The following is a 72089-nucleotide window of genomic DNA, read 5'->3' as shown; positions in this document are numbered from 1 at the left end:
AACACCTACTCCCCGCACAATGAACTGGACTCAAAACACCCTATTCATTGCAGAGGAATATATCTGACTCTGAGAATTTTAAATCATATGTATTCTCATGTCTCCATAAAGGAATCATATGTGTGTATAATTGCATGAACACAGCACTGAAATTCAGCTAAATCCCCTTAAAAAAATAAGTTTCAAAAGCAAAATGCAAAAACAGCGAAACAGAAAGAAATCTTAAAAATTACGTTCAGGGCCTGTGATCCAACCTGGATTGACCACCTTTACACCCACATCTGGATGAGACATAAGACTGGACACTTGGGGCTGACAAGATTGCTGAGGTTGTGTGAGCAAATGAACACCACTTAGAGCAATACTGTGTGCTACGCATTCTAGTGGTCCCAACTCTCCAGGTTTAAGGGAATCTTCCTACAGTTAAAACATGCATGGGAAACCCAGTGGATGGTACACTGTGTAATTGTGAAAGTTTTCTAAATGTACCTCATTTTTCCTTTCGTCGTGCTCGGCTTCACCATTCCATCTGCATTACTAAAAATCTCCCCACTTGGAGTGTCAGCGCCATTACCCTCCTGATATGCACAGTTTGCAAATTGTGCAGAGGATGAACAGGAAGAGAGAAAACAAATGAGAGATTAGCTGTAGGTGTTTGGATAGGCACATATCACTCTACTTTCCCATCAGGAAGAAGCATTATACAAAGGTTCAGCCTGAAGCCCCGGAACCGGACTAGGGCCTAAATCCATCCTGCGGTATTGCAGCCAGCTCACAAATAGGCGATTTGAAAAATGGAAATCAGGGGCACAGCAATTCACAAACTTGCACTGTTATAAAGGACAACTATCATCCAGAAATATATTGAGGTAAGGCCATGAAGAAGATTTGAATGCAAGGCAGATTTGAAGGAAACAGATTTCAAGAGGTACATTGGAGTCATCTTTAAAGCACATGAAAAGCGACAGAACTTCGACAATGTTGCCCTTAGCTGAAAAGGGTGTATGTGTATTTTCTTGAATATATTTGGGAAGAAATGCATACGCCCTTTTTGGCCAAGCAAGCCATCAGGCATTGAAAATCCACACTACATAGAAGTGTCCCTTACCTCCAGTCAAAAGGGCCATCCACAAATAGTGTGAAAACCACAAATGCAGGATAGGCCATGGAGAAAATGGAGCCTGGTTACACCGATGGACAGGATGTAAATTGCCAACAGCCTCTCTGCAGAACTGTATGTTGTTTTCTAAAACAGCTACAGAGCATAGCACACTTCAACTCATCGGCGTGTATTTTGGGAAAACTAAAAATCCGCAACACACAGCCAGCACAAAGTTTAGGGCTGCTCTGTTTACAAGAACCTTGACTTCGGTACACTTTAAATATCCCAGGAAAGGAAAAAAATAGATATAGATGTTGTGGTACTTATATACAATGGAATGTCACTCAGACATAAAATCAATGTCATAAGGCCAATAGCAGCATAATGAGTGGCTTTAGGTACGATGATGCTAAGTGAAATGAGCCACAAAGAAACAGAAACTTATTGTAATATATCACTTATAGAGGGAATGTAAACATGGCTACACATGAACTGAATTTCAAAAGAGAACAGAGTTACACATTTAGAAAACACACTTATGCCTCCTTAAGGGGAAAGGTGACGTGGGGTGATGTGTAAAAGCAGAGTTTGAAATTAGCACAGATACCATTCCATATACCAAATATGTAATAGACAAGACCTACTCCTTTCTCAATGAACTGGACACAAAACACCCTATTCACTGAAGAGGAATTTATCTGACTGGTAACAATCTTGAAACCTATGTATTTATATGGCTCCATAATGGAACCAAGTGTATGTAGATTGGCATAAACACAGATCAATGGAACAGGACAGAAAGCCCAGAGATAAACCTACATACCTATGGCTATCTCATCTATGACAAAGGAGCTAAGGATATACAATGGAGAAAAGACCGTCTCTTCAGTAATTGGTGCTGAGAAAACTGGAACCCTACACATAAAAGAATGAAATTAGAACACTCCATAACACCATACACAAAAATAAACTCTAAATGGATTAGAGATCTAAATATAAGACCAGACACTATAAAACACTTAGAGGAAACCATAGGCAGAACACTCTATGACATAAATCACAGCAAGATCCTTTTTGACTCACCTCCTAGAGAAATGGAAATAAAAACAGAAATCAACAAATGGGACCTAAAGAAACTTAAAAGCTTTTACACAGTACAGGAAAACATAAACAAGATGCAAAAACAACCCTCAGACTGGGAGAAAATATTTTCAAATGAAGCAATTGACAAAGGATTAATCTCCAAACTTTACAAGCACCTCATGTAGCTCAATATCACAAAAACAAACAACCCAATCCAAAAACGGCCAGAAGACGTAAATAGACATTTCTCCAAAGAAGATATACAGATTACCAAGAAACACATGAAAGGATGCTGAACATCACTAATCATTAGAGAAATGCAAATCAAACTACCTTGAGATATCACCACACAGCAGTCAGAGTGGCAATCATCAAAAAAATCTACAAAACAATAAATGCTGGAGAGGCCTTTATTGGAGAAAAGGGAACACACGTGCACTGTGGGTGGGAATGTAAATTGATATGGGAACTAGGGAGAACAGTACGGATATTCCTCTAAATAACTAGCAATAGAGGTACCATACGACACAACAATCCAACTACTGGACATTTGCCTTGCGAAAACCATAATTCAAAAAGAGTTATGTACAAAAAAGTTCATTGCAGCTCTATTTACAATAGCCAGGACATGGAAGCAACCTAAGTGTCCATCGACAGATGAATGGATAAAGAAGATCTGACACATATATACAATGGAATATTACTCAGCCATAAAAAGAAGCAAAACTGAGTTATTTGTACTGAGTTGGATGGACTTAGAATCTGTCCTACACAGTGAAGTAAGTCAGAAAGGGAAAAACAAATACTGTATGTTAACAGAGATATACGGAATCTAATGAAGGAAAAAAAAAGATTTTGAAGAACCTAGTGGCAGGACAAGATTAAGGACACAGACGTAGAGAAAGGACTTGAGGACACCGGAAGGGGGATGGGTAAGCTGAGACGAAGAGACAGAGTGGCATGGACATAAATACATTACCAAACGTAACATTTATAGCTACTGGGAAGCAGCCACATAGAACAGGGAGATTAGCTCGGTGCTTTGTGACCACATAAAGGGGTGGGATATGGAATGTGGGAGGGAGATGCAAGAGGGAGGGGATCTGGTGATATTTGTATACGTATAGATGATTCACTTTGTTATACAGCAGAAACTAACACTCCATTGTAAAACAATTATACTCCAATAAACGTGTAAAAGGAAAAAAAAAAAGAAAAAGAAAGCCCAGGGATAATCCTACACACCTATGGTCAACTAATCTATGACAAAGGAGGCAAGACTATTCAATGGAGATAAGACAGTCTCTTCAATCATTGGTGCTGGGAAATATGGACAGCTACATGTAAAAGAATGAAATTAGAACACTCCCCAACACCATACATAAAAATATATTCAAAATGGATTAGAGACCTTAATGTAAGACCGGACAGTATAAAACTCTGAGAGGAAAACTTACGAAGGATACTCTGACGTAAATCACAGCAAGATCTTTTTTGATCCACCTCCTATAGTAATGAAATAAAAAAGTAAACTAAACAGATGGGACCTAATGATATGTAAAAGCTTTTGCAAAGCAAAGGAAACTACAAACAAGATGAAAAGACAACCCTCAGAATGGCAGAACATATTTGCCAATGAATCAATGGACAAATGATTAATCTCCAATATATATAAACAGCTCATGCAGCTCAATATTAATAAAACAAACAACCCAATACAAAAATGGAAGAAGATCTAAATAGACATTTCTTCCAAGAAGACATAGAGATGGCCAGTACGCACATGAAAATCTGCTCAACATCACTAATTATTAGAGAAATGGAAATCGAAACTACAATGAGGTATCACGTCACACCTGTTAGAATGGGCATCATCAGAAAATCTACAAACAACAAATGCTGGAGAGGGTGTGGAGAAAAGGAACCTTCTTCCACTATTGCTGGGAATGTAAATCGATATAGTCTCTATGGAGAACAGTATGGAGGTTCCTTAAAAAACTAAAAATAGAATTACCATATAATCCAGCAATCCCACTACTGGGCATATACCCAGAGAAAACCATAAATCAAAAAGACACATTCACCACAATGTTCATTGCAGTACTATTTACAATAGCCAGGTAATGAAAGCAACCTAAGTGCCCACAGACAGATGAATGGATAAAGATGTGGTACATATATACAATGGAATATTACTCAGCCATACATAGGAATGAAATTGGGTCATTTGTAGAGACCTTGATGGATCTAGAGACTGTCATACAGAGTGAAGTAAGTCAGAAAGAGAAAAACAAATATTGTATGTTAATGCATATATGTGGAACCTAGAAAAATGGTACAGATGAACCGGTTTGCAGGGCAGAGATAGAGACACAGATGTAGAGAACAAACATATGGACACCAAGGGGGGAATGCCATGTGAGGGTGGTGGTGGGATGAATTGGGAGACTGGGATTCACATGTGCACACATATGTATAAAATAGATATCCAGTAAGAACCTGCTGTATAAAAGAAATAAATAAATTTAAAAAAATAAATAAATAAATAAATAACATTTAATAAAATAAACGAAAAAAACGTTTTTCCCTTCACATAGACGTCTTTATATTAATGTATTATTTCCATGTTTATATCTCCAAATTAAAAAAAAGAGGAATAAATAAAATCAACCTTGAACCAAAAAGAATAAAAGGAAAAAAAAAAAAAAAAAACAGAACCCACCAGTTATACAGAGGAAAATCGTATCAGGGCACTTGCTCCAGTTGTAAAAAATTCTTAAGTTGGTCAGAGATGGGAAATCGTCTCCCATGCAGTGAGCAGCGCTCCCCCCCACAAGGAACATCCTCATTGCAAAGCTGTGGGACTGTGTCGAGGCGTCTGTGAGTAAATGTGAGCTGAGCCCCAGTCCTGCTGCAGCTGAACTCTTCCCACCCTTTCCATGTAAAACAGCTGAATATGTACAAGAACTTGCAAGCCTAGAGGAAGGGCTGTGGTGCCACACCAGCGACAGCACGCAGGCCGACTTGATGCCTGCTGGCCAGACAGGATGGTCCTGGCCCCAGATGCTCTTCTGGAAGCTTTCCATTTCCCTACCTGAGATACCCCTCCTGCCACGGCCCCCACTGCTTTTTACTTCCTCACCTCTGCCTGGGGAGAAATTCCAGCAGCAGGTATGGGTGACACATCCTCTTCTTTAGCAGGTGGCAGCCTGGCAACTCCTGCAGAAAGTCCAGCAGAGCCCCACTCACACTGGGCCACCCACAAAGCCACGGCCCCTCACTCCCTCCCACCACCCCAGCCCCGACACTGCTGACGGGGCAGAGAATATGGCGTCAGGCACAGCTACAGGGGCTCTTGCTGACTGGAGAGGTGTTTATATTGACCTCAACCAAGGCACACCTGGGGAGGGCTGGCAGGCAGTGTCAGGCTGCCCAAATCAGCCAATCCTCACCCCTCAGGGGATCACAGTTGCAGAAAATGAACCTTGCTAAATGGGCCGCGGCCAAGGAACAGGTGTGGGCTCTTGAGAGTCAGGATAGACAAGGGGCTGCAGCTGCGGCTTTTTTCTCATCATTTTATCTGGTCCATGAGTGGAAAACAACTTCAAGAACACCCTATACTAATGAGAGGAACCCAGGAGTCAGGGAGAGGAGTGATGGTGGTTGGAGACAGAGGCCTGGTGCCCTGGCTGCAGTGCAAGTGTCTGGAACACCAGGCCGAGAGAGGCTGCACAGAGTGATAGCCAGGGTCACAGACCTGACAGGGCTGCTCTTTGTTAGTTCAAGTCCTGCTCTGAGGCGTTTTGTGTCAGCTGTGAGCGACAGGTGAGCTGGGGGTTCTCTGCAATGTGGGCTATGTGCACAGTTCCTGTGTGTCCAGCCGTGCTCAGGTACCTGCCCAGGGGAGCTCCGTATCCTGGGAAGGGCCTGACTATGAGAGCCCCATGGGTTGCTGGGTAACTGCATATGTGAGCTCCATACCCTGGGAGGGACTTGACCACAAGAGCCCCGTGGGCGGTTCGGTGGGGCGTGCTGCCCAGGTGAGCTCCATATCCTGGGATTGGCCTGACCACGAGAGTCCCATTGGCTGCTGGGGTCCTGGTAAAGGATATAAGGACAGTCAGTGAAGCCACCGAGGATATACATCCAGTAGCTCCTATTTCCTACACCCTGCAGGTCATTCTACAATTCACCAGGCCATGGCATTCTGTATTAGACTTCAATGATGCCTTCTTCTGTGTTCCATTCATCTCAGAGTCACAATAATTTTTGGCTTGTGAGTGGCAGGACACAACATGCAACCAAAGCAATAATGCTGGGCCATCCTTTCCCAATGGTTCAAAAATCCCCACACCATCATTGGGGAAATGTCCTTTAAAGGCCTAAAAGTTCTACCTCTGTAAAAGGGAACCCTCCTTCAATATGCAGAGGACATTCTGATCGCCAGGCCTACTAAAGACGCCTCTGAACTACCTAGACAAGAAAGGATAGAAGGTGTCCAAGAAAAAGGCTCAAATATCCCAGGCTAAGGTGACATGCCTGGGCTTCATTCTCAGAGATATTCGGAGAAACGCATCCCAGGATAGGGAAGAAGCCATTTGCAGCCTTACCTCTTCTAAAACTAGAAGACAGCTTATGGGTTCCTGGGGAGGCCAAGGTTTTCTGCATCTGGATCCCTAACTACAGTCTAATAGCTGGGCCTCTACATGAAACACTGACACGAAAAGATGATGATCCTTTTGAGTAGAATCCAGAAGCAGCCTTTCAAGAATGGAAAGAGCAGTCAACTCAGACCCTTGCCCAGGAACTCCCTAATTTAGCTAAACCCTTTGACCTTTACATACCCGGTCATAGGTTAATCGCCCTTGGAGCCTTAGTGCAAAAACTGGGACCACTTGAAATGGAGCAACACAAGAATGCCCTTCAGGTATGATAAACTATGGTCACAAAGGGCTTTGCCCACCGACTCATCAGGCCAGGATACTGGGGTATCTAAAAAGCTGGAAATCAGCAGCCCCCAAGGCCAGGTCCCTCCTAAGGGAAAAGGACCCCACGTGGTGATCCTAACCACCCATCATGCCCTGAAGTTGCAGGGGTCGCTCTGTGGACACACTGACCTTGAGTGAGGATGCCCTCCAACTCCAACCTCCAGAGAGACAAACGGGGGCAACAGGCCACCAAAATGACTCGTGTGACCATCACTTGACCTGGAGTTTCTCTCAGAAAACAACAAGACTGTGCCCCGAAAGAGCAGACTACTGCTTGCAGGACTTACTGCACCCAGAGGGGAGCTAATAAGCTTGGCGGGGGAAACGAATATCATGCTTTCACCATAGAAAGCCCTACAGACACCGTGGTGATGTTGGTCAATATGACCGGCTGGACTGCTGGTTACTTCTAAAGGCCGTTGACTCAGTGGACGTGATGGTCCTGGATCACCACTGACCCTTGACTGTCTGGGAGTTGTGTGCGCAGGGCTCTGACACATGGTGCTGTTTGTACATTAATTCAGGGACCTAATTAAAGAAAGCGCAGACTACTGGTCAGAGCATCTAGGCTGGCAAAAGCCGTCAGCCTAAGGTCGCCGAACAAATGTTGTGTGGGGTGAAACTTGCCACCGCAGCATCTCTGCACATCTGTTTCCTGGACCCTTAAAGGTCATTAGAATCTATAACACTTCCAATGCTGGTGCTCAGGCAGACGAGAAGTGAGGCAGGAGGCCTTGGGACAATCGACCTCCCCTGGAGGCTGTTGGGGAGAAGTTTTCCCCTCCCCCCATGTATCAGGGCTCCCACCACAGCATGAAGCAGTTACAAAAGAGGGGTCTGCACCCTCAACACCCCAAGAATGAGGAACAGAACAAAAAGCAGAGGAGGTGTTCATCTCCGGCAACGTTCATTAAAAACTCCTGGGAGATAAAAAGAGAATCTGGGCAATAAAATAAAGTCTAACCTGTTTTTCCTTTGTGCTTTGTCTAATTTCACGTGCTCCTAGGGTTCAGCATGCAGAGGTCCCACACCCGGCACTTCAGACCCAATTTCCTAGTGCAGTATGGCTGGGTCGACACCTCAGCTAGCGGCGTCCCATGCAGACTCTGCGGCATAGAGCCTGAGCTGCAGCCAACCCAGCCCTCGAGATCTCCATCCCCTCCCTCCCACTGATGCTGCCGGGATCCCTACACAGCAGCCCAGCCCACAGCCCGTGGGGGAGTGCACGCTCTCACCTCTCCTTTCTGTTTTCAAAATAATGTTTCCTTTGCTTCTGAACTAAACTCAGTCTTGATCTGTTGGCTCCAATGACACTGGGCATGGGGACTCCTGTTGGGGTCCACTCTGGAGGATCAGTAACAGAAATTGAGAACATTGTAACTTCAATGAACAGATGTGTGAGCCAAACTGTAGTTAACATAGAGCAGTGTATAACGCTCGGGTAAAATAAGATGTTTCTAAGACTTACATTTGATATTTCCATCACTTTCCTATAAGAAGTTCAGTGAAGACGTTTGTCTTATTTGTCAGGTCAACATTAGAGAAATGAAGTGATTTATTTCCATGGATGTACATCGAATACTCTTGGCTGAAGCTTCAATCGTGTTTTCAATGCTTTTCCATTGAAAATGATACCTCTCTTCAGCTCCCCCATTTCTGAGAAGTATAAAATCTTATAATTTATTATTACCAAAGGGGAAAGGTAGGAGAAGGGATAAATTAACAGTTTGGGTTTAACGCATAAACACTGCTGTATATAAAATAGATCATCAACAAGGAACTACTGTATAGCACAGGGAACTACACTGAATATTTTGCAATAACCTATAAGGGGAAATAATCTGAAAAAGAATAGATATTTTTATTGACATCATCTATCAATGACAGATAAAATGTAACCTAAGCAAAGCCGATGGTGAGCACTTCTGACCCTGAAGATTTCAATCATCTAAAGTTTGGGCTCTACCTATTTCCCAAGGCCCTTAATGGACATGCGTGTAGCCGTAGCTTAAAAATTCCCCAGTTTGGGGTTTGGGGAGGCACTGATGTGGAAAAATCCCTGGTGTCCTCCTTACATGCACGGGACCCTTCCTACAGCTAAAACATGCCTGTCACACCTAGAGGATGGTACACCATTTGATCGGAAAGAGTTTGGAAAAGGCACCTCATCTCCTCATCGCCTGGTGCTTGGGTTCACCCCTCCAACATCTTTCCTAACAACCTCCTCACTTGGGGATATCAACACCGTCAACATCCTGTTGCACACAGTTTGGAATTTGTCCAGAGGATGAAGCGGAAGGATGAGAAAAATTTAGAGACATGTCTTAGGTGTTCGGACAGGCACATGCCACTCTAATTTCCAATCCGGAAGACAAATTCATCAAAGGCTAGAATTGCCCACGCAAACAGAATAGGGCTAGAGGAAATCCCGCTGTTTTGTGTCCAGTTTCCAAAAACACAAGTTGAATAATGGAACTCAGGGGCACTAAAATTCATGAAACTGCAGAGTTGAAAATATCTATCGTCGAAAAATGTCTTGACGTAAGTCACTGAAAAGGACTTGTAAGCAAGGGAGAGTGGCAGGAAACATATTTGAACAGGTAGAAAGGACTCCCCGTTAAAGCACAAGAAAATGGTCTGAACATCGTCAATGACACAGTTGGCCAAACAGGGCGTATGCATTTTTTCTGAATATATTCAAGTAAAGGCCATACACACTTTTTATCCAACCAAACAGGTGGACACTGGAAATCAATACTACAAAATGTATCACTTCACATCAGTCAGAAGGGCCATCCACATAAAGTGTAAACACCAGAAATGCAAGACAGGGCGAGGAGAAAAGGGAGCCCTGTGAGGCTGATTGTGGAAATGTAATTTGCCAACGGCCACTCTGGAGAAGTGTATTGTGTTTGCTAAAACATCTAAAAAATGAGCTACAGAGCATAGGGCACTTGCACTCATGGGCGTATACCTTGGGAAAAACAAAAATCGACAGAAAACAGGCACCCCAACGTTTACCACCTCTCTGTTAAAAAGGGCCTCAACTTGGATATAACCTAAATGTCCCTGGAAGGATAAAATGGATAAAAGAGATGGGGTACTTATGTAGAGTGGAATATGACTCATCCAGAAATCAATGAAATAAGGCCAGTTGGAACAACTCTGGAGGAGTTACATACGATCATTCTAAGTGACATATGTCAGAAAGAAAAAGACACATATCATAAGATGTCACTTAAAGCTGGAATCAAAAATGGCTACACATGAAATAAATTACAATACAGAAACATAGTCAAATATGTAGAAAATAGACATAATGCTGCTAAATGGGAAAGGTGGGGAATGGTGAGGTATTATCCAGGAGGTTGAAATTAGCAAAGATACCATTCCAAGTACCAAATTGAATAACTGACAAGGCCTACACGGTACCTCAAAGAACTGCACTCAGCCCACTCAAGTCACTGGAAAATAATACATATGACTGGTAAGCATCTGAAAAAGAATTTATTGTTGTCTCACAGTACGTGAATCAAGTGGATGTACAGCAGCAAAAAACAGAGCTTTGAAAATCAGCTGTAACCAATATAAAAATAAATTTAAAAATATTTATAAAAACAGTGAGACAGACAAAAATTCTTACAACTTTTGCTGAAGGGCTACGATGTAACATGGATTGAACACATGTAGACCCACAGCAGGATTATATATAAGGCTGGAATCTATGCACGCTAAGAGATGTTAGAGAGGCTTGGTGAGAAAATGCAGACCTTTTAAAGTAATACTGCCTGGTACCCATTCCATGGGTCCCAAATCTGCAGGTTCAAGGGAATCTTCTGACAGCGAAAACATGCCTGGGAAACCGAGATGAATGTACACCGTGTGCTCAGGAAAGGTGTCTAAAATGCACCTCATTTTTGATCTCCTGGTGCTGGGTTTCGCCATTCCAGCCACATTACTAACAATCTCCCCACTTGGAGAATCAGCACCTTTAACCTCCTGTTTTACACAGTTTTCAATTTGTGCAGAGGATAAATGGGAAGAGGGGGAACCAATGAGAGATTAGCTGTAGGAGTTTTGACAGGAACATGTCACTCTAATTTCCTATTAGAAGAAGAATTAACCAAAGGCTCAGCCTGCCTCCCCAGAAACAGAATTGGGCCGGAAGCAATCCAATGGTTTGGCATACAGCACACAAAAAAAAGCGAGTTGCAAAATGCAGCTCAGGGGCTTCCCTGGTGGCGCAGTGGTTGAGAGTCTGCCTGCCGATGCAGGGGACACGGGTTCGTGCCCCTATCCCAGAAGATCCCACATGCCGCGGAGCGGCTGGGCCCGCGAGCCATGGCCGCGGAGCCTGTGTGTCCGGAGCCTGTGCTCCGCAACGGGAGAGGCCACAGCAGTGAGAGGCCCGCGTACAGCAAAAAAAAAAAAAAAAAAAAAAAAAAAAAAAAAAAAAATGCAGCTCAGGAGCAGACAATTCAAAGACCTGCAAAGATATAAACGATAACCAATGTCCAAAAATATATTCAGGTAAGGCAACGAAGAGGATCTGAATGAGAGGCAGAATTGCAGGAAACAGATTTCAAAAGGTAGATTCTACTCACATTTAAAGCATATGAAAAGCAGCAGAATTTATAAAGTGATGCAGTTGGGCAAAAGGGTGTATGCGTTTTTTTCGTGAATATCTTCAGAAAAAAAAAAAAACACAGACAGACTTTTTGGCCAACCAAGCAAGAGGGAAATGCATATCTGCACAACAAAGAAGTCTCAATTTCCACTGCTCAGTAAGGCCATCCAGAAGATGTGTACAAACCAGAAATGCAGGAGAGGCCATGGAAAACAGGGAGCCAAGTCACGCTGATGGGTGGGGTATAAATATCCAAGAGCCACTCTGAAGAAGTGTATGCTGTTAACTAAAACATCTAAAATACAAAGCCCCCGAGCAAAGGGGACTTCAACTCATGGGCATATAACTTCGGAAGACTAAATATCAATAAGACACAGGCACCCCAAGTTTAGGGCTGCTCTGCATACAAGAACCTCAACTTTGGTACACCTAAAATATCCCAGGAAAAACAGAAATGCATAAAGAACTTGTGGTAATTTTGTAAAACGGAATATCACTCAGACATGAAATCAATGTATATAAGGCCAGTAGCAGCATAATGAGTGGATTTAAGTATGATGATTCTAAGGGAAATTAGTCACACAGAAAAAGAATCTTATCATAAGATATCACTTATAGAGGGAATGTCTATATCACAACACATGAACTGAATTAGAAAAGAGAACAGAGTCTCACATTTAGAAAAAAAAAATCTTAGGCCTGCTTCAGGAGAAAGGAGAGGTTGGGTGATGCATAAATCCAGAGTTTGATATTAACACAGGTACCATTCCATAAACCAAATACAGAATAGACAAGACCTACACCTTCCTCAGTGAACGGGACTCAACACCCTGATTTCCCACATAGGTATATATCTGACTAGTAAGAATCTTAAAACCTATGTATTGATATGTCTCCGTAAGGGAATCAATTGTGTCTAGACCAGCATAAACAAGTCAGTGATAATCAGCTCAACCAATTATAAACATGAATTTCAAAAACAAAACCAAAAAACAGCGCAATTCTTACACAATTCCTTCAAAGGTTCTGATGAAACCTGGAATGACCCTATCAGCAAAGACAGCTGGATGAGACATAAAGCTCGACACTTGGGGCTGAGAGGACTGGTGAGATTGGGATAGAAAATGCAGACCCTTAAGGTAGTAATGCATGCAACCATTCCATGGGTCCCAAATCTCCAGGTAGAAGGGAATATCACTACAGTTATAACATGTATGGGAAACCTAGAGAATGGACAACATGTGATGGCAAAAGGTTTCTAAAACTCTCCTAATTTTTCTTCTCCTTCTGCTCCAGTTTGGTATTCCAACTGCTTTACTATCAATCTACCAACTTAGGAGAGTCAGCCCCTATAACCTCCTGGTACACACAGTTTGCTAATTGTGCAGAGGATGAAAGGGAAGAGGGAGAACCTATCAGAGATTAGATGTAGACATTTGGACGGGCACATGTCACTCTAATTTCCCGGCAGGAAGAAGAATTAACCAAAGCCTCAGCCACCCACAGGGAACCAATATAGCCACCCCTGGAACCAGTATAGGTCCTGAAGCAAAACTGTGGATTTGTGGCCAGCTCACAAAAATGGGATTTGATAATTGGGGCTCAGCGGCACAGCAATTCAAAAACCTGCAGAGTTACAAAGGACTACTCTCTTCCAAAAATCTGTTGAGGGAAGGCAAAGAAGGGGACTGGAAAATGAGGCAGAATTGCACAAAACATATTTCAAGAGGTAAATTGGAATCACCTTTAAAGCACAGGAGAAGCATCACAACTTGGACAGTGATGCCCTTGGCCAAAAAGGGCGTATGCCTTTTCTCCTGAATATATTCAGGAGAGAACGCATACGCCCTTTCTGGCCAATCAAGCAAGCGCACAATGCAAATCCACACTACAAAGAATTGTCACTTCCCACCGGTCAAAAGGGACATCCGAATATCTGTAAAAACCAGAGAGGCAAGAGAGAGATGACAAGGGCATGAAGCAATATGATGCCAAAGACATGGAGGAATGTGATGACAAGCGCATGGAGCATTGTGATGACAAGATTATGTAGCATTTTGCTGACAAAGGCAAGGAGCATTGTGATGACAAGGTTCATGGAACACTGTGATGACAAGCGTCACGGAGCACTGTGATTACAGGGATCATGGAGCATTGGGATGACAAGGGCATGGATCACTGTGATGACAAGGGTCATGGAGCATTTTGATGACAAGTGTCCCAGATCATTGTGTTGTCAGGGTTCATGGAGCGTTGTGATGACAGTGGTCATGGAGCATTGTGATGACAGGGTTCATGGAGCACTGTGATGACAAGGTACTGGAGCACTGTGATAAGAAGACCATGGAGCCTTGTGATTACAAGTCTCATGGAACATTCTGATGAAAAGGGGCAGTGAGCATTGTGATTACAGCGGTCTTGGAGCATTGTGATGACAAGGGCATGAAGCATTGGGATGAGAAGGCCATGGAGCGTTCTGATGACATGCATCATGGAGCTTTGTGAGGACAAGGGCATGGAGCATTGTGATTACAGGGGTCTTGGAACACTGTGATGAAAAGGGCATGGATCATTGTCATGAAAAAGGCATGGAGCCTTGTCATGACAGTGTTCAAGGAGCATAATGAAAACAAGTGTCAGGGAGCATTGTGATGACAAGGGTATTGAGAATTGTGATGACAAAGGTCATGGAGCATTGTGATGAGAAGACCATGGATAATTGTTATGACAAGTGTCATGGGGCGTTGTGAGGATAAGTGTTATGGAACATTGTGATCACAATGATTTGGAGCATTGTGATAACAGGGTTCATGGAGCATTGAGATGAAAAGGGGCACGGTGCATTGTGATAACAGTGTTCATGGTGCATTGAGATGAAAAGGGGCATGGAGCATTGTGATTACAGGAGTCTTGGAGCATTGTGATGACATGGGCATAGAGCATCATGAATGAGAAGGCCATGGAACATTCTGATGACATGCGTCTTGGAGCTTTGTGATGACAAGGGCATGGAGCATTGTGATTACAGGGTTCTTGGAGCATTGTGATGACAAGGGTCATTGAGAATTTTGATGACAAGGCTGTGGAACATTGTGATGGCAGGTGTCATGGAGCATTGTTATGACAGGGGTAATGGAGCATTGTGATGAGAAGGGCATGGAGCATTGGTCTGAAAAGTTTCGTGGATTATTGTGATGAGAGTGGGCATGGAGCATTGTGATGACAAGGGCACTGAACACTGTGATACATGGGCCATGATGGATTGTAATGACAAGGGCATGGAGCATTGTGGTGAGAAGAGCATCGGGTACTGTGATGACAAGCATCATGGGGCTTTGTGATGACAAGGGCATGGAACAATGTGATGAGAGGGTTCATGGAGCATTGTGATGAAAATGACATGGAGCATTTTGATGACAGGTGCATGGAGCATTGGTCTGATAAGTTTAATGGATAAATGTGTTGAGAGTGGGCATGGCACATTTGGATGACAAGGGCATGGAATATTGTGAAGAAAGGTGTCTGGGAGCATTGTGATGACATATTTCATGGCCCATTGTGATGACCATGGCATGGAGCATTGTGATGCACAAGTGTTATGGCGGATTGTGATGACAAAGGTAATGGAGCATTGTGATGACAAGGGCTTGGAGCATTGTGATGACAAGGGCATGGAGCATTGTGATGACAACGGGCATTGAGAATTTTGATGAAAAGTTCGTGAAGCATTGTGATGACAAAGGCATGGAACTTGCTATGACAGGGGTCATGGGGCATTGTGATGACAAGTGCATGGAGAATTGTGATGACAATAGCATGTATCATTGTGATGAGAACTGTCATGGAGCATTGTGATGACAAGGACATGGAGAATTGTGATAACAAGGTACATGGAGTATTGTGATGATCAGGGCATGGAGCATTGTGATGGCAAGACCGTGGAGCACTGTGATGAGAAGACCATGGATAATTGTGATGACGAGCATCATGGAGAACTGTAATGACAAGGGACATGGAGCATTGTGTTGACAGGTGTCATGGAGCATTGTGATGACAAGGGTCACGGAGCATTCTGATGACAAGCTTGTGGAGTATTGTGATGACAATGGCATGGAGCATTGTGATGACAATGGCATGGATCATTGTGATGAAAAAGGCATGGAGACTTGTCATGACAGGGTACAAGGAGCATACTGACGACAAGTGTCAGGGAGCATTGTGATGACAAGTGTACTGAGAATTGTGATGACAAAGGTCATGGAGCATTGTGATGAGAAGTCCATGGATAATTGTGATGACCAGCGTCATGGGGCGTTGTGATGGCAAGTGCTATGGAACATTGTGATCACAAGTGTTTGGAGCATTGTGATGACAGAGGTCATGGAGAATTTTGATTTCATTGTGATGACAATAGCATGAAGAATTATCATAATGGGAATGGTGCATTGTGATGACAGGGTTCATGGAGCAATGAGATGAACAGGGGCATGGAGCATGGTGATTACAAGGGTATTGGAGGATTGTGATGACAAGAGTCATGGAGCCTTGTGATGACAAGGCCGTGGAACATGGTGATGGATGGGGTCATGGAGCATTGTTATGACAGGGGTAATGGAGCATTGTGATGACAAGGCCATGGAGCATTGGGCCGAAAATATTCATGGAGTATTGTGATGACAGGGGTCATGGAGCATTGTGATGACAACGAAATTGAGCACTGTGATGACAAGTTCCTGGAGCATTGTGATGAGAAGACCATGGAGCCTTGTAATGAAAAGTCTCATGGAGCATTCTGATGAAAAGGGGCATGGAACATTGTGATTACAGTGGTCTTGGAGCATTGTGATGACAAGGGCATGGAGCATTGTGATGAGAAGGAAATGGAGCATTCTGAAATACGTCATGGAGCTTTGTGATGACAAGGGCATGGAACATTGTGATTACAGGGGTCTTGAAGCATTGTGATGAAAAGGGCATGGATCATTGTTATGAAAAAGACATGGAGCCTTTTCATGACAGGGTTCAAGGAGCATACTGATGACAAGTGTCAGGGAGCATTGTGATAACAAGTGTATTGAGCATTGTGATGACAAAGGTCATGGAGCACTGTGATGAGAAGACCATGGATAATTGTGATGATGAGCGTCATGGGGTGTTGTGATGATAAGTGTTATTGAACATTGTGATCACAAGGATTTGGAGCATTGTGATGACGAAGTCATGGAGAATTTTGATTTCATTGTGATGGCAATAGCATGAAGCATTATGATTATCGGCATGGTGCATTGTGATGACAGGGTTCATGGAGCATTGAGATGAAGAGGGGCATGGAGCTTTGTGATTACAGGTGTCTTGGAACACTGTGATGACAAGGGTCATGGAGCCTTGTGATGACAAGGCCGTGGAACATGGTGATGGCACGGGTCATGGATCATTTTTATGACAGGAGTAATGGAGCATTGTGATGACAAGGGCATGGAACATTGGTCTGAAAAGTTTCATGGGTTATTGTGATGAGAGTGGGCATCGAGCATTGTGATGACAAGGGCACGGAACACAGTGATACATGTGTCATGGAGGATTGCAATGACAAGGGCATGGAGCATTGTGATTACAAGCGTCATGGAGCTTTGTGAATGACAATGTCATGGATCAATGTGATGAGAAGTTTCACTGAGCTTTGTGATGACAATGGCATGCAGCATTGTGATGCCAAGGGTCATGGAGCTTTGCGAGGACATAGGCCATGGAGCATTTTGATGACAAGGGCGTGGTGCATTGTGATGAGAAGGGCAGGGATCATTGTGATGACAGGGTCATGGAGCAATTGGATGAAAAGGGTCATGGAACATTTTGATGACAGGGGTTAGGGAACATTGTGTTATCAGGGGTCATGCAGCATTGTGATGAAAAGGGTCATATAGCATTGTGATGACAGGGGTTATAGAACATTGTGATGTCAGGGGCATGGAGCATTGTGATGATAAGTGCATGTAGCATTGTAGTGACAAGGGTTATGGAACACTGTGATGACAGGCGTGAGGGTGTATTGAGATGATTAGTGATGGAACATTGTGATATCATTGGTGAGAGAGCATTTTGATGAGACGTGCATGGAGCATTGTGATAACAAGGTTGTGGAGCACTGTGATGACAAACGCATGGCACATTGTGATGATATGGGTCATGGAGCATTGTGTTGACAAACGCATGGAGCATTGTGATGACAAGGTTTATGGAGCATTGTGATGACAACGAAGTGGAGCATTGTGATGACAAGCGCATGGCGCATTGTGATGTCATGGGTCATGGAGTATAGTGCTGACAAAGGCATGGAGCATTGTGATGACTAGGGTCACGGAGCATTGTGATGAAATGTTCATGGAGCATTGTGGTGACAATGGTCATGAAGCATTGTGATGACTGGAGTCACAGAGCATTGTGATGACAGGGGTCATAGGGCATTGTGATGAAAGTGCATGCAGCATTGTGATGACAGGGGCATGTTGCATTGGTCTGACAAATTTCCTGGACTACTGTGATGAGAGTGGGCATGGCACATTGTGATGACAAGGGCATGGAGCATTGTGATGAGAAGGTCATGGAGCATTGTGAAGACAGGTGTCAGGGAGCATTGTGATGTGATATGTCATGGTCATTGCGATGACAATGGAATGGAGCATTGTGATGCCAAGTGTCATGGAGGATTGTGATGACAAAGGAAATGGAGCATTTTGATGACAAGGGCATGGAGCATTGTGATGACAAGGGCCATTGAGAATTTTGATGACCAGTTCATGAAGCATTGTGATGACAAGCACATGGAGCTTGCTATGACAGGGATCATGGAGCATTGTGATGACAAGTGCAAAAAGAATTGTGATGACAAAGCATGTAACACTGTGATGAGAAGTGTCAGGGAGCATAGTGATGCCAAGAACGTGGAGAATTGGGATGACACGGGGCATGGAGCATTGTGATGACCAGGGCATGGAGCATTGTGATGGCAAGACCGTGGAGCATTGTGATGAGAAGGCCACGGGTAACTGTGATGACGAGCGTTATGGAGCACTGTAATGACAAGGGGTATGGAACATTGTGATAACAGGGGTCAAGAAGCATTGTGATGACAAGGGTCAGGGAGCACTCTGATGACAAGCTTGTGGAGTATTTTGATGACAATGGCATGGAGCATTGTGAAGAAAACGGCATGGGGCATTGTGATGAAAAAGGCATGGAGCCTTTTCATGACAGGTTTCAAGGAGCATTCTGACAACAAGTGTCAGGGAGCCTTGTGATGACAAAGGTAATGGAGCATTGTGACGACAAGCACATGGAGTATTGTGATGACAAGCATATGGAGCTAGCTATGACAGGGGTCATGGAGCATTGTGATGACAAGGGCATAGAGAATTGTGATGACAACGTATGTAACACTTTGATGAGAAGTGTCATGGAGCATAGTGATGCCAAGAACGTGGAGAATTGTGATAAGAGTGACATGGAGCAGTGTGATGACCAGGGCATGGAGCATTGTGATGGCAAGACCGTGGAGCATTGTGATGAGAAGACCATGGATAATTGTGATGACAAGCGTCATGGAGCACTGTAATGACAAGGGGTGTGGAGCATTGTGATGACAGGGGTCATGGAGCATTGTGATGACAGTGTTCATGGAGCATTGTGATGACAAGTGTCATGGAGCATGTTGATGACAAGGGCGTGGAGCATTGTGATGAGAAGAACATGGATAATTGTGATTACGAGCGTCATGGAGCACTGTAATGAAAAGGGGTATGGAGTATTGTGATGACAGGGTTCATGGAGCATTGTGATGACTGGGGACATGGAGCATTGTGATAACCATGTCATGGAGCATTGTGATGGCAAGACAGTGGAGCACTGTGATGAGAAGACCATGGATAATTGTGATGATGAGCATCATGGAGCACTGTAATGACAAGGGGCATGGAGCATTGTGATGATAGGTGTCATGGAATATTTTGATGACAGGGTTCATGGATCAATGTGATGACAAGTGTCACGGAGCATTCTGATGACAAGCTTGTGGAGTATTGTGATGACAATGGCATGGAGCATTGTGATGAAAAGGGCATGGATCATTGTGATGAAAAGGGCATGGAGACTTGTCAGGAGAGTTTTCAATGAGCATACTGATGACAAGTTCCAGGGAGCATTGTGATGACAAGTGTATTGAGAATTGTGATGACAAAGTTCATGGAGCATTGTGATGAGAAGTCCATGGATTATTGTGGTAACCAGCATCATGGGGCGTTGTGATGACAAGTTTTATGGAACATTGTGATCACAGGGTTTTGGAGCATTGTGATGACAGTGGTCATGGAGAATTTTGATTTCATTGTGATGACAATAGCATGAAGCATTATGATGATGGTCATGGTGCATTGAGATGACAGGGTTCATGGAGCATTGAGATGAAAAGTGGCATTGTGTATTGTTATTACAGAGGTCTGGGAGTATTGTGATGAAAAGGGCATGGAGCATTGTGATGAGAAGGCCATGGAGCATTCTGATGACATGTGTCAGGGAGCTTTGTGATGACATGGGCATGGATCATTGTGATTACAGGGGTCTTGGAGCATTGTGATGACAAGGGTCATGGAGTCTTGCAATGACAAAGCCGTAGAAAATTGTGATGGCAGGGGTCATGGAGCATTGTTATGACAGGGGTAATGGAGCATTGTGATGAGAAGGGTATGGAGCATTGGTCTGAAAAGTTTCATGGATTATTGTGATGAGAGTGGGCATGGAGCATTGTGATGACAAGGGCACGGAACACAGTGATACATGTTTCTTGGAGGATTGCAATGACAAAGGCATGGTGCATTCTGATGAGAAGTGTATGGAGCATTGTGATGAGAAGGCCATGGAGCATTCTGATGACATGCGTCAGGGAGCTTTGTGATGACATGGGCATGGAGCATTGTGATTACAGGGGTCTTGGAGCATTGTGATGACAAGGGTCATGGAGTCTTGCGATAACAAAGCCGTGGAACATTGTGATGGCAGTGGTCATGGAGCATTGTTATGACAGTGGTATTGGAGCATTTTGATGACAAGGGCATGGAGCATTGGTCTGAAAACTTTCATGGATTATTGTGATGAGAGTGGGCATGGAGCATTGTGATGACAAGTGCACGGAAGACAGTGATACATGTGTCTTGGAGGATTGCAATGACAAAGGCATGGTACATTGTGATGAGAAGGGCATTGAGCATTGTGATGACAAGCGTCATGAAGCTTTGTGATGAAAATATCATGGAGCAATGTGATGAGAGGTTTCATGGAGCTTTGTGATGACAATGGCATGGAGCATTGTGATGCCAAGAGTCATGGAGCTTTGTGATGACATAGGCCATGGAGCATTTTGATGACAAGGGTGTGGTGCATTGAGATCAGAAGTGCAGGGAGCATTGTGATGACAGGGTCATGGAGCAATTGGATGAAATGGTCATGGAACATTTTGATGACAGTGTTTATGGAACATTGTGATGTCAGGGGTCATGGAGCACTGTGATGAAAAGGGTCATGGAGCATTGTGATGACAGGGGTTATGGAACATTGTGATGTCAGGGGCATGGAACATTGTGATGATAAGTGCATGTAGCATTGTTTTGACAAGGGTTATGGAACATTGTGATGACAGGCGTGAGGGAGTATTGAGATGATTAGTGAAGGAACATTGTGATATCATTGGTGAGAGAGCATTTTGATGAGACGTGCATGGAGCATTGTGACAACAAGGTTGTGGAGCACTGTGATGACAAACGCATGGCACCTTGTGATGATATGGGACATGGAGCATTGTGCTGACAAACGCATGGACATTGTGATGACAAGGTTTATGGGGCATTGTGATGACAACGATGTGGAGCATTGTGATGACAAGTGCATGGCACATTGTGATGCCATGGGTCATGGAGTATTGCGCTGACAAAGGCATGGAGCACTGTGATGACTAGGGTCACGGAGCATTGTGATGAAATGTTCATGGAGCATTGTGGTGACAATGGTCATGAAGCATTGTGATGACTGGAGTCACGGAGCATTGTGATGACAGGGGTCATAGAGCATTGTGATGAAAGTGCATGGAGCATTGTGATGACAGGGGCATGTTGCATTGGTCTGACAAATTTCATGGACTATTGTTATGAGAGTGGGCATGGCGCATTGTGATGACAAGGGCATGGAGCATTGTGATGAGAAGGTCATAGAGTATTGTGAAAACAGGTGTCAGGGAGCGTTGTGATGACATATGTCATGGGCATTGCGATGACAATGGAATGGAGCATTGTGATGCCAAGTGTCATGGAGGATTGTGATGACAAAGGTAATGGAGCATTTTGATGACAAGGGCTTTGAGCATTGTGATGACAAGGGTCATGGAGCTTTGTGATGACAAGGGCATGGAGCATTGTGATGACAAGGGCCATTGAGAATTTTGATGACCAGTTCATTGAGCATTGTGATGACAAGCACATGGAGCTTGCTATGACAGGGATCATGGAGCATTGCGATGACAAGTGCATAGAGAATTGTGATGACAAAGCATGTAACACTGTGATGAGAAGTGTCATGGAGCATAGTGATGCCAAGAACGTGGAGAATTGTGATGACACGGGACATGGAGCATTGTGATGACCAGGGCATGGAGCATTGTGATGGCAAGACCGTGGAGCACTGTGATGAGAAGACCACCGGTAACTGTGATGACGAGTGTCATGGAGCACTGTAATGAGAAAGGGTATGGAGCATTGTGATAGCAGGGGTCATGGAGTGATGACAAGGGTCAGGGAGCACTCTGATGACAAGCTTGTGGAGTATTTTGATGACAATGGCATGGAGCATTGTGAAGAAAACGGCATGGGGCATTGTGATGAAAAAGGCATGGAGCCTTTTCATGACAGGTTTCAAGGAGAATTCTGAGAACAAGTGTCAGGGAGCCTTGTGATGACAAAGGTCATGGAGCATTGTGACGACAAGCACATGGAGTATTGTGATGACAAGCACATGGAGCTTGCTATGACAGGTGTCATGGAGTATTGCGATGACAAGGGCATAGAGAATTGTGATGACAAAGCATGTAACACTTTGATGAGAAGTGTCATGGAGCATTCTGATGCCATGAACGTGGAGAATTGTGATGTCAGTGACATGAAGCAGTGTGATGACCAGGGCATGGAGCACTGTGATGGCAAAACCGTGGAGCATTGTGATGAGAAGACCATTGAATATTGTGATGACAAGCGTCATGGAGCACTGTAATGACAAGGGGTTTGGAGCATTATGATGATAGGGGTCATGGAGCATTGTGATGAGAGTGGTCATGGAGCATTGTGATGACAAGTGTCATGGAGCATTTTGATGACAAGGGCGTGGAGCATTGTGATGAGAAGAGCATGGATAACTGTGATTACAAGCGTCATGGAGCACTGTAATGAAAAGGGGTATGGAGTATTGTGATGACAGGGGTCATGGAGCATTGTGATGACTGGGGACATGGAGCATTGTGATAACCAGGTCATGGAGCATTGTGATGGCAAGACAGTGGAGCACTGTGATGAGAAGACCATGGATAATTGTGATGATGATCATCATGGAGCACTGTAATGACAAAGGGCATGGAGCATTGTGATGACAGGTGTCATGGAACATTTTGATGACAGGGTTCATGGATCACTGTGATGACAAGTGTCACAGAGCATTCTGATGACAAGCTTGTGGAGTATTGTGATGACAGTGGCATGGAGCATTGTGATGAAAAGGGCATGGATCATTGTGATGAAAAGGGCATGGAGACTTGTCATGACAGTTTTCAATGAGCATACGGATGACAAGTTCCAGGGAGCATTGTGATGAGAAGTCCATGGATAACTGTGGTAACCATCATCATGGGGCGTTGTGATGACAAGATTTATGGAAAATTGTGATCACAGGGGTTTGGAGCATTGTGATGACAGAGGTCATGGAGAATTTTGATTTCATTGTGATGACAATAGCATGAAGCATTATGTTGATGGGCATGGTGCATTGTGATGACAGGGTTCATGGAGCACTGAGATGAAAAGTGGCATTGAGTATTGTTTTTACAGGGGTCTTGGAGCATTGTGATGAAAAGGGCATGGAGCATTGGTCTGAAAAGTTTCGTGGATTATTGGGATGAGAGTGGGCATGGAGCATTATGATGACAAGGGCACGGAACACAGTGATACATGTGTCTTGGAGGATTGCAATGACAAAGGCATGGTGCATTCTGATGAGAAGGGCATGGAGCATTGTGATGAGAAGGCCATGGAGCATTCTGATGACATGCATCAGGGAGCTTTGTGATGACATGGGCATGGAGCATTGTGATTACAGGGGTCTTGGAGCATTGTGATGACAAGGGTCATGGAGTCTTGCGATGACAAAGCCGTGGAACATTGTGATGGCAGGGGTCATGGAGCATTGTTATGACAGTGGTAATGGAGCATTGTGATGACAAGGGCATGGAGCATTGGTCTGAAAAGTTTCATGGATTATTGTGATGAGAGTGGGCATGGAGCATTGTAATGACAAGTGCACGGAACACAGTGATACATGTGTCTTGGAGGATTGCAATGACAAAGGCATGGTGCATTGTGATGAGAAGGGCATCGAGCATTGTGATGACAAGCGTCATGGAGCTTTGTGATGACAACGTCATGGAACAATGTGATGAGAGGTTTCATGGAGCTTTGTGATGACAATGGCATGCAGCATTGTGATGCCAAGGGTCATGGAGCTTTGTGATGACATAGGCCATGGAGCATTTTGATGACAAGCGTGTGGTGCATTGTGATGAGAAGGGCAGGGAACATTGTGATGACAGGGGCAGGGAGCAATTGGATGAAATGGTCATGGAACATTTTGATGACAGTGTTTATGGAACATTGTGATGTCAGGGGTCATGGAGCATTGTGATGAAAAGGGTCATGGAGCATTGTGATGACAGGGGTTATGGAACATTGTGATATCAGGGGCATGGAGCATTGTGATGATAAGTGCATGTAGCATTGTTGTGACAAGGGTTATGGCACATTGTGATGAAAGGCGTGAGGGAGTATTGAGATGATTAGTGATGGAACATTGTGATATCATTGGTGAGAGAGCATTTTGATGAGAAGTGCATGGAGCATTGTGATAACAAGGTTGTGGAGCACTGTGATGACAAACGCATGGCACATTATGATGATATGGGTCATGGAGCATTGTGCTGACAAACGCATGGAGCTTTGTGATGGCAAGGTTTTTGGAGCATTGTGATGACAACGATGTGGAGCATTGTGTTGACCAGCGCATGGCGCATTGTGATGCCATGGGTCATGGAGTATTGTGCTGACAAAGGCATGGAGCATTGTGATGACTGGAGTCATGGAGCATTGTAATGACAGGGGTCATAGAGCATTGTGATGAAAGTGCATGGAACATTGTGATGACAGGTGCATGTTGCATTGGTCTGACAACTTTCATGGACTATTGTGATGAGAGTGGGCATGGCGCATTGTGATGACAAGGGCATGGAGCATTGTGATGAGAAGGTCATGGAGTATTGTGAAGACAGGTGTCAGGGAGCATTGTGATGAGATATGTCATGGTCATTGCGATGACAATGGAATGGAGCATTGTGAGGCCAAGTGTCATGGAGGATGGTGATGACAAAGGTAATGGAGCATTTTGATGACAATGGCATGGAGCATTGTGATGACAAGGGCCATTGAGAATTTTAATGACCAGTTCATGAAGCATTGTGATGACAAGCACATGGAGCTTGCTATGACAGGGATCATGGAGCATTGCGATGACAAGTGCATAGAGAATTGTGATGACAAAGCATGTAACACTGTGATGAGAAGTGTCATGGAGCATAGTGATGCCAAGAACGTGGAGAATTGTGGTGACACGGGACTTGGAGCATTGTGATGACCAGGGCATGGAGCATTGTGATGGCAAGACCGGGGAGCATTGTGATGAGAAGACCATGGGTAACTGTGATGACGAGCGTCATGGAGCACAGTAATGACAGGGGGTATGGAGCATTGTGATAACAGGGGTCATGGAGCATTGTGATGACAATGGTCAGGGAGCATTCTGATGACATGCTTGTGGAGTATTTTGATGAGAAAGGCATGGAGCATTGTGAAGAAAACGGCATGCGGCATTGTGATGAAAAAGTCATGGAGCCTTTTCATGACAGGTTTCAAGGAGCATTCTGACAAAAAGTGACAGGGTGCATTGTGATGACAAAGGTCATGGAGCATTGTGACGACAAGCACATGGAGTATTGTGATGAAAAGCACATGGAGCTTGCTATGACAGGGGTTATGGAGCACTGCGATGACAAGGGCATAGAGAATTGTGATGACAAAGCATTTAACACTTTGATGAGAAGTGTCATGGAGCATAGTGATGCCAAGAACGTGGAGAATTCTGATGACAGGGACATGGAGCAGTGTGATGACCTTGGCATGGAGCATTGTCATAGCAAGACCGTGGAGCACTGTGATGAGAAGTCCATGGATAATTGTGATGACAAGCGTCATGGAGCACTGTAATGACAAGGGGTGTGGAGCATTGTGATGACAGGGGTCATGAAGCATTGTGATGACAGGGGACATGGAGCATTGTGATGACAAGTGTCATGGAGCGTGTTGATGACAAGGGCGTGGAGCATTGTGATGAGAAGAGCATGGATAATTGTGATTACGAGCGTCATGGATCACTGTAATGAAAAGGGGTATGGAGTATTGTGATGACAGAGGTCATGAGGCATTGTGATGACTGGGGACATGGAGCATTGTGATAACCATGTCATGGAGCATTGTGATGGCAAGACAGTGGAGCACTGTGATGAGAAGACCATGGATAACTGTGATGACGAGCATCATGGAGCATTGTAATGACAAGGGGCATGGAGCATTGTGATGACAGGTGTCATGGAACATTTTGATGACAGGGTTCATGGATCATTGTGATGACAAGTGTCACGGAGCATTCTGATGACAAGCTTGTGGAGTATTGTGATGACAATGGCATGGGGCATTGTGATGAAAAGGGCATGGATCATTGTGATGAGAAGGCCATGGAGCATTCTGATGACATGCGTCAGGGAGCTTTGTGATGACATGGGCATGGAGCAATTTGATTACAGGGGACTTGGAGCATTGTGATGACAAGGGCATGGAGCATTGGTCTGAAAAGTTTCGTGGATTATTGTGATGAGAGTGGGCATGGAGCATTGTAATGACAAGTGCACGGAACACAGTGATACATGTGTCTTGGAGGATTGCAATGACAAAGGCATGGTGCATTGTGATGAGAAGGGCATCGAGCATTGTGATGAGAAGGCCATGGAGCATTCTGATGACATGCGTCAGGGAGCTTTGTGATGACATGGGCATGGAGCATTGTGATTACAGGGGTCTTGGAGCATTGTGATGACAAGGGTCATGGAGTCTTGCGATGACAAAGCCGTGGAACATTGTGATGGCAGGGGTCATGGAGCATTGTTATGACAGTGGTAATGGAGCATTGTGATGACAAGGGCATGGAGCATTGGTCTGAAAAGTTTCATGGATTATTGTGATGAGAGTGGGCATGGAGCATTGTAATGACAAGTGCACGGAACACAGTGATACATGTGTCTTGGAGGATTGCAATGACAAAGGCATGGTGCATTGTGATGAGAAGGGCATCGAGCATTGTGATGAGAAGCGTCATGGAGCTTTGTGATGACAACGTCATGGAACAATGTGATGAGAGGTTTCATGGAGCTTTGTGATGACAATGGCATGCAGCATTGTGATGCCAAGGGTCATGGAGCTTTGTGATGACATAGGCCATGGAGCATTTTGATGACAAGCGTGTGGTGCATTGTGATGAGAAGGGCAGGGAGCATTGTGATGACAGGGGCAGGGAGCAATTGGATGAAATGGTCATGGAACATTTTGATGACAGTGTTTATGGAACATTGTGATGTCAGGGGTCATGGAGCATTGTGATGATAAGTGCATGTAGCATTGTTGTGACAAGGGTTATGGCACATTGTGATGAAAGGCGTGAGGGAGTATTGAGATGATTAGTGATGGAACATTGTGATATCATTGGTGAGAGAGCATTTTGTTGAGAAGTGCATGGAGCATTGTGATAACAAGGTTGTGGAGCACTGTGATGACAAACGCATGGCACATTATGATGATATGGGTCATGGAGCATTTGCTGACAAACGCATGGAGCTTTGTGATGACAAGGTTTTTGGAGCATTGTGATGACAACGATGTGGAGCATTGTGATGACCAGCACATGGCGCATTGTGATGCCATGGGTCATGGAAAATTGTGCTGACAAAGGCATGGAGCATTGTGATGACTGGAGTCATGGAGCATTGTGATGACAGGGGTCATTGAGCATTGTGATGAAAGTGCATGGAACATTGTGATGACAGGTGCATGTTGCATTGGTCTGACAACTTTCATGGACTATTGTGATGAGAGTGGGCATGGCGCATTGTGATGACAAGGGCATGGAGCATTGTGATGAGAAGGTCATGGAGTATTGTGAAGACAGGTGTCAGGGAGCATTGTGATGAGATATGTCATGGTCATTGCGATGACAATGGAATGGAGCATTGTGAGGCCAAGTGTCATGGAGGATGGTGATGACAAAGGTAATGGAGCATTTTGATGACAATGGCATGGAGCATTGTGATGACAAGGGCCCTTGAGAATTTTAATGACCAGTTCATGAAGCATTGTGATGACAAGCACATGGAGCTTGCTATGACAGGGATCATGGAGCATTGCGATGACAAGTGCATAGAGAATTGTGATGACAAAGCATGTAACACTGTGATGAGAAGTGTCATGGAGCATAGTGATGCCAAGAACGTGGAGAATTGTGGTGACACGGGACATGGAGCATTGTGATGACCAGGGCATGGAGCATTGTGATGGCAAGACCGGGGAGCATTGTGATGAGAAGACCATGGGTAACTGTGATGACGAGCGTCATGGAGCACAGTAATGACAGGGGGTATGGAGCATTGTGATAACAGGGGTCATGGAGCATTGTGATGACAATGGTCAGGGAGCATTCTGATGACATGCTTGTGGAGTATTTTGATGAGAAAGGCATGGAGCATTGTGAAGAAAACGGCATGCGGCATTGTGATGAAAAAGTCATGGAGCCTTTTCATGACAGGTTTCAAGGAGCATTCTGACAAAAAGTGACAGGGTGCATTGTGATGACAAAGGTCATGGAGCATTGTGACGACAAGCACATGGAGTATTGTGATGAAAAGCACATGGAGCTTGCTATGACAGGGGTTATGGAGCACTGCGATGACAAGGGCATAGAGAATTGTGATGACAAAGCATTTAACACTTTGATGAGAAGTGTCATGGAGCATAGTGATGCCAAGAACGTGGAGAATTCTGATGACAGGGACATGGAGCAGTGTGATGACCTTGGCATGGAGCATTGTCATGGCAAGACCGTGGAGCACTGTGATGAGAAGTCCATGGATAATTGTGATGACAAGCGTCATGGAGCACTGTAATGACAAGGGGTGTGGAGCATTGTGATGACAGGGGTCATGAAGCATTGTGATGACAGGGGGCATGGAGCATTGTGATGACAAGTGTCATGGAGCGTGTTGATGACAAGGGCGTGGAGCATTGTGATGAGAAGAGCATGGATAATTGTGATTACGAGCGTCATGGATCACTGTAATGAAAAGGGGTATGGAGTATTGTGATGACAGAGGTCATGAGGCATTGTGATGACAGGGGACATGGAGCATTGTGATAACCATGTCATGGAGCATTGTGATGGCAAGACAGTGGAGCACTGTGATGAGAAGACCATGGATAATTGTGATGACGAGCATCATGGAGCATTGTAATGACAAGGGGCATGGAGCATTGTGATGACAGGTGTCATGGAACATTTTGATGACAGGGTTCATGGATCATTGTGATGACAAGTGTCACGGAGCATTCTGATGACAAGCTTGTGGAGTATTGTGATGACAATGGCATGGGGCATTGTGATGAAAAGGGCATGGATCATTGTGATGAAAAGGACATGGAGACTTGTCATGACAGTTTTCAATGAGCATACTGATGACAAGTTCCAGGGAGCATTGTGATGACAAGTGTATTGAGAATTGTGATGACAAAGGTCATGGAGCATTGTGATGAGAAGTCCATGGATAATTGTGGTAACCAGCATCATGGGGCGTTGTGATGACAAGTTTTATGGAACATTGTGATCACAGGGATTTGGAGCACTGTGATGACAGAGGTCATGGAGAATTTTGATTTCATTGTGATGACAATAGCATGAAGCATTATGATGATGGGCATGGTGCATTGTGATGACAGGGTTCATGGAGCACTGAGATGAAAAGTGGCATGGAGTATTGTTATTACAGGGGTCTTGGAGCATTGTGATGAAAAGGGCATGGAGCATTGTGATGAGAAGGCCATGGAGCATTCTGATGACATGCGTCAGGGAGCTTTGTGATGACATGGGCATGGAGCATTGTGATTACAGGGGTCTTGGAGCACTGTGATGACAAGGGTCTTGGAGTCTTGCGATGACAAAGCCATGGAACATTGTGATTGCAGAGGTTATGGAGCATTGTTATGACAGTGGTAATGGAGCATTGTGATGACAAGGGCATGGAGCATTGGTCTGAAAAATTTCATGGATTATTGTGATGAGAGTGGGCATGGAGCATTGTGATGACAAGTGCACGGAACACAGTGATACATGTGTCTTGGAGGATTGCAATAACAAAGGCATGGTGCATTGTCATGAGAAGGGCATCGAGCATTGTGATGACAAGCGTCATGGAGCTTTGTGATGACAACGTCATGGAGCAATGTGATGAGAGGTTTCATGGAGCTTTGTGATGACAATGGCATGCAGCATTGTGATGCCAAGGGTCATGGAGCTTTGTGATGACATAGGCCATGGAGCATTTTGATGACAGGTTGTGGTGCATTGTGATGAGAAGTGCAGGGAGCATTGTGATGACAGGATCATGGAGCAATTGGATGAAATGGTCATGAAATATTTTGATGACAGTGTTTATGGAACATTGTGATGTCAGGGGTCATGGAGCATTGTGATGAGAAGTCCATGGATAACTGTTATAACCAGCATCATGGGGCATTGTGATGAACAGTTTTATGGAACATTGTGATCAGAGGGGTTTGGAGCATTGTGATGACAGAGGTCGTGGAGAATTTTGATTTCATTTTGATGACAATAGCATGTAGCATTATGATGATGGGCATGGTGCATTGTGATGACAGGGTTCATGGAGCATTGAGATTAAAAGTGGCATGGGGTATTGTTATTACAGGGGTCTTGGAGCATTGTGATGAAATGGGCATGGAGCATTGTGATGAGAAGGCCATGGAGCATTCTGATGACATGCGTCAGGGAGCTTTGTGATGACATGGGCATGGAGCATTGTGATTACAGGGGTCTTGGAGCATTGTGATGACAAGGGTCATGGAGTCTTGTGTTGACAAAGGCAGGGGTCATGGAGCATTGTTATGACAGGTGTAATGGAGCATTGTGATGACAAGGGCATGGAGCATTGGTCTGAAAAGTTTCATGGATTATTGTGATGAGAGTGGGCATGGAGCATTGTGATGACAAGTGCACGGAACTCAGTGATGCATGTGTCTTGGAGGATTGCAATGACAAAGGCATGGTGCATTCTGATGAGAAGGGCATGGAGCATTGTGATGAGAAAGCCATGGAGCATTCTGATGACATGCGTCAGGGAGCTTTGTGATGACCTGGGCATGGAGCATTGTGATTACAGGGGTCTTGGAGCATTGTGATGACAAGGGTCTTGGAGTCTTGCGATGACAAAGCCGTGGAACATTGTGATGGCAGGGGTCATGGAGCATTGTTATGACAGTTATATTGGAGCATTGTGATGACAAGGGCATGGAGCATTGGTCTGAAAAGTTTCATGGATTATTGTGATGAGAGTGGGCATGGAGCATTGTGATGACAAGTGCACGGAACACAGTGATACATGTGTCTTGGAGGATTGCAATGACAAAGGCATGGTGCATTGTGATGAGAAGGGCATCGAGCATTGTGATGACAAGCGTCATGGAGCTTTGTGATGACAACGTCATGGAGCAATATGATGAGAGGTTTCATGGAGCTTTGTGATGACAATGGCATGCAGCATTGTGATGCCAAGGGTCATGGAGCTTTGTGATGACATAGGCCATGGAGCATTTTGATGACAAGGGTGTGGTGCATTGTAATGAGAAGGGCAGGGAGCATTGTGTTGACAGGGTCATGGAGCAATTGGATGAAATGGTCATGGAACATTTTGATGACAGTGATTATGGAACACTGTGATGTCAGGGGTCATGGAGCATTGTGATGAAAAGGGTCATGGAGCATTGTGATGACAGGGGTTATGGAACATTGTGATGTCAGGGGCATGGAGCATTGTGATGATAAGTGCATGTAGCATTGTTGTGACAAGGTTTATGGAACATTGTGATGACAGGTGTGAGGGAGTATTGAGATGATTAGTTAAGGAACATTGTGATATCATTGGTGAGAGAGCATTTTGATGAGAAGTGCATGGAGCATTGTGATAACAAGGTTGTGGAGCACTGTGATGACAAACGCATGGCACATTGTAATGATATGGGTCATGGAGCATTGTGCTGACAAACGCATGGATCATTGTGATGACAAGGTTTATGGAGCATTGTGATGACAACGATGTGGAGCATTGTGATGACAAGCGCATGGCGCATTGTGATGCCATGGGTCATGGAGTATTGTGCTGACAAAGGCATGGAGCATTGTGATGACTAGGGTCACGGAGCATTGTGATGATATGTTCATGGAGCATTGTGATGACAATGGTCATGAAGCATTGTGATGACTGGAGTCACGGAGCATTGTGATGACAGGGGTCATAGAGCATTGTGATGAAAGTGCATGCAGCATTGTGATGACAGGTGCATGTTGCATTGGTCTGACAAATTTCATGGACTATTGTGATGAGAGTGGGCATGGCGCATTGTGATGACAAGGGCATGGAGCATTGTGATGAGAAGGTCATGGAGTATTGTGAAGACAGGTGTCAGGGAGCATTGTGATGAGATATGTCATGGTCATTGCGACGACAATGGAATGGAGCATTGTGATGCCAAGTGTCATGGAGGATTGTGATGACAAAGGTAATGGAGCATTTTGATGACAAGGGCTTGGAGCACTGTGATGACAAGGGTCATGGAGCTTTGTGATGACAAGGGCATGGAGCATTGTGATGACAAGGGCCATTGAGAATTTTGATGACCAGTTCATGAAGCATTGTGATGACAAGCACATGGAGCTTGCTATAACAGGGGTCATGGAGAATTGCGATGACAAGTGCATTGAGAATTGTGATGACAAAGCATGTAACACTGTGATGAGAAGTGTCATGGAGCATAGTGATGCCAAGAACGTGGAGAATTGTGATGACACGGGACATGGAGCATTGTGATGAACAAGGCAGGGAGCATTGTGATGGCAAGACCGTGGAGCATTGTGATGAGAAGACCACGGGTAACTGTGATGACGAGCGTCAGGGAGCACTGTAATGACAATGGGTATGGAGCTTTGTGATAAAAGGGGTCATGGAGCATTGTGATGACAAGGGTCAGGGAGCATTCTGTTGACAAGCTTGTGGAGTATTTTGATGAAAATGGCATGGAGCATTGTGAAGAAAATGACATGGGGCATTGTGATGAAAAAGGCATGGAGCCTTTTCATGACAGGTTTCAAGGAGCATTCTGAGAACAAGTGTCAGGGTGCCTTGTGATGACAAAGGTCATGGAGCATTGTGACGACAAGCACATGGAGTATTGTGATGACAAGCACATGGAGCTTGCTATGACAGTGGTCATGGAGCATTGCGATGACAAGTGCATTGAGAATTGTGATGACAAAGCATGTAACACTTTGATGAGAAGTGTCATGGAGCATTCTGATGCCAAGAACGTGGAGAATTGTGATGACAGGGACATGGAGCAGTGTGATGACCAGGGCATGGAGCATTGCGATGGCAAGACCGTGGAGCATTGTGATGAGAAGACCATGGATAATTGTGATGATAAGCGTCATGGAGCACTGTAATGACAAGGGGTTTGGAGCATTGTGATGACAGGGGTCATGGAGCATTGTGATGACTGTGGTCATGGAGCATTGTGATGACAAGTGTCATGGAGCATTTTGATGACAAGGGCGTGGAGCATTGTGATGAGAAGAGCATGGATAATTGTGATTACGAGCGTCATGGAGCACTGTAATGAAAAGGGGTATGGAGTATTGTGATGACAGGGGTCATGGAGCATTGTGATGACTGGGGACATGGAGCATTGTGATAACCAGGTCATGGAGCATTGTGATGGCAAGACAGTGGAGCACTGTGATGAGAAGACCATTGATAATTGTGATGACGAGCATCATGGAGCACTGTAATGACAAGCGGCATGGAGCATTGTGATGACAGGTGTCATGGAACATTTTGATGACAGGGTTCATGGATCATTGTGATGACAAGTGTCACAGACCATTCTGATGACAAGCTTGTGGAGTATTGTGATGACAATGGCATGGAGCATTGTGATGAAAAGGGCATGGATCATTGTGATGAAAAGGGCATGGAGACTTGTCATGACAGTTTTCAATGAGCATACTGATGACAAGTTCCAGGGAGCATTGTGATGACAAGTGTATTGAGAATTGTGATGACAAAGGTCATGGAGCATTGTGATGAGAAGTCCATGGATAATTGTGGTAACCAGCATCATGGGGCGTTGTGATGACAAGTTTTATGGAACATTGTGATCACAGGGATTTGGAGCACTGTGATGACGGAGGTCATGGAGAATTTTGATTTCATTGTGATGACAATAGCATGAAGCATTATGATGATGGGCATGGTGCATTGTGATGACAGGGTTCATGGAGCACTGAGATGAAAAGTGGCATGGAGTATTGTTATTACAGGGGTCTTGGAGCATTGTGATGAAAAGGGCATGGAACATTGTGATGAGAAGGCCATGGAGCATTCTGATGACATGCGTCAGGGAGCTTTGTGATGACATGGGCATGGAGCATTGTGATTACAGGGGTCTTGGAGCATTGTGATGACAAGGGTCTTGGAGTCTTGCGATGACAAAGCCATGGAACATTGTGATTGCAGAGGTTATGGAGCATTGTTATGACAGTGGTAATGGAGCATTGTGATGACAAGGGCATGGAGCATTGGTCTGAAAAATTTCATGGATTATTGTGATGAGAGTGGGCATGGAGCATTGTGATGACAAGTGCACGGAACACAGTGATACATGTGTCTTGGAGGATTGCAATAACAAAGGCATGGTGCATTGTCATGAGAAGGGCATCGAGCATTGTGATGACAAGCATCATGGAGCTTTGTGATGACAACGTCATGGAGCAATGTGATGAGAGGTTTCATGGAGCTTTGTGATGACAATGGCATGCAGCATTGTGATGCCAAGGGTCATGGAGCTTTGTGATGAAATAGGCCATGGAGCATTTTGATGACAGGTTGTGGTGCATTGTGATGAGAAGGGCAGGGAGCATTGTGATGACAGGATCATGGAGCAATTGGATGAAATGGTCATGAAATATTTTGATGACAGTGTTTATGGAACATTGTGATGTCAGGGGTCATGGAGCATTGTGATGAGAAGTCCATGGATAACTGTTATAACCAGCATCATGGGGAATTGTGATGAACAGTTTTATGGAACATTGTGATCAGAGGGGTTTGGAGCATTGTGATGACAGAGGTCGTGGAGAATTTTGATTTCATTGTGATGACAATAGCATGTAGCATTATGATGATGGGCATGGTGCATTGTGATGACAGGGTTCATGGAGCATTGAGATTAAAAGTGGCATGGGGTATTGTTATTACAGGGGTCTTGGAGCATTGTGATGAAATGGGCATGGAGCATTGTGATGAGAAGGCCATGGAGCATTCTGATGACATGCGTCAGGGAGCTTTGTGATGACATGGGCATGGAGCATTGTGATTACAGGGGTCTTGGAGCATTGTGATGACAAGGGTCATGGAGTCTTGTGTTGACAAAGGCAGGGGTCATGGAGCACTGTTATGACAGGTGTAATGGAGCATTGTGATGACAAGGGCATGGAGCATTGGTCTGAAAAGTTTCATGGATTATTGTGATGAGAGTGGGCATGGAGCATTGTGATGACAAGTGCACGGAACTCAGTGATACATGTGTCTTGGAGGATTGCAATGACAAAGGCATGGTGCATTGTGATGAGAAGGCCATCAAGCATTGTGATGACAAGCGTCATGGAGCTTTGTGATGACAACACCATGGAGCAATGTGATGAGAGGTTTCATGGAACTTTGTGATGACAATGGCATGGAGCATTGTGATGCCAAAGGTCATGGAGCTTTGTGATTACATTGGCCATGGAGCATTTTGATGAGAAGTGTGTGGTGCACTGTGATGACAGGGTTCATGGAGCATTGAGATGAAAAGGGGCATGGAACATTGTGATTACTGGGGTCTTGGAGCATTGTGATGACAAGGGTCATGGTGCCTTGTGATGACAAGGCCGTGGAACATGGTGATGGCACGGGTCATGGATCATTTTTATGACAGGGGTAATGGAGCATTGTGATGACCGGGTCATGGAGCAATTGGATGAAAAGGGTCATGGAACATTTTGATGACAGTGGTTAGGGAACATTGTGATGTCAGTGGTCATGGAGCCTTTTGATGAAAAGTGCGTGGAGGTTTCTGATGAGAAGACCATGGGTAATTGTGATGACGAGTGTCATGGAGCACTTTAATGACAAGGGGTATGGAGCATTGTGATGACAGTGGTCATGGAGCATTGTGATGACTGGGGACATGGAGCTTTGGGATGACCAAGGCATGGAGCATTGTGATGGCAAGACCGTGGAGCATTTTGATGGGAAGACCATGGATAATTGTGATGACGAGCATCATGGAGCACTGTAATGTCTAAGGGTATGGAGCTTTGTGATGACAGGGGCCATGGAGCATTCTGATGACAAGCTTGTGGAGTATTGTGATGACAATGACATGGAGCGTTGTGATGAAAAGGGCATGGAGCATTCTGATGAAAAAGGCATGGAGCCTTTTCATGACAGTGTTCAAGGAGCATTCTGACAACAAGTGTCAGGGAGCATTGTGAAGAGAAGTGTATTGAGCATTGTGATGACAAAGGTCATGGAGCATTGTGACAATAAGGACTTGGAGTATTGTCATGACAGGCATCATGGAGCATTGTGATGACAAGTTTTATAGAACATTGTGATCACAAGGGTTTGGAACATTTTGATGACAAGGGCATGAAGCAATATGACCCCAAGTTTCAGGGAGGATTGTGATGACAATGGTAATGGAGTATTGTGATGACAAGTGCATGGAGCATTGTGATGACAATGTGATGTAGCATTTTGCTGACACAGGCATCGAGAATTGTGATGACTAGGGAATGGAGCATTGTGAGGACAAGAGTCCCGGATCATTGTGTTGTCAGGTGTCATGGACGTTGTGATGACAGTGGTCATGGAGCATTGTGATGATATGTGGCATGGAGCATTATGGTGAGAAGGTCATGGAGTATTGGGCTGAAAATGTACATGGAGTATTGTGATGACAGGGGTCATGGAGCATTGTGATGATAAGGGAATGGAGCATTTTGATGACAATGTCCTGGAGTATTTTGATGAGAAGACCATGGATCCTTGTGATGACAAGTCTCATGGAGCATTCTGATGAAAAGAGGAATGGAGCATTGTGATTACAGGTGTCTTGGAGCATTGTGATGACAATGGCATGGAGCATTGTGATGAGAAGGCCATGGAGCATTCTCATGACATTTGTCATGGAGCTTTGTGATGACAAGGGCAAGGAGCATTGTTATTGCAGGGGCCTTGGAGCATCGTGATGAAAAGGGCATGGATCATTGTGATGAAAAAGGCATGGAGCCTTGTCATGAAAGGGTTCAAGGAGCATTCTGACCACAAGTGTCAGGGAGCATTGTGATGACAAGGGTATTGAGCATTGTGATGACAAATGTCATTGAGCATTGTGATGAGAAGGCCATGGATAATTGTGATGACGAGCGTCATGGGGCATTGTGATCACAAGTGTTATGGAACATTGTGATCACAAGGGTTTGGAGCATTGTGATGATAGAGGTGATGGAGCATTTTGATTTCATTGTGATGACAATAGCATGAAGCATTATGATGATGGGCATGGTGCATTGTGATGACAGGGTTCATGGAGCATTGTGATGAAAAGGGGCATGGAGCATTGGTCTGAGATGTTTCATGGATTATTGTGATGACATTGGGCATGGCACATTGTGATGACAAGGGCATGGAGCATTGTGATGACAAGTTCATTGAGTATTGTGAAGACAGGTGTCAGGGAGCATTGTGATGACATATTTCATGTTCCATTGTGATGACAATAGCACGGAGCATTGTGATGCCAAGTGTCATGGAGGATTGTTGTGACAAAGGTAAAGGAGCATTGTGATGACAAGGGCATGGAGCATTGTGATGACAAGGGCCACTGATAATTTTTATTTCCAGGTCGTGAAACATTGTGATGACAAGCACATGGAGCTTCCTATGACAGGGGTCATGGAGCATTGCGATGACAAGTGCATGGAGTATTGTGATGCCAAGGGCATATAACATTGTGATGAGAAGTGCCATGGAGCATTGTGATGACAAGGACGAGGAGAATTGTGAGGACAAGGGACATTGAGCTGTGAGAAGACCAGGGCATGGAGCATTGTGATGGCAAAACCGTGGAGCATTGTGATGAGAAGACCTTGGGTAATTGTGATGACGAGCATCATGGAGCACTGTAATGACAAGGGGCATGAAGCATTGTGATGACAGGTGTCAGGGAGCATTGTGATGACAGGGGTCATGGAGAATTGTAATGACAAGAGCATGTAATGTTGTGATGAGAAGTGTCATGTAGCATCGTGATGACAAGGACGAGGAGAATTGTGATGACAAGGGAAATGGAGCATTGTGATAACTAGGCATGGTGCAATGTGATGACAGCGGTCATGGAGCATTATTATGACAAGGGCCATGGTGCATTCTGACATAAGATATCACTTACGAAGGGAATGTAAACATGGCTACATATGAACTGTATTAGGAAATAGAACAGTGTCTCAGATTTAGAAAACACTCTTATGCATGCTTAAGGGGAAAGGAGAGGTGGGGAGATGCACAAAACCAGAGTTTGATATTAGCACAGGTACCGTTCCATAATCCAAATATAGAATAGACAAGAACTACTTCGTCCGTAGTGAACGGGACTCAAAATCCCTATTTCCAGGAGAGGAATATATCTGAATAGTAAGAATCTTAAAACCAATGTATTTATATGTCTCTGTAAGGGAATCAAGTTTGTCTAGACCGGCAAAAACAAGTAAGGGAAAATCAGCTCAACCCCATTATAAAACTGAATTTCAAAAAAAAAAAAATTAAAAAAACAGCGATATTCTTACACAATTCCTTCAAGGGCTCTGATGCAACCTGGAATGACACAATCTACAACAACAGCTGGAAGAGACATAAGGATGGACACATGGGACTGAGGGGATTGGTGAGATTGGCGGAGAAAATGCAGGCCCATTAAAGCCATAATGCATGCCACCAATTCGATGGGTCCCAACTCTCCTGGTTGAAGGTAATATTACTAAAGCTATAACATGGACGGGAAACCAAGAGAGTGGATACCCTGTGAATACAAAAGGTTTCTAAAACACAACGAACAGTCCCTCTCCTGGTGCTCCGTTTTGACTTTCCAACTGCTTTACTATAAATCTCCCAACGTGAAGAGACAGCCCCTTTAACCTCCTGGTTCCCACTGGTTGCCAATTTGGCTAAGGATGAAAGGGAAAAGGGAGAACCAAAGAGAGAGTAGCTGTTAGGCATTTGGACAGGCATATGACACTCTAATTTGCCGGCATGAAGAAGAATTAACCAAACTCTCAGCCACCCACCAGGAACCAGTATAGGTCGTGAAGCAAAATTTTGGAATTGCGTTCAGCTCACAAAAACGAGTTGAAAAATGGAGAACAGGGGCAAAGCAATTCACAAACTGGCAGAGTAATAAAGGACAACAATCGTCCAAAAATCTGTTGAGTGAAGGAAACGAGGCGGACATGAATGCGAGGAAGAATAGCAGGAAACAGATTTCAAGAGGTATGTTGGAATCGCCAGCAAAGCACAGGAAGAGGGACACAACTTCGACAATGATGCACTTGGCCAAAATGGGCGTATGCGATTTCCCCTGAATATATTCTGGAGAAAATGCATACGCCCTTTTTGGCCAAGCAAGCAAGCGTGCAACACAAATCTGCACTACAAAGAAGTGTCACTTCCCACCTGTCAAAACGGACATCCACAAAATGTGTAAAAACCAGAAAGGCAAGACAGGCACTGGAGAAGAGGGAGCCTTGTTATGCTGATGTGCGGGATGTAAATTGCCAACTGCCTCACTGGAGGAGTGCATTGAGTTAACTAAAACAAGTAAACAACAGAGCTACAGAGCCAAGGGCACTTCCAGTCTAGGGAATATACCTTGGGAAAACTGAAAATCAATATGACAGAGCCACCCCCTAATTTAGGGCTGCACTGCTTACAAGAACCTCAACTTGGGTACAACTTAAATATCCCAGGAAATATAAAAATGGTTTAAAAGATTGTGGTACTTACGTACGATAGAATATCCCTCAGCCATGAAATCAATGTCATAAGACCAGTAGCAGCAAAGTGAGTGGATTCAGGTATGATGATTCTAATTGAAATAAGTCACACAGAAAACGAAAATTATCATAAGATATCACTTATGAAGATCCTGTAAACATGGCTACACATGAACTGAGTTAGGAAAGAGAACAGAGTCTCACATTTAGAAAACACTCTTATGCCCGCTGAAGGGGCAAGGAGAGGTGGGGAGATGCATAAAACCAGAGTTTGATATAAGCACAGGTACCATTCTAAAAACCAACATGGAATAGACAAGGCCTACACCTTCCTCAGTGAAAGGGACTCAAAACCCCATATTTCACGCAGAGGAATACATCTGACTAGTAAGAATATTAAAACCTATGTATTGATATGTCTCCGTAAGGGAATCAAGTGTGTCTAGACTGGCATAAACATGGCAGCGAGAATCAGTTCAAACCCACTATAAAAAGGAATTTCAAAACAAAACCAAAAAACAGGGAAATTCTTTACAATTCCTTCAGGGTCTCTGATGAAACCTGGAATGACCATATCTACAATGACAGCTGGATGTGGCATAAGGCTGGACACTTGGGACTGAGAGGATTGGTGAGATTGGGTGAGCAAATGCAGACCCTTTAAAGCAATAATGCATGGCCCCCATTCCATGAGTCCCAACTCTCCAGGTTGAAGGGAATATTACTAAAGCTATAACATGTACGGCAAACCTAGAGAATGGACACACTGTGAATACAAAAGGTTTCTAAAACTCAACGAGTAGTCCCTCTCCTGGTGATACGGTTTGACTTTCCAACTGCTTTACTATCAATCTCCCAACTTGGAGAGACCACCCCTTTAACCTCCTGGTTCGCACAGGTTGCCAATTTTGCAGAGGATGGAAGGGAAGAGGGAGAACCAATGAGAGAGTAGCTGTTAGGCATTTGGACGGGCACATGTCACTCTAATTTCCCGGCAGGAAGAAGAAATATCCACAGTCTCAGCCACCCACCGGGAACCACTATAGGTCCTGAAACAAAATTTTGGACTTGCGTACATCTCAAAAAAAATGAGTTGAAAAATGGAGCTCAGGGGCACAGCAATTCACAAACTGGCAGAGTAATAAAGGACAACTATCGTCCAAAAATCTGTGGACGGAAGGCAACGAGGCGGACTTGAAAACGAGGCAGAATAGCAGGAAACAGATGTCAAGAGGTACGTTGGAATCGCCTTTAAAGCACAGGAAGAGGGTTACAACATCGACAGTGACGCACTTGGCCAAAAAGGGTGTATGCGTTATCTCCTGAATATATTCAGGAGAAAACGCATACGCCCTTTTTGGCCAAGCAAGCAAGCAGGCAATGCAAATCTGCACTACAAAGAAGTATCAATTCCCACCGGTCAAAAGGGACATCCACAAATGTGTAAAAACCAGAAATGCAAGACCGGCCCTGGAGAACAGGGAGCCTTGTTATGCTGATGGGCGGGATGTAAATGGCCAACTGCCTCACAGGAGGAGTGCATTGTGTTCCCTAAAACAAGTAAACAACAGAGTTACAGAGCCAAGGGCACTTCCAGTCTAGGGAATATACCTTGGGAAAACTGAAAATCAATAAGACAGAGCCACCCCCAAATTTAGGGCTGCACTGCTTACAAGAAATTCAATTTGGGTACACCTCAAATATCCCAGGAAATATAAAAATGGTTCAAAAAACTGTGGTATTTATGTACGACGGAATATCCCTCAGCCATGAAATCAATGTCATAAGACCAGGAGCAGCAAAGTGAGTGGATTCAGGTACGATGATTCTAAGTGAAATAAGTCACACAGAAAAAGAAACTTATCATAAGATATCACTTGTGAAGATCCTGTAAACATGGCTACACATGAACTGAGTTAGGAAAGAGAACAGAGTCTCACATTTAGAAAACACTCTTATGCCTGGTTAAGGGGAAAGGAGAGGTGGGGTGATGCATAAAACCAGAGTTTGATATAAGTACAGGTACCATTTCTAAAACCAACTGTGGAATAGACAAGACATACACCTTCCTCCGTGAAAGGGACTCAAAACCCCATATTTCGGGCAGAGGAATAGATCTGACTAGTAAGAATCTTAAAACCTATGTATTCATATGTCTCTGTAAGGGAATCATGTGTGTCTAGACTGGCATAAACATGACAGCAAGAATCAGCTCAAACCAACTATAAAAAGGAATTTCAAAAACAAATCCAAAAAACAGGGAAATTCTTGACAATTCCTAGAGGGTCTCTGATGAAACCTGGAATGACCCTATCTACAATGACAGCTGGATGTGGTAAAAGGCTGGACACTTGGGACTGAGAGGATAGGTGAGATTGGGTGAGCAAATGGAGACCCTTTAAAGCAAAAATGCATGGCCCCCATTCCATGGGTCCCAACTCTCCATGTTGAAGGGAATATTACTACAGCTAAAACATGTATGGGAAACCTAGAGAATGGACACACTGTGAATACAAAAGGTTTCTAAAACTCAACGAATAGTCCCTCTCCTGGTGCTCCGGTTTGACTTTCCAACTGCTTTACTATCAATCTTTCAACTTGGAGAGACAGTCCCTTTAACCTCCTGGTTCGCACAGGTTGCCAAATTGGCAGAGGATGGAAGGGAAGAGGGAGAACCAATGAGAGAGTAGCTGTTAGGTATTTGGACGGGCACATGTCACTCTAATTTCCCGGCAGGAATAAGAATTAACCAAAGTCTCAGCCACCCACCGGGAACCAGTATAGGTCCTGAACCAAAATTTTGGACTTGCGTACAGCTCGCAAAATGCGAGTTGAAAAATGGAGCTCAGGGGCACAGCAATTCACAAACTGGCAGAATAATAATGGAAAACTATCGTCCAAAAATCTGTTGAGGGAAGGCAACGAGGTGGACTTGAAAGCCAGGCAGAATGGCAGGAAACAGATTTCAAGAGGTACGTTGGAATCGTCTTTAAAGCACAGGAAGAGGGGCACAACTTCGACAATGATGCACTTGGCCAAAAAGGGCGTATGCGTTTTCTCCTGAATATATTCAGGAGAAAACGCATACGCGTTTTTGGCCAAGCAAGCAAGCGGGCAATGCAAATCTGCACTACAAAGAAGTATCACTTCCCACCGGTCAAAAGGGACATCCACAAATGTGTAAAAACCAGAAAGGCTAGAAACGCCCTGGAGAACAGGGAGCCTTGTTATGCTGATGGGCGGGATGTAAATTGCCAACTGCCTCACTGAAGGAGTGCATTGTGTTCCCTAAAACAAGTAAACAACAGAGCTACACAGCCAAGGGCACTTCCTGTCTAGGGAATATACCTTGGGTAAACTGAAAATCAATAAGACAGAGCCACCCCCAAATTTAGGGCTGCACTGCTTACAAGAACGTCAACTTGGGTACACCTTAAATATCCCAGGAAATATAAAAATGGTTCAAAAAATTGTGGTACTTACGTACGATGGAATATCCCTCAGCCATGAAATCAATGTCATAAGACCAGGAGCAGCAAAGTGAGTGGATTCAGGTATGATGATTCTAAGTGAAATAAGTCACACGGAAAAAGAAACTTATCAAAAGATATCACTTACGAAGATCCTGTAAACATGGCTACCCATGAACTGAGTTAGGAAAGAGAAGAGAGTCTCACATTTAGAAAGCACTCTTATGCCTGTTTAAGGGGGAAGGAGAGGTGGGGTGATGCATAAAACCAGAGTTTGATATAAGCACAGGTACCGTTTGTAAAACCAACTGTGGAATAGACAAGACCTACACCTTCCTCAGTGAAAGGGACTCAAAACCCCATATTTCCCGCAGAGGAATAGATCTGACTAGTAAGAATATTAAAACCTATGTATTGATATGTCTCCGTAAGGGAATCAAGTGTGTCTAGACTGGCATAAACATGGCAGTGAGAATCAGTTCAAACCCACTATAAAAAGGAATTTCAAAACAAAACCAAAAAACAGGGAAATTCTTTACAATTCCTTCAGGGTCTCTGATGAAACCTGGTATGACCCTATCTACAATGACAGCTGGATGTGTCATAAGGCTGGGCAGGTGGTACTGAGAAGATTGGTGAGATTGGGTGAGCAAATGCAGACCATTTAAAGCAATAATGCATGGCCCCCATTCCATGGGTCCCAACTCTCCAGGTTGAAGGGAATATTACTAAAGCTATAACATGTACGGCAAACCTACAGAATGGACACACTGTGAATACAAAATGGTTTCTAAATCTCAACGAATAGTCCCTCTCCTGGTGTTCCGGTTTGACTTTCCAACTGCTTTACTATCAATCTTTCAACTTGGAGAGACAGTCCCTTTAACCTCCTGGTTCGCACAGGTTGCCAAATTGGCAGAGGATGGAAGGGAAGAGGGAGAACCAATGAGAGAGTAGCTGTTAGGCATTTGGACGGGCACATGTCATTCTAATTTCCAGGCAGAAATAAGAATTAACTAAAGTCTCAGCCTCCCACCGGGAACCAGTATAGGTCCTGAACCAAAATTTTGGACTTGCGTACAGCTCACAAAAAACGAGTTGAAAAATGGAGCTCAGGGGCATAGCATTTCACAAACTGGCAGAGTAATAAAGGACAACTATCGTCCAAAAATCTGTTGAGGGAAGGCTATGAGGCAGACTTGAAAGCGAGGCAGAAGAGCAGGAAACAGATTTCAAGAGGTACATTGGAATCGCCTGTAAAGCACAGGAAGAGGGCCACAACTTCGACAATGACGCACATGGCCAAAAAGGGCGTATGCGTTTTCTCCTGAATATATTCAGGAGAAAACGCATACGCCCTTTTAGGCCAAGCAAGCAAGCGGGCAATGCAAATCTGCACTACAAAGAAGTATCACTTACCTCAGGTCAAAAAGGACATCCACAAAGTGTGTAAAAACCAGAAAGGCAAGACAGGCCCTGGAGAACAGGGAGCCTTGTTATGCTGATGGGCGGGATGTAAACTGCCAACTGCCTCACTGGAGGAGTGCATTGTGTTCCCTAAAACAAGTAAATAACAGAGCTACAGAGCCAAGGGCGCTTCCAGTCTAGGGAATATACCTTGGGAAAACTGAAAATCCATAAGACAGAGCCACCACAAAATTTAGGGCTGCACTGCTTACAAGAACCCCAAACTGGGTACAACTTAAATATCCCAGGAAATATAAAAATGGTTCAAAAAATTGTGGTACTTATGTACGATGGAATATCACTCAGCCATGAAATCAGTGCCATAAAACAAGGAGCAGCAAAGTGAGTGGATTCAGGTACGATGATTCTAAGTGAAATAAGTCACACAGAAAAAGAATCTTATTATAAGATATCACTTACGAAGATCCTGTAAACATGGCTACACATGAACTGAGTTAGGAAAGAGAACAGAGTCTCACATTTAGAAAACACTCTTATGCCTGCTTAAGGGTAAAGGAGAGGTGGGGTGATGCATATATCCAGTGTTTGACATAAGTACAGGTACCATTTCTAAAACCAACTGTGGAATAGACAAGACCTACACCTTTCTCAGTGAAAGGGACTGAAAACCCCATATTTCCCGCAGAGGAATAGATCTGACTAGTAAGAATATTAAAACCTATGTATTGATATGTCTCTGTAAGGGAATCATGTGTGTCCTGACGGGCATAAACATGGCAGCGAGAATCAGCTCAAACCCACTATAAAAAGGAATTTCAAAAACAAAACCAAAAAACAGGGAAATTCTTTACATTTCCTTCAGGGTCTCTGATGAAACCTGGAATGACCCTGTCTAAAATGACAGCTGGATGTGATATAAGGCTGGACACTTGGAACTGAGTGGATTGGTGAGATTGGGTGAGCAAATTCAGACCCTTTAATGAAAAATGTGTGGCCCCCATTCCATGGTTCTCAACTCTCCATGTTGAAGGGAATATTACTACAGCTATAACATGTACTGGAAACCTAGAGAATGGACACACAGTGAATACAAAATGTTTCTAAAACTCAACGAGTAGTCCCTCTCCTGGTGCTCCTCTTTGACTTTCCAACTACTTTACTATCAATCTCCCAACTTGGAGAGACAAACTGTTTAACCTCCTGGTTGGCACAGGTTGCCAATTTGGCAGAGGATGGAAGGAAAGAGGGAGAACCAATGAGAGAGTAGCGGTTAGGCATTTGGACGGGCACATGTCACTCTAATTTCCCGGCAGGAAGAAGAATTAACCAGAGTCTCAGCCACCCAACGGGAACCAGTACAGGTCCTGAACCAAAATTTTGGACTTGCGTACAGCTCACAAAAAACCAGTTGAAAAATGGAGCTCAGGGGCACAGCAATTCACAAACTGGCAGATTAATAAGGACAACGATCGTCCAAAAATCTGTTCAGGGAAGGCAACGAGGCGGACTTGAAAGCGAGGCAGAATAGCAGGAAACAGATTTCAAGAGGTACGTTGGATTCGCCTTTAAAGCACAGGAGGAGGGGCACAACTTCGATAATGACGCACTTGGCCAAAAAGGGCGTATGCATTTTCTCCTGAATATATTCAGGAGGAAACGCATATGCCCTTTTTGGCCAAGCATGCAAGCGGGCAATGCAAATCTGCACTGCAAAGAAGTATCACTTCCCACCGGTCAAAATAGTCAGCCACAAAATGTGTAAAAACCAGAAAGGCAAGACAAGCCCTGGAGAACAGGGAGCATTTTTATGCTGATGGGCGGGATGTAAATTGCCAACTGCCTCACTGGAGGAGTGCATTGCGTTCCCTAAAACAAGTAAACAACAGAGCTACAGAGCCAAGGGCACTTCCAGTCTAGGGAATATACCTTGGGGAAACTGAAAATCAATATGACAGAGCCACCACCAAATTTAGGGCTGCACTGCTTACAAGAACCTCAACTTGGTTACACCTTAAATATCCCAGGAAATATAAATATGGTTCCAAAAATTGTGGTACTTATGTACGATGGAATATCCCTCAGCCATGAAATCAATGTCATAAGACCAGGAGCAGCAAAGTGAGTGGATTCAGGTACGATGATTCTAAGTGAATTCACACAGAAAAAGAAACTTATCATAAGATATCACTTATGAAGATCCTGTAAACATGGCTACACATGAAATGAGTTAAGAAAGAGAACAGAGTCTCACATTTAGAAAACACTGTTATGCTTGCTTAAGGTGGGAGGAGAGGTGGGGTGATGCATAAAACCAGAGTTTGATATAAGCACAGGTACCGTTTGTAAAACCAACTGTGGAATAGACAAGACCTACACCTTCCTCAGTGAACGGGACTCAAAACGCCATATTTCCCCCAGAGGAATAGATCTGACTAGTAACAATCCTAAAACTTATGTATTGATATGTCTCCGTAAGGGAATCAAGTGTGTAGACTGGCATAAACATGGCAGCGAGAATCAGCTCAAACCCTCTATGAAAAGGAATTTCAAAAACAAAACCAAAAAACAGGGAAATTCTTTATAATTCCTTCAGGGTCTCTGCTGAAACGTGAAATGACCCTATCTACAATGACAGCTGGATGTGGCATAAGGCTGAAAACTTGGGCCTGATAGGATTGGTGAGATTGGGTGAGCAAATGCAGACCCTTTAAAGCAAAAATGCATGGCCCCCATTCCATGGGTCCCAACTCTCCATGTTGAAGGGAATATTACTACAGCTATAACATGTAATGGATACCTAGAGAATAGACACTCTGTGAATGCAAAAGGTTTCTAAAACTCAACCAATAGTCCCTCTCCTGGTGCTCGTGTTTGACTTTCCAACTGCTTTACTATCAATCTCCCAACATGGAGAGACAGCCCCTTTGAACTCCTAGTTCTCACAGGTTGCCAATTTGGCAGAGGATGGAAGGGAAGAGGGAGAACCAATGAGAGAGTAGCTATTAGGCATTTGGACGGGCACATGTCACTCTAATTTCCCAGCAGGAAGAAGAATTAACCAAAGTCTCAGCCACCCACCGGGAACCAGTATAGGTCATGAACCAAAATTTTGGACTTGCGTACATCTCACAAAAAACGAGTTGAAAAATGGAGCTCAGGGGCACAGCAGTTCACAAACTGGCAGAGTAATAAATGACCACTATGATCCGAAAATCGGTTGAGGGAAGGCAATTAGGAGGACTTGAAAGCGAGGCAGAATAGCAGGAAACAGATTTCAAGAGGTACGTTGGAATCGCGTTTAAAGCACAGGAAGAGGGCCACAACTTCAACAATGATGCACTTGGCCAAAAGGGCGTATGCGTTTTCTCCTGAATATATTCAGGACGAAACGCATACACCCTTTTTGGCCAAGCAAGCAAGCGGGCAGTGCAAATCTGCACTACAAAGATGTATCACTTCCCACCGGTAAAAAGGGTCAGCCACAAATGTGTAAAAACCAGAAAGGCAAGACAGGCCCTGGAGAACAGGGAGCCTTGTTATGCTGATGGGCGTGATGTAAATTGCCAACTGCCTCACTGGAGGAGTGAATTGTGTTCCCTAAAACAAGTAATCAACAGAGCTACAGAGCCAAGGGCACTTCCAATCTAGGGAATATACCTTGGGGAAACTGAAAATCAATAAGAAAGAGCCACCCCCAAATTTTGGGCTGCACTGCTTACAAGAACCTCAACTTGGGTACACCTTAAATATCCCAGGAAATATAAATATGGTTCAAAAAATTGTGGTACTTATGTACGATGGAATATCCCTCAGCCATGAAATCAATGTCATAAGACCAGGAGCAGCAAAGTGAGTGGATTCAGGTACGATGATTCTAAGTGAAATAAGTCACACAGAAAAAGAAACTTATCATAAGATATCACTTATGAAGATCCTGTAAACATGGCTACACATGAACTGAGTTAGGAAAGACAACAGAGTCTCACATTTAGAAAACACTCTTAGGCCTGTTTAAGTGGGAAGGAGAGGTGGGGTGATACATAAAACCAGAGTTTGATATAAGCAGAGTTACCGTTTCTAAAACCAACTGTGGAATAGACAAGACCTACACCTTCCTCAGTGAAAGGGACCCAAAACCCCATATTTAGCGCAGAGTAATAAATCTGACCAGTAAGAATCTTAATACCTATGTATTGATATGTCTCTGGAAGGGAATCAATTGTGTCTAGACTGGCATAAACATGACAGCGAGAAACAGCTCAAACACACTATAAAAAGGAATTTCAAATACAAAACCAAAAAACAGGGAACTTCTTTACAATTCCTTCAGGGTCTCTGATGAAACCTGGAATGACCCTATCTACAATGACAGCTGGATGTGGCATAAGGCTGGACACTTGGGGCTGAGAGGATTGGTGAGAATGGGTGAGCAAATGCAGACCCTTTAAAGCAATAATGCATCGCCCCCATTCCATGTGTCCCAACTCTCCAGGTTAAAGGGAATATTACTACAGCTATAACATGTACGGGAAACCTAGAGAATAGACACTCTGTGAATACAAAAGGTTTCTAAAACTCAACGAAATGTCCCTCTCCTGGTGCTCGGGTTTGACTTTCCAACTGCTTTACTATCAATCTCCCAACATGGAGAGACAGCCCCTTTCAACTCCTGGTTCTCACAGGATGCCAATTTGGCAGAGGATGGAAGGGAAGAGGGAGAACCAATGAGAGAGTAGCTGTTAGGCATTTGGACGGGCACAGGTCACTCTATTTTCCAGGCAGGAAGAAGAATTAACCAAAGTCTCAGCCACCCACCGGGAACCAGTATAGGTCCTGAAACAATATTTCGGACTTGCGTACAGCTCACAAAAAACGAGTTGAAAAATGGAGCTGAGGGGCACAGCAATTCACAAACAGGCAGAGTAAAAAATGACCACTATGGTCCGAAAATCGGTTGAGGGAAGGCAATGAGGCGGACTTGAAAGCGAGGCAGAATAGCAGGAAAGAGATTTCAAGAGGTACGTTGGAATCGCCTTTAAAGCACAGGAAGAGGGTCACAACTTCGACAATGACGCACTTGGCCAAAAAGGGCGTATGCGTTTTCTCCTAAATATATTCAGGAGAAAACGCATACGCCCTTTTTGGCCAAGAAAGAAAGCGGGCAATGCAAATCTGCACTACAAAGAAGTATCACTTCCCACCGGTCAAAAGGGTCAGCCACAAAATGTGTAAAAACCAGAAAGGCAAGACAGGCCCTGGAGAAGAGGGGGCTTTGTTATGCTGATGGGCGGGATGTAAATTGCCAACTGCCTCACTGGAGGAGTGCATTGCGTTCCCTAAAACAATAAACAACAGAGCTACAGAGCCAAGGGCACTTCCAGTCTAGGGAATATACCTTGGGAAAACTGAAAATCAATAAGACAGAGCCACCCCCAAATTTAGGGCTGCACTTCTTAAAAGAACCTCAACTTGGGTACACCTTAAACATCCCAGGAAATATAAATATGGTTCAAAAAATTGTGGTACTTATGTACGATGGAATATCCCTCAGCCATGAAATCAATGTCATAAGACCAGAAGCAGCAAAGTGAGTAGATTCAGGTACGATGATTCTAAGTGAAGTCTCACAGAAAAAGAAACTTATCATAAGATATCACTTATGAAGGTCCTGTAAACATGGCTACACATGAAATTAGTTAAGAAAGAGAACAGAGTCTCACATTTAGAAAACACTGTTATGCCTGCTTAAGGGGGGAGGAGAGGTGGGGGGATGCATAAAACCCGAGTTTGATATAAGCACAGGTACCGTTTGTAAAACCAACTGTGGAAGAGACAAGACCTACACCTTCCTCAGTGAAAGGCACTCAAAACCCCATATTTCCGGCAGAGGAATAGATCTGACTAGTAACAATCCTAAATCTTATGTATTGATATGTCTCCATAAGGGAATCAAGTGTGTAGACTGGCATAAACATGGCAGCGAGAATCAGCTCAAACCCTCTATGAAAAGGAATTTCAAAAACAAAACCAAAAAACAGGGAAATTCTTTGCAATTCCTTCAGGGTCTCTGATGAAACCTGGAATGACCTTATCTACAATGACAGCTGGATGTGGCATAAGGCTGGACAGTTGGGACTGAGAGGATTGGTGAGATTGGGTGAGCAAATGCAGACCCTTTAAAGCAAAAATGCATGGCCCCCATTCCTTGGGTCCCAACTCTCCAGGTTGAAGGGAATATTATTACAGCTATAACATGTACGGGAAACCTAGAGAATGGACACAATGTTAATACAAAATGTTTCTAAAACTCAACGAATAGTCCCTCTCCTGGTGCTCCGGTTTGACTTTCCAACTGCTTTACTATCAATCTTCCAACTTGGAAAGACAGACCATTTAAGGTCCTGGTTCGCCCAGGTTGCCAATTTGTCAGAGGATGCAAGGGAAGAGGGAGAACCAATGAGAGACTAGGTGTTAGGCATTTGGACGGGCACAGGTCACTCTAATTTCCCGGTAGGAGGAAGAATTAACCAAAGTCTCAGCCACCCACCGGGAACCAGTATAGGTCCTGAAACAAAATTTTGGACTTGCGTACAGCTCACATAAAACGAATTGAAAAATGGAGCTGCGGGGCACAGCAATTCACAAACTGGGACAGTAATAAAGGACAACAATCATCCTAAAATCTGTTGAGGGAAGGGAACGAGGCAGACTTGAAAGCGAGGCAGAAGAGCAGGAAACAGATTTCAAGAGGTACGTTGGAATCACCTTTAAAGCACAGGAAGAGGGGCACAACTTCGACAATGACGCACTTGGCCAAAAAGTGCGTATGCGTTTTCTCCTGAGTATATTCAGGAGAAAATGCATACGCCCTTTTATGGCCAAGCAAGCAAGCGGGCAATGCAAATCTGTACTACAAAGAAGTATCACTTCCCACCGGTCAAAAGGGACATCCACAAAATGTGTAAAAACCAGATAGGCAAGACAGGCCCTGGAGAACAGGGAGCCTTGTTATGCTGATGGGCAGGATGTAAATTGCCAACTGCCTCACTGGAGGAGTGCATTGTGTTCCCTAAAACAAGTAAACAACAGAGCTACAGAGCCAAGGGCACTTCCAGTCTAGGGAATATACCTTGTGAAAACTGAAAATCAATAAGACAGAGCCACCCCCAAATTTAGGGCTGCACTGCTTACAAGAACCTCAACTTGGGTACACCATAAATATCCCAGGAAATATAAAAATGGTTCAAAAAATTGTGGTACTTACGTACGATGGATTATCCCTCAGCCATGTAATCAATGTCATAATACCAGGAGCAGCAAAGTGAGTGGATTCAGGTACGATGATTCTAAGTGAAATAAGTCACACAGAAAAAGAAACTTATCATAAGATATCACTTATGAAGATCCTGTAAACATGGCTACACATGAACTGAGTTAGGAAAGAGAACAGAGTCTCACATTTAGAAAACACTCTTATTCCTGCTTAAGGGGAAAGGAGAGGTGGGGTGATGCATAAAACCAGAGTTTGATATAAGCACAGGAACCATTTCTAAAACCAACTTTGGTATAGACAAGACCTACACCTTCCTCAGTGAAAGGGACTCAAAACCCCACATTTCACGCAGAGTAATAGATCTCACTATTAAGAATATTAAATCTTATGTTTTGATATGTCTCCGTAAGTGAATCAAATGTGTAGAGTGGCATAAACATGGCAGCGAGAATCAGCTCAAACCCACTATAAAAAGGAATTTCAAAAACAAAATCAAAAAACAGGGAAATTCTTTACAATTCCTTCAGGGTCTCTGATGAAACCTGGAATGACCCTACCTACTATGACAGCTGGATGTGGCATAAGGCTGTACACTTGGGACTGATAGGGTTGGTGAGATTGGGTGAGCAAATGCAGACCGTTTAAAGCAAAAATGCATGGCCCCCATTCCATGGGTCCCAACTCTCCATGTTGAAGGGAATATTACCACAGCTATAACATGTACGGGAAACCTAGAGAATGGACACACTGTGAATACAAAAGGTTTCTAAAACTCAACGAGTAGTCCCTCTCCTGGTGCTCCGGTTTGACTTTCCAACTGCTTTACTATCAATCTCCCAACTTGGAGAGACAACCCCTTTAACCTTCTGGTGCGCACAGGTTGCCAATTTGCAAGAGGTTGGAAGGGAAGAGGGAGAACCAATGAGAGAGTAGCTGTTAGGCATTTGGACGGGCACATGTCACTCTAATTTCCCCGCAGGAAGAAGAATTAACCAGAGTCTCAGCCACCCACCGGCAACCAGTATAGTTCCTGAACCAAAATTTTGGACTTGAGTACAGCTCACAAAAAACGAGTTGAAAAATGGAGCTCAAGGGCATAGCAATTCATAAACTGGCAGAGTAATAAAGGACAAGTATCGTCCAAAAATCTGTTGAGGGAAGGCAACGAGGCGGACTTGAAAGCGAGGCAGAATAGCAGGAGACAGATTTCAAGATGTACGTTGGAATCGCCTTTGAAGCATAGGAAGAGGGGCACAACTTCGACAATGACACACTTGGCCAAAAAGGGCGTATGCGTTTTCTCCTGAATATATTCAGGAGAAAACGCATACGCCCTTTTTGGCCAAGCAAGCAAGCGGGCAATGCAAATCTGCACTACAAAGAAGTATCACTTTCCACCGGTGAAAAGGGACAGCCACAAAATGTGTAAAAACCAGAAAGGCAAGGCAGGCCCTGGAGAACAGGGAGCCTTGTTATGCTGATGGGCGGGATGTAAATTGCCAACTGCCTCACTGGAGGCGTGCATTGCATTCCCTAAAACAAGTAAACAACTGAGCTACAGAGCCAAGGGCACTTCCAGTCTTGGGAATATACCTTGGGAAAACTGTAAATCATAAACAAAGCCACCCCCAAATTTAGGGCTGCACTGCTTACAAGAACCTCAACTTGGGAACACCTTAAATATCCCAGGAAATATAAAAATGGTTCAAAAAATTGTGGTAATTATGTAGGATGGAATATCCCTCAGCCATGAAATCAATGACATAAGTCCCGGAGCAGCAAAGTGAGTGGATTCAAGTACGATGATTCTAAGTGAAATAAGTCACACAGAAAAAGAAACTTATCATAAGATATCACTTATGAAGATCCTGTAAACATGGCTACAAATGAACTGAGTTAGGAAAGAGAATAGAGTCTCACAATAAGAAAACACTCTTATGCCTGCTTAAGGGGGAAGGAGAAGTGGGGTGATGCATAAAACCAGAGATTGATATAAGCACAGGTACCATTTCTTAAACCAACTTTGGAATAGACAAGACCTTCACCTTCCTCAGAGAAATGGACTCAAAACCCCATATTTCCCACAGAGGAATAGATCTGACTAGTAAGAAACTTAAAACCTATGTATTGATATGTCTCCATAAGGGAATCAAGTGTGTCTAGACTGGCATAAACATGGCAGCCAGAATCAGCTCAAAGCCACTATAAAAAGGAATTTCAAAAACAAATCCAAGAAACAGGGAAATTCTTTACAATTCCTTCAGGGTCTCTGATGAAACCTGGAATGACCCTATCTACAATGACAGCTGGATGTGGCATAAAGCTGGACACTTCGGACTGAGAGGATTGGTGAGATTGGGTGAGCAAATGCAGACCCTTTAAAGCAAAAATTCATGGCCCCCATTCCATGGGTCCCAACTCTCCATGTTGAAGGGAAGATTACTACAGATATAACATGTATGGGAAACCTAGAGAATGGCCACTCTGTGAATACAATAGGTTTCTAAAACTCAACGAATAGTCCCTCTCCTTGTGCTCCAGTTTGACTTTCCAACTGCTTTACTATCAATCTCCCAACTTGGAGAGACAGCCCTTTTAAGCTCCTGGTTTGCACAGGTTGCCAATTTGGCAGAGGATGGAATGGAAGGGGGAGAACCAATGAGAGAGTAGCTGTTAGGCATTTGGACGGGCACATGTCACTCTAATTTCCCGGCAGGAAGAAGAATTAACCAAAGTCTCAGCGACCCACCGGGAACAAGTATAGGTCCTGAACCAAAAATTTGGACTTGCGTACAGCTCACAAATACGAGTTGAAAAATGGAGCTCAGGGGCACAGCAACTCACAAACTGGCAGAGTAATAAAGGACAACTATCGAACAAAAATCTGTTGAGGGAAGGCATCGAGGCGGACTTGAAAGCGAGGCAGAATAGCAGGAGACAGATTTCAAGATGTACGTTGGAATCGCCTTTGAAGCATAGGAAGAGGGGCACAACTTCGACAATGACACACTTGGCCAAAAAGGGCGTATGCGTTTTCTCCTGAATATATTCAGGAGAAAACGCATACGCCCTTTTTGGCCAAGCAAGCAAGCGGGCAATGCAAATCTGCACTACAAAGAAGTATCACTTTCCACCGGTGAAAAGGGACAGCCACAAAATGTGTAAAAACCAGAAAGGCAAGGCAGGCCCTGGAGAACAGGGAGCCTTGTTATGCTGATGGGCGGGATGTAAATTGCCAACTGCCTCACTGGAGGCGTGCATTGCATTCCCTAAAACAAGTAAACAACTGAGCTACAGAGCCAAGGGCACTTCCAGTCTTGGGAATATACCTTGGGAAAACTGTAAATCATAAACAGAGCCACCCCCAAATTTAGGGCTGTACTGATTACAAGAACCTCAACTTGGGAACACCTTAAATATCCCAGGAAATATAAAAATGGTTCAAAAAATTGTGGTAATTATGTAGGATGGAATATCCCTCAGCCATGAAATCAATGACATAAGTCCCGGAGCAGCAAAGTGAGTGGATTCAAGTACGATGATTCTAAGTGAAATAAGTCACACAGAAAAAGAAACTTATCATAAGATATCACTTATGAAGATCCTGTAAACATGGCTACAAATGAACTGAGTTAGGAAAGAGAATAGAGTCTCACAATAAGAAAACACTCTTATGCCTGCTTAAGGGGGAAGGAGAAGTGGGGTGATGCATAAAACCAGAGATTGATATAAGCACAGGTACCATTTCTTAAACCAACTTTGGAATAGACAAGACCTTCACCTTCCTCAGAGAAATGGACTCAAAACCCCATATTTCCCACAGAGGAATAGATCTGACTAGTAAGAAACTTAAAACCTATGTATTGATATGTCTCCATAAGGGAATCAAGTGTGTCTAGACTGGCATAAACATGGCAGCCAGAATCAGCTCAAAGCCACTATAAAAAGGAATTTCAAAAACAAATCCAAAAAACAGGGAAATTCTTTACAATTCCTTCAGGGTCTCTGATGAAACCTGGAATGACCCTATCTACAATGACAGCTGGATGTGGCATAAAGCTGGACACTTCGGACTGAGAGGATTGGTGAGATTGGGTGAGCAAATGCAGACCCTTAAAGCAAAAATTCATGGCCCCCATTCCATGGGTCCCAACTCTCCATGTTGAAGGGAAGATTACTACAGATATAACATGTATGGGAAACCTAGAGAATGGCCACTCTGTGAATACAATAGGTTTCTAAAACTCAACGAATAGTCCCTCTCCTTGTGCTCCAGTTTGACTTTCCAACTGCTTTACTATCAATCTCCCAACTTGGAGAGACAGCCCTTTTAAGCTCCTGGTTTGCACAGGTTGCCAATTTGGCAGAGGATGGAATGGAAGGGGGAGAACCAATGAGAGAGTAGCTGTTAGGCATTTGGACGGGCACATGTCACTCTAATTTCCCGGCAGGAAGAAGAATTAACCAAAGTCTCAGCGACCCACCGTTAACAAGTATAGGTCCTGAACCAAAATTTTGGACTTGCGTACAACTCACAAATACGAGTTGAAAAATGGAGCTCAGGGGCACAGCAACTCACAAACTGGCAGAGTAATAAAGGACAACTATCGAACAAAAATCTGTTGAGGGAAGGCATCGAGGCGGACTTGAAAGCGAGGCAGAATAGCAGGAGACAGATTTCAAGATGTACGTTGGAATCGCCTTTGAAGCATAGGAAGAGGGGCACAACTTCGACAATGACACACTTGGCCAAAAAGGGCGTATGCGTTTTCTCCTGAATATATTCAGGAGAAAACGCATACGCCCTTTTTGGCCAAGCAAGCAAGCGGGCAATGCAAATCTGCACTACAAAGAAGTATCACTTTCCACCGGTGAAAAGGGACAGCCACAAAATGTGTAAAAACCAGAAAGGCAAGGCAGGCCCTGGAGAACAGGGAGCCTTGTTATGCTGATGGGCGGGATGTAAATTGCCAACTGCCTCACTGGAGGCGTGCATTGCATTCCCTAAAACAAGTAAACAACTGAGCTACAGAGCCAAGGGCACTTCCAGTCTTGGGAATATACCTTGGGAAAACTGTAAATCATAAACAGAGCCACCCCCAAATTTAGGGCTGTACTGCTTACAAGAACCTCAACTTGGGAACACCTTAAATATCCCAGGAAATATAAAAATGGTTCAAAAAATTGTGGTAATTATGTAGGATGGAATATCCCTCAGCCATGAAATCAATGACATAAGTCCCGGAGCAGCAAAGTGAGTGGATTCAAGTACGATGATTCTAAGTGAAATAAGTCACACAGAAAAAGAAACTTATCATAAGATATCACTTATGAAGATCCTGTAAACATGGCTACAAATGAACTGAGTTAGGAAAGAGAATAGAGTCTCACAATAAGAAAACACTCTTATGCCTGCTTAAGGGGGAAGGAGAAGTGGGGTGATGCATAAAACCAGAGATTGATATAAGCACAGGTACCATTTCTTAAACCAACTTTGGAATAGACAAGACCTTCACCTTCCTCAGAGAAATGGACTCAAAACCCCATATTTCCCACAGAGGAATAGATCTGACTAGTAAGAAACTTAAAACCTATGTATTGATATGTCTCCATAAGGGAATCAAGTGTGTCTAGACTGGCATAAACATGGCAGCCAGAATCAGCTCAAAGCCACTATAAAAAGGAATTTCAAAAACAAATCCAAAAAACAGGGAAATTCTTTACAATTCCTTCAGGGTCTCTGATGAAACCTGGAATGACCCTATCTACAATGACAGCTGGATGTGGCATAAAGCTGGACACTTCGGACTGAGAGGATTGGTGAGATTGGGTGAGCAAATGCAGACCCTTTAAAGCAAAAATTCATGGCCCCCATTCCATGGGTCCCAACTCTCCATGTTGAAGGTAAGATTACTACAGATATAACATGTATGGGAAACCTAGAGAATGGCCACTCTGTGAATACAATAGGTTTCTAAAACTCAACGAATAGTCCCTCTCCTTGTGCTCCAGTTTGACTTTCCAACTGCTTTACTATCAATCTCCCAACTTGGAGAGACAGCCCTTTTAAGCTCCTGGTTTGCACAGGTTGCCAATTTGGCAGAGGATGGAATGGAAGGGGGAGAACCAATGAGAGAGTAGCTGTTAGGCATTTGGACGGGCACATGTCACTCTAATTTCCCGGCAGGAAGAAGAATTAACCAAAGTCTCAGCGACCCACCGGGAACAAGTATAGGTCCTGAACCAAAATTTTGGACTTGCGTACAGCTCACAAATACGAGTTGAAAAATGGAGCTCAGGGGCACAGCAACTCACAAACTGGCAGAGTAATAAAGGACAACTATCGAACAAAAATCTGTTGAGGGAAGGCATCGAGGCGGACTTGAAAGCGAGGCAGAATAGCAGGAAACAGATTTCAAGAGGTACGTTGGAATCGTCTTTAAAGCACAGGAAGAGGGGCACAACTTCGACAATGACGCACTGGGACAAAAAGGGCGTATGCGTTTTCTCCTGAATATATTCCTGAAAATATTCAGGAGAAAACGCATACGCACTTTTTGGCCAAGCAAGCAAGCGGGCAATGCAAATCTGCACTACAAAGAAGTGTCACTTCCCACCGGTCAAAAAGGACATCCACAAAATGTGTAAAAACCAGAAAGGCAAGACAGGCCCTGGAGAACAGGGAGGCTTGTTATGCTGATGGGCGGGATGTAAACTGCCAACTGCCTCACTGGAGGAGTGCATTGCGTTCCCTAAAACAATAAACAACAGAGCTACAGAGCCAAGGGCACTTCCAGTCTAGGGAATATACCTTGGGAAAACTGAAAATCAATAAGACAGAGCCACCCACAAATTAAGGGCTGCACTGCTTACAAGAACCTCAACTTGGGTACAACTTAAATATCCCAGTAAATATAAAAATGGATCAAAAAACTGCTTTACTATCAATCTTCCAACTTGGAAAGACAACACCTTTAACGTCCTGGTTCGCCCAGGTTGCCAATTTGGCAGAGGATGGAAGGGAAGAGGAAGAACCAATGAGAGAGTAGCTGTTAGTCATTTGGACGGGCACAGGTCACTCTAATTTCCCGGCAGGAAGAAGAATTAATCAAAGTCTCAGAAACCCTCAAGGAACCAGTATAGATCCTGAACCAAAATTTTGGACTTGCGTACAGCTCACAAAAAACGAGTTGAAATATGGAGATCAGGGGCACAGCAATTCACAAACTGGCAGAGTAATAAAGGACGACTATCGTCCAAAAATCTGTTGAGGGAAGGCAACGATGCGGACTTGAAAGCGAGGCAGAATAGCAGGAAACTGATTTCAAGAGGTACGTTGGAATCGCCTTTAAAGTATACGAAGAGGGGCACAACTTCGTCAATGACGCACTTGGCCAAAAAGGGCGTAAGCCTCTTCTCCTGAATATATACAGGATAAAACGCATACGCCTCTTTTGGCCAAGCAAGCAAGCGGGCAATGTAAATCTGCACTACAAAGAAGTATCACTTCCCACCGGTCAAAAGGGACATCCACAAATGTGTAAAAACCAGAAAGGCAAGACAGGTCCTGGAGAACAGGGAGCCTTGTTATGCTGATGGGCGGGATGTAAATTGCCAACTGCCTCACTGGAGAAGTGCATTGTGTTCCCTAAAACAAGTAAACAACAGAGCAACAGAGCCAAGGGCACTTCCAGTGTAGGGAATATACCATGGGAAAACTGAAAATCAATAAGATAGAGCCACTCCCAAATTTAGGGCTGCACTGCTTGCAAGAACCTCAACTTGGGTACACCTTAAATATCCCAGGAAATATAAATATGGTTCAAAAACCTGTGGTATTTATGTACGATGGAATATCCCTCAGCTGTGAAATCAATGTCATAAGACCAGGAGCACCAAAGTGAGTGTATTCAGTTACGATGATTCTAAGTGAAATAAGTCACACAGAAATAGAAACTTATCATAAGATATCACTTATGAAGATCCTGTAAACATGGCTACACATGAACTGAGTTAGGAAAGAGAACAGAGTCTCACATTTAGAAAACACTCTTATGCCTGCTTCAGGGGAAAGGAGAGGTGGGGTGATGCATAAAACCAGAGTTTGATATAAGCACAGGTACCATTTCTAAAACCAACTGTGGAATAGACAAGACCTACACCTTCCTCACTGAAAGGGACTCAAAACCCCATATTTCCCGCAGAGGAATAGATCTGACTAGTAAAAATCTTAAAACCTATGTATTGATACGTCTCCATAAGGGAATCAGGTGTGTCTAGACTGGCATAAACATGGCAGCGAGAATCAGCTCAAAATCAGTATAAAAAGGAATTTCAAAAACAAAACCAATAAACATGGCAATTCTTTACAATTCCTTCAGGGTCTCTGATGAAACCTGAAATGACCCTATCTACAATGACAGCTGGATGTGGCATAAAGCTGGACACTTGGGACTGAGAGGATTGGTGAGATTGGGTGAGCAAATGCAGACCCTTTAATGCAAAAATGCGTGGCCCCGATTCCATGCTTCCCAACTCTCCATGATGAAGGGAATATTACTACAGCTATAACATGTAATGGAAACCTAGAGAATGGACACACTGTGAATACAAATGGTTTCTAAAACTCAACGAGTAGTCCCTCTCCTGGTGCCCCGCTTTGACTTTCCAACTGCTTTATTATCAATCTCCGAACTTGGAGAGACAAGCCGTTTAAACTCCTGGTTCGCACAGGTTGCCAATTTGGCAGAGGATGGAAGGGAAAAGGGAAAACCAAAGAGAGAGTAGCTGTTAGGCATTTGGACGGGCACATATCAATCTAATTTCCCGGCCGGAAGAAGAATTAACCAGAGTCTCAGCCACTCACTGGGAACCAGTATAGGTCCTGAACCAAAATTTTGGACTTGCGTACAGCTCACAAAAAACGAGTTGAAAAATGGAGCTCAGGGGCACAGCAATTCAAAAACTGGCAGAGTAATAAAGGACAACTATCTTCCAAAAATCTATTGAGGGAAGGCAACGATGCGGACTTGAAAGCGAGGCAGAATAGCAGGAAACAGATATCAAGAGGTACGTTGGAATTGCCTGTAAAGCACAGGAAGAGGGGCACAACTTCGACAATGACGCACTTGGCCAAAAAGGGCGTATGCATTTTCTCCTGAATATATTCAGGAGACAACGCATATGCCCTTTTTGGCCAAGCAAGCAAGCGTGCAATGCAAATCTGCACTACAAAGAAGTATCACTTCCCACCGGTCAAAAGGGCCATCCACAAAATGTGTAAAAACCAGAAAGGCAAGACAGGCCCTGGAGAACAGGGAGCCTTGTTATGCTGATGGGCGGAATGTAAATTGCCAACTGCGTCACTGGAGGAGTGCATTGCGTTCCCTAAAACAAGTAAACAACAGAGCTACAGAGCCAAGGGCACTTCCAGTCTAGGCAATATACCTTGGGAAAACTGAAAATCAATAAGACAGAGCCACCCCCAAATTTAGGGCTGCACTGCTTACAAGAACCTCAACTTGGGTACACCTTAAATATTCCAGGAAATATAAGAATGGTTCCAAAAACTGTGGTATTTATGTACGATGGAATATCCCTCAGCCATGAAATCAATGACAAAAGACCAGGAGCAGCAAAGTGAGTGGATTCAGGTACGATGATTCTAAGTGAAATAAGTCAAACAGAAAAAGAAACTTATCATAAGATATCACTTATGAAGATCCTGTAAACCTGGCTACACATGAACTGAGTTAGGAAAGAGAACATACTCCCACATTTAGAAAACACTCTTATGCCTGCTTAAGGGGAAAGGAGAGGTGGGGTGATGCATAAAACCAGTGTTTGATATAACTAGAGGTACCATTTCTAAAACCAACTGTGGAATAGACAAGACCTACACCTTTCTCAGTGAAAGGGACTCAAAACCCCATATTTCCCGCAGAGGAATAGATCTGAGTAGTAACAATCCTAAAACTTATGTATTGATATGTCTCCGTAAGGGAATCAAGTGTGTAGACTGTCATAAACATGGCAGCGAGAATCAGCTCAAACCCTCTATGAAAAGGAATTTCAAAAACAAAACCAAAAAACAGGGAAATTCTTTACAATTCCTTCAGGGTCTCTGATGAAACCTGAAATGACCCTATCTACAATGACAGCTGTATGTGGCATAAAGCTGGACACTTGGGACTGATAGGATTGGTGAGATTGGGTGAGCAAATGCAGACCCTTTAAAGCAAAAATGCATGCCCCCATTCCATTGGTCCCAACTCTCCATGTTGAAGGGAATATAACTACAGCTATAACATGTACGGGAAACTTACAGAATGGACACACTGTTAATACAAAAGGTTTTTAAACTCAACGAGTAGTCCCTCTCCTGGTGCTCTGGTTTGACATTCCAAGTGCTTTACTATCAATCTCCCAACTTGGAGAGACAACCCCTTAAACCTCCTGGTTAGCGCAGGTTGCCAATTTGCAAAAGGATGGTAGGGAAGAGGGAGAACCAATGAGAGAGTAGCTGTTAGGCATTTGGACGGGCACATATCAATCTAACTTCCCGGCCGGAAGAAGAATTAACCAGAGTCTCAGCCACCCACCGGTAACCAGTATAGGTCCTGAACCAAAAGTTTGGACTTGCGAACAGCTCACAAAAAACGACTTGAAAAATGGAGTTCAGGGGCACAGCAATTCACAAAATGGCATAGTAATAAATGACCACTATGGTCCGAAAATCGGTTGTGGGAAGGCATCGAGGCAGACTTGAAAGCGAGGCAGAATAGCAAGGAACAGATTTCAAGAGGTACGTTGGAATCGCCTTTAAAGCATAGGAAGAGGGGCACAACATCGACAATGACGCACTTGGCCAAAAAGGGCGTATGCGTTTTCTCCTGAATATATTCAGGAGAAAACGCATACGCCCTTTTTGTCCAAGCAAGCAAGCGTGCACTGCAAATCTGCACAACAAAGAAGTATCACTTCCCAATGGTCAAAAGGGTCAGCCACAAAATGTGTAAAAACCAGAAAGGCAAGCAGGCCCTGGAGAACCGGGAGCCTTGTTATGCTGATGGGCGGGATGTAAATTGCCAACTGCCTCACTGGAGGAGTGCATTGCGTTCCCTAATACAAGTAAACAACAGAGCTACAGAGCCAACGGCACTTCCAATCTAGGGAATATACCTTGGAAAACTGAAAATCAATAAGACAGAGCCACCCTCAAATTTAGGGCTTCACTGCTTACAAGAACCTCAACTTGGGTCCACCTTAAATATCCCAGGAAATAAAAAATGGTTCAAAAAATTGTGGTAATTATGTAGGATGGAATATCCCTCAGCCATGAAATCAATGACATAAGACCAGGAGCAGCAAAGTGAGTGGATTCAGGTACGATGATTCTAAGTGAAATAAGTCACACAGAAAAAGAAACTTATCATAAGATATCACTTATGAAGATCCTGTAAACATGGCTACACATGAACTGAGTTAGGAAAGACAACAGAGTCTCACATTTAGAAAACACTCTTATGCCTGTTTAAGCGGGAAGGAGAGGTGGGGTGATGCATAAAACCAGAGTTTGATATAAGCTCCGTTTTCGTTTCTAAAACTAACTGTGGATTAGACAAGACCTACACCTTCCTCAGTGAAAGGGACTCAAAACCCCATATTTCACGCAGAGTAATAGATCTCACTAGTAAGAATCTTAAAACCTATGTACTGATATGTCTCCGTAAGTGAAACAAGTGTGTCTACACTGGCATAAACATTGCAGCGAGAAACAGCTCAAACACACTATAAAAAAGAATTTCAAATACAAAACCAAAAAACTGGGAACTTCTTTCCAATTCCTTCAGGGTCTCTGATGAAACCTGGAATGACCCAATCTAAAATGACAGCTGGATATGGCATAAGGCTCGACCCTTGGGGCTTAGAGGATTGGTGAGATTGGGTGAGCAAATGCAGACCCTTTAAAGCAATAATGCATGGCCCCCATTCCATGGGTCCCAACTCTCCAGGTTAAAGGGAATATTACTACAGCTATAACATGTAATGGATACCTAGAGAATAGACACTCTGTGAATACAAAAGGTTTCTAAAACTCAACGAGTAGTCCCTCTCCTGGTGCTCCGGTTTGACTTTCCAACTGCTTTACTATCAATCTCCCAACTTAGAGAGACAACCCCTTTAACCTCCTGGTTCGCTCAGGTTGCCAATTTGGCAGAGCATGGAAGGGACGAGGGAGAACCAATGAGAGAGTAGCTGTTAGGCATTTGGACGGGCACATGTCACTCTAATTTCCCGGCAGGAAGAAGAATTAACCAGATTCTCAGCCACCCACCGGGAACCAGTATAGGTCCTGAACCAAAATTTTGGACTTGCGTACAGCTCAAAAAACGAGTTGAAAAATGGAGCTCAGGGGCACAGCAATTCACATACTGGCAGAGTAATAAAGGACAACTATCGTCCAAAAATCTGTTGAGGGAAGGCAACGAGGCGGACTTGAAAGCGAGGCAGAATAGCAGGAAACAGATTTCAAGAGGTACGTTGGAATCGCCTTTAAAGCACAGGAAGAGGGGCACAACTTCGTCAATGACGCACTTGGCCAAAAAGGGCGTATGCGTTTTCTCCTGAATATATTCAGGAGAAAACGCATATGCCCCTTTTGGCCAAGCAAGCAAGCAGGCAATGCAAATCTGCACTACAAAGAAGTATCACTTCCCACCGGTCAAAAGGGACATCCACAAAATGTTTAAAAACCAGAAAGGCAAGACAGGCCCTGGAGAACAGGGAGCCTTGTTATGCTGATGGGCGGGATGTAAATTGCCAACTGCCTCACTGGAGCAGTGCATTGCGTTCCCTAAAACAAGTAAACAACAGAGCTACAGAGCCAAGGGCACTTCCAGTCTAGGCAATATACTTTGGGAAAACTGAAAATCAATAAGACAGAGCCACCCCCAAATTTAGGGCTGCACTGCTTACAAGAACCTCAACTTGGATACACCTTAAATATCCCAGGAAATATAGAAATGGTTCAAAATCTGTGGTATTTATGTACGATGGAATATCCCTCAGCCATGAAATCAATGTCATAAGACCAGGAGCAGCAAAGTGAGTGGATTCAGGTACGATGATTCTAAGTGAAGTAAGTCACACAGAAAAAGAAACTTATTATAAGATATCACTTATGAAGATCCTGTAAACATGGCTACACATGAACTGAGTTAGGAAAGAGAACAGAGTCTCACATTTAGAAAACACTCTTATGCCTGCTTAAGGGGAATGGAGAGGTGGGGTGATGCATAAAACCAGAATTTGATATAAGCACAGGTACCATTTCTAAAACCAACTGTGGAATAGACAAGACCTACACCTTCCTCAGTGAAAGGGACTCAAAACCCCATATTTCACGCAGAGGAATAGATCTGACTAGTAAGAATCTTAAAACCTATGTATTGATATGTCTCTGTAAGGGAATCAAGGGAGTCTAGACTGGCATAAACATGGCAGCGAGAATCAGCTCAAACCCACTATAAAGAGGAATTTCAAAAACAAATCCAAAAAACCGGGAAATTCTTTACAATTCCTTCAGGGTCTCTGATGAAACCTGGAATGACCCTATCTACAATGACAGCTGGATGTGGCCTGAGGCTGGACACTTGGGACTGAGAGGATTGGTGAGATTGGGTGAGCAAATGCAGACCCTTTAAAGCAAAAATGCATGGCCCCCATTCCATGGGTCCCAACTCTCCATGTTGAAGGGAATATTACTACAGCTATAACATGTACGGGAAACCTAGAGAAAGGACACACTGTGAATACAAAAGGTTTCTAAAACTCAACGCGTAGTCCCTCTCCTGGTACTCCGGTTTGACTTTCCAACTGCTTTCCTATCAATCTCCCAACTTGGAGAGACAAACCCTTTAACTTCCTGGTTCGCACAGGTTGCCAATTTGGCAGAGGATGGAAGGGAAGAGGGAGAACCAATGAGAGAGTAGCTGTTAGGCATTTGGATGGGCACATGTCACTCTAATTTCCCGTCAGGAAGAAGAATTAACCAGAGGCTCAGCCAACCACTGGGAACCAGTATGGGTCCTGAACGAAAATTTTGGACTTGCGTAGAGCTCACAAAAAACGAGTTGAAAAATGGAGCTCAGGGGCACAGCAATTCACAAACTGGCAGAGAAATAAAGGACAACAATCGTCCAAAAATCTGTTGAGGGAAGGCAGCGATGCGGACTTGAAAGCGAGACAGAATAGCAGGAAACAGATTTTAAGACGTAAGTTGGAATCGCCTGTAAAGCACAGGAAGAGGGGCACAATTTCGACACTGATGCACTTGGCCTAAAAGGGCGTATGTGTTTTCTCCTGAATATATTCAGGATAAAACGCATACGCACTTTTTGGCCAAGCAAGCAAGCGGGCAATGCAAATCTGCACTACAAAGTATCACTTCCCACCGGTCAAAAGGGACATCCACAAATGTGTAAAAACCAGAAAGGCCAGACAGGCCCTGGAGAAGTGGGAGCCTTGTTATGCAGATGGGCGGGATATAAATTGCCAACTGCCTCACTGGAGGAGTGCATTGCATTCCCTAAAACAAGTAAACAACAGAGCTACAGAGCCAAGGGCACTTCCAGTCTAGGGAATATACCCTGGGAAAACTGAAAATCAATAAGACAGAGCCACCCCCAAATTTAGGGCTGCACTGCTTACAAGAACCTCAACTTGGGTACACCTTAAATATCCCAGGAAATATAAAAATGGTTCAAAAATATTTGGTATTTATGTACGATGGAATATCCCTCAGCCATGAAATCAATGTCATAAGACCAGGAGCAGCAAAGTGAGTGGATTTAGGTACCATGATTCTAAGTGAAATAAGTCACACAGAAAAATAAACTTATCATAAGATATCACTTATAAAGATCCTGTGAACATGGCTACACATGAACTGATTTAGCAAAGAGAACAGAGTCTCACATTTAGAAAACACTTTTATGCCTGCTTAAGGGGAAAGGAGAGGTGGGGTGATGCATAAAACCAGAGTTTGATATAAGCACAGGTACCGTTCCAAAAACCAGCTATGGAATAGACAAGACCTACAGCTTCCTCAGTGAAAGGGACTCAAAACCTCATATTTCCGACAGAGGAATATATCTGACTACTACGAATCTTAAAACCTATGTATTGATATGTCTGCCTTAGGGATTCATGTGTGTCTAGAGTGGCATAAACCTGGCAGCAAGAATCAGCTCAAACACACTATAAAATGCAATTTCGAAAACTATTCAAAAAAACAGGGAAATTCTTTACAATTCCTTCAGTGTCCCTGATGAAACCTGGAATGACCCTATCTACAATGACAGCTGGATGTGGCATAAGGCTGGACACTTGGGACTGAGAGGATTGGTGAGATTGGGTGAGCAAATGCAGACCCTTTAGAGCAATAACTCATGGCACCCATTCCATGGGTCCCAACTCTCCAGCTTGAAGGGAATATTACTACAGCTATAACATGTATGGGAAACCTAGAGAATGGACACACTCTGAATACGAAAGCTTTCTAAAACTCAACAAATACTCCCTCCCCTGGTGCTCCAGCTTGAAAATCCAACTGCTTTACTATCAATCTCCCAACTTTGAGATACAGCCCGTTTAACCTCCTGGTTCCCACAGGTTGCCAATTTTTCAGAGAATGGTAGGGAAGAGGGAGAACCAATGAGAGAGTAGCTGTTAGGCATTTGGACGGGCACATATCACTCTAATTTCCCAGCGGGAAGAAGATTTAACCAAAGTCTCAGCCAGCCACCGGGAACCAGTATAGGTCCTGAACCAAAATTTTGGACTTGCGTTCAGCTCACAAATAATGAGTTGAACAATTGATTTCAGAGGCACAGCAATTCACGAACTGTCAGAGTAATTAAGGAGAGCTATTGTCCAAAAATCTGTTGAGGGAAGGCAACGAGGTGGACTTGAAAGAGAGGCAGAAGAGCAGGAAACAATTTTCATGAGGTACGTTGGATTTGCATTTAAAGCACAGGACGAGGGGCACAACTTCGACAATGATGCACTTGTCCAAAAAGGGTGTATGCGTTTTCTCCTGAATATATTCAGGAGAAAATGCATACGCCCTTTTTGGCCAAGCAAGCAAGCGGGTAATGCAAATCTGCACTACAAAGAAGTATCACTTCCCCCCAGTCAAAAGGGATATCCACAAAATGTGTAAAAACCAGAAAGGCAAGACTGGCCCTGGAGAACAGGGAGCCATGTTATGCTCATGGGCGGGATGTAAATTGCCAACTGCCTCTCGGGAGGAGTGCACTGTGTTCCCTAAAACAAGTAAACAGCAGAGCTACAGAGCCAAGGGCGCTTCCAGTCTAGGGAATATACCTTGGGAAAACTGAAAATCAATAAGAGAGAGCCACCTCCATATTTAGGGCTGCACTGCTTACAAGAAGCTCAACTTGGGTACACCTTAAATATCCCAGGAAATATAAAAATGGTTCAAAAATTTGTGGCACTTAAGTACGGTGGAATATCCCTCAGCCATGAAATCAATGTCATAAGACCAGTAGCAGCAAAGTGAGTGGATTCAGGTACGATGATTGTAAGTTAAATAAGTCACACAGAAATAAGAAACATATCATAAGATATCACTTATGAAGATCCTGTAAATATGGCTACTCATGAACAGAGTTAGGAAAGAGAACAGAGTCTCACATTTAGAAAACACGCTTATGCCTGCTTTAGGGGGAAGGAGAGGTGGGATGATGCATAAAACCAGAGATTGATACAAGCACACGTACCGTTCCAAAAACCAACTACGGAATAGACAAGACCTACACCTTCCTCAGTGAAAGAGACTCAAAACCCCATATTTCCCACAGAGGAATACATCTGAGTAGGAAGAATCTTAAAACCTATGTATTGATATGTCTGGGTAAGGGAATCAAGTGTGTCTAGAGTTGCATAAAGCGGGCAGCGAGAATCAGCTCAAACCCACTATAAAAAGGAATTTCAAAACAAAACAAATATACAGGGAAACTCTTTACAATGCCTTCAGGGTCTCTGATGAAACCTGGAATGACCCTATCTACAATGACACCTGGATGTGGCATAAGGCTGGACACTTGGGACTGAGAGGATTGGTGAGATTTGCTTAGCAAATGCAGTCGCTTTAAAGCAATAATGCGTGGCCCCCATTCCGTGGGTCCCAACTCTCCAGGTTGAAGGGAATATTACTACAGCTATAACATGTACGGGAAACCTAGTGAATGGACACACTGTGATTACGAATGGTTTATAAAACTCAACAAATAGTCCCTCTCGTGGTGCTCCAGTTTGACATTCCAACTACTTTACTATCAATCTCCCAACTTGGAGAGACAGCCCCTTTAACCTCCTGGTTCTCACAGGTTGCAAATTTGGCAGAGGACGGAAGGGAACAGGGAGAACCAATGAGAGAGTAGCTGTTAGGTATTTGTACGGGCACATGTCTCTCTAATTTCCAGGCAGGAAGAACAATTAACCAAAGTCTCAGCCACCCACCAGGAACCAGTATAGATCCTGAACCAAATTTTTGGACTTGCGTTCAGCTCACAAAAAACGAGTTGAAAAATGGAGCTCAGGGGCACAGCAATTCACAAACTGGCAGAGTAATACAGGACAACTATCCTCCAAAAATCTGTTGAGGGAAGGCAACGAGGCCGACTTGAAAGAGAGGCAGAAGAGCAGGAAGCACATTTCAAGAGGTGCGTTGGATTCGCCTGTAAAGCACAGGAATAGGGGCACAACTTTGACAATGATGTACTTGGCCAAAAATGGCGTATGCGTTTTCTCCTGAATATATTCATGAGAAAACGCATACGACCTTTTTGGCCAAGCAAGCAAGCCGGCAATGCAAATCTGCAGTACAAAGAAGGTTAACTTCCAACCGGTCAAAAGGGACATCCACAAAATGTGTAAATAGCAGAAATGCAAGACAGGCCCTGGAGAACAGGAAGCCTTGTTATGTTGATGGGCGCGATATAAATTGCCATCTGCCTCACTGGAGGTGTGCATTGTGTTCCGTAAAACAAGTAAACATCAGATCTACAGAGCCAAGGGCACTTCCAGTCTAGGGAATATACTTTGGGGAAACTGAAAATCAATAAGACAGAGCCACCCCCAAATTTAGGGCTGCACTGCTTACCAGAACCTCAAATTTGGTACACCTTAAATATCCCAGGAAATATAAAAATGGTTCAAAAATTGTGGAACTTACGTACGATGGAATTTCCCTCAGCCATGAAATAAAAGTCATAAGACCAGTAGCAGCAAAGTGAGTGGATTCAGGTACGATGATTCTAAGTGAAATAAGTCACACAGAAAAAGAAACGTATCATAAGATATCACTTATGAAGATGCTGTAAACATGGCTACACATGAACTGATTTAGGAAAGAGAACAGAGTCTCACATTTAGAAAACACTCTTATGCCTGCTTAAGGGGAAAGGAGAGGTGGGGTGATGCATAAAACCAGAGTTTGATATAAGCACAGGTATCGTTCCAAAAACCAACTATGGAATAGAATAGACCTACGCCTTACTCAGTGAAAGGGACTCAAAACCCCATATTTCCCACAGAGGCATATATCTGACTAGTAAGAATCTTAAAACCTATGTATTGATATATCTCCGTAAGGGAATCAAGTGTGTCTAGACTGGCATAAACATGGCAGCGAGAATCAGCTCAAACCCACTATAAACAGGAATTTCAAAAACAAAACAATAAAACATGGAAATTCTTTACAATTCCTTTAGGGTCTCTGATGGAACCTAGAATGACCCTATCTACAATGATAGCTGGATGTGCCATAAGGCTGGACACTTGGGACTAGAGGATTGGTGAGATTGGCTGAGCAAATGCAGTCGCTTTAAAGCAATAATGCATGGCCCCCATTTCATGTGTTCCAACTCTCCAGGTTGAAGGGAATATTACTACAGCTATAAAATGTACGGGAAACCTAGAGAATGGACACACTGTGAATACGAAAGGTTTCTACAAATCAGCGAATAGTCCCTCTCGTGGTGCTCCAGTTTGACATTACAACAGCTTTACTATCAATCTCCCAACTTGGAGAGACAACCCCTTTAACCTCTTGGTTCGCACAGGTTTCCAATTTGGCAGAGGATGCAAGGGAAGGGGGAGAACCAATAAGAGAGTAGCTGTTAGACATTTGGACGGGAAC

The sequence above is a fragment of the Mesoplodon bidens genome (genome assembly GCF_964165515.1).
Source record: "Mesoplodon bidens genome assembly, contig: HAP1_SCAFFOLD_34, whole genome shotgun sequence".
NCBI lineage: Eukaryota > Metazoa > Chordata > Mammalia > Artiodactyla > Ziphiidae > Mesoplodon > Mesoplodon bidens.
The sequence above is the reverse complement of the archived record's forward strand: the minus strand, read 5'-3'. Positions refer to the sequence as shown.